General features: G+C 35.1%; 2 protein-coding genes across 2 annotated transcripts; one reads left to right on the forward strand and one right to left on the reverse strand.

The window, feature by feature from the left end:
• Positions 1–5,180: 5,180 nt before the first annotated feature.
• On the reverse strand, positions 5,181–34,927 carry LOC123534259 (2-aminoethylphosphonate--pyruvate transaminase-like). The gene is made up of 9 exons (XM_045316439.2): positions 34,858–34,927; positions 29,980–30,114; positions 28,947–29,084; positions 27,614–27,714; positions 25,960–26,200; positions 25,310–25,474; positions 18,378–18,537; positions 17,609–17,769; positions 5,181–16,971 (listed from the first exon to the last, which is right to left on the reverse strand). Exons 2-9 carry the CDS (start codon positions 30,110–30,112, stop codon positions 16,820–16,822), a joined length of 1,251 nt encoding a protein of 416 aa, XP_045172374.2. The 5' UTR covers positions 30,113–30,114; positions 34,858–34,927; the 3' UTR covers positions 5,181–16,819.
• A 5,375-nt stretch (positions 34,928–40,302) lies between these two features.
• On the forward strand, positions 40,303–59,430 carry LOC123534249 (proteasome subunit alpha type-3-like). Its single transcript, XM_053517549.1, has 7 exons — positions 40,303–40,409; positions 44,766–44,848; positions 45,701–45,824; positions 48,887–48,988; positions 55,892–55,907; positions 57,938–58,002; positions 58,843–59,430. Exons 1-7 carry the CDS (start codon positions 40,389–40,391, stop codon positions 58,897–58,899), a joined length of 468 nt encoding a protein of 155 aa, XP_053373524.1. The 5' UTR covers positions 40,303–40,388; the 3' UTR covers positions 58,900–59,430.
• The last annotated feature ends 4,924 nt before the right edge of the window (positions 59,431–64,354 follow it).

The following is a 64,354-nucleotide window of genomic DNA, read 5'->3' on the forward strand; positions in this document are numbered from 1 at the left end:
TTGGTCATCACAAGCAGATGACCGCTATTGATTTTGAGATCTATATGTCAAAGGTCAAGGTCACAGTGATCCTGATTAGTAAAATGGTTTCCGGATGATAACTCAAGAACGCTTGGGCCTAGGATCATGAAAGTTGATAGGAGGTTGGTCATCACCAGCAGATGACCCCTATTGATTTTGAGATCAGTATGTCAAAGGTCAAGGTCACAGTGACCCTGAACAGTAAAACAGTTTCCGGATGATAACTCAAGAACGCTTGGGCCTAGGACCATGAATGTTAATAGGGATGTTGATCATGACCAGCAGATGACCCCTAATGATTTTGAGTTCAGTATGTCAAAGTTCAAGGTCACAGTGACCAGGAACAGTAAAATGGTATCCAGGCAATAACTCAAAAACGCTTAGGCCTATTGTCAAGAAAATTGATAGTGAGGTTGGTCGTGAGCAGTAGATGATCCCTATTGATTTTGAGGTCATTAGGTCAAAGGTCAAGGTCACATTTGCCAGGAACAGTTAAACGGTTTCTGTTCTTCTTGTCCAAAACCACAGGGCCTAGGGCTTTGATATTTGGTATGTAGCAAAATCTAGTGGTCCTCTACTAAGATTGTTCAGATTATTTCCCTGGGGTCAAATATGGCCCCACCCCGGGGGTCACATGGTTTCTATAGACTTATATAGGAAAAATCTTGAAAAACCTCTTGTCCAAAACCACAGGTCCTAGGGCTTTAATATTTTGTATATGACATCATCTAGTGGTCCGCTACTAAGATTGTTATAAATTATTCCCCTAGGGTCAAATATGGCCCCGCCCTGGGGGTCACATGGTTTACATAGACCTATATAGGGAAAAACTATGAAAATCTTCTTGTCCAAACCACAAAGGCTAGGGCTTTGATATTTGTAATGTAGCGTCATCTAGTGGTTCTCTACCAAGTTTGTTCAAATATCCCACTAGGGTCAAATATGGCCCCACCCCGGCAGTGACATGGTTCATATAGACTTATATAGGGAAAAACTTAGAATCTTCATGTCTATAACCTACATCATTCAAATTTGGACCACATGTATTGTTTTAAGTGGCAAGATGAACCTTGACATGAGTTGACCTTGATCTTGACCTAGTGACCTATTTTTACATTTCTGTAGCTACAGCCTTCAAATTTGGACCACATGCATAGTTTGTGTACCGAAACAAACTTTGACCTTGTTATTGACCTAGTGACCTACTTTCACTTTTCTGAAGCTACAGGCTTCAAATTTGGACTGCATGCATATTTTTGTGTTCTGAATTGAATTTTGACATTGATTTTTACCTAGTGTCTACTTTAACATTTTTCAAGCTACAGCCTCCAAATTTGAAGCACATGCATAGTTCTGTCTACCGAAATGAACTTTGACCTTGAAATTGATCTAGTGACCTTCTTTCACATTTCTCAAGCCACAGCTTCCAAATTTGGACTACATGCACAGTGTTTTGTACCGAAATGAAATTAAACCTTGATTTTGATCTTCAGCTAGTCTTGAAATTTGGAATATTAAAATGTGGCTCAGTGGTTGGTGCAAATATCACTCTAAGATCTCTTGTTAGGTTAATAGGTTAAAGGTCAAGGTCAGATTGGACCAGAACAGTAGAATTTTTGTTTACCGTGAGCTTATAATTTCTGTTCCTTGTGCATTTACTGAATGCATCAAGGGGGGCATTTCGTGTTCGACGAGCTCTTATTTTATTAGATTTGAAGAGAACGGCATCGCTAGTTAAGGAGATGTTCTTTAAAGAAAATGCTGACTACGGTAATGCAACGATCATACACGCTTCTAAAGGTGAGCTTAAGGTACTGGACCCGTAATGACAATCGGCAATTTCCGTTTGTTTACGTAATCTACTATCCATTTACGATTTCGGCATTTTACGTTTTTTTACGAAAAAATCTGTTCAGGCCGAAGAATGACGAAGTCAAATACGGAGGACACGTAATCGCTCGGAAATTGCTGATCGTCATTACGGGTCTGCTACCTTAAATCAGAACGAAAAGCGCATGTGTAACCTTACTGCTTGGTTTAAAAGGAAGGATTTTTTCAGGTGTTTCATGTATATCACGGTGTATGACCTTGACCTTGCATTGCACATCTGATTATGTTTAGTATGTGGACCAGTTTAGGCACAAAATATTCAAAGAGACAAAAATATATGGGGAAGAAACTGAGCTAAAGCTTTTCATGGGAACAGACGTGTTATTCTGTTATTATTAGCTTTATGCTTAAATGGTGGCTTTGAACTTAAACAAATACCGCTATAATTTGTCGAAAAATTCAGACAGGTGAGCCAACAGTTTCAGACGGTGTTCTAAAGTTTTCCTTTCCACTACCATGACAACCAGAATTCAGCATGTGTGACCTAGACTCTGAAAGAACAAGGCAGTCTGAAAGACAGCTATATCCCCCGCCGCTGTTATGGATAGTGAAAGGGTTGATAGTATTAGGCGGAAGCACTGACGTTATTAAGTATATTTTATAGTTCATGTATGACGACCAATGAATTTGAAAATCCTTAAAGGGGTCTAGGAAACACAGAGCGGACACACAATGGAAGGCTCAAACCTTTGACCTTGAGTTGTGACCTTGACCTTGAGCAACATGGCAGGCAGACCCATGAGTTCTGCACATCGTCTTGATGAGGTGATCATTTGACCCAAGTTTCATGAAAATCCTTCAAGGGGTTTAAGGCGGACACAAAATGGAAGGCTCTAACCTTTGACATTGAGTTGTGACCTTGACCTTGAGCCGACATGGCTGACTCCTAAGTTCTGCACATCGTCTTGATGCGGTGATCATTTGACTCAAGTATCATGAAAATCCTTCAAGGGGTTTAGGAGATACAGAGCGGACACGAAATGGAAGGCTCAAACCCTTGACATTGAGTTGTGACCTTGACCTCAAGCCAACATGGCAGACCCATGAGTTCTGCACATCATCTTGATGAGGTGATAATCTGACCAAAGTTTCATGATTATACTTCAAGGGGTTTAGGAGATACAGAGCGGACATGAAATGGAAGGCTCAAACCTTTGACCTTGAGTTGTGACCTTGATCTTGAACCGACATGGCTGACTTATGGGTTCTGCACATCGTCTTGATGAGGTGATCATTTGACCGAAGTTTCATGAGAATCCTTCAAGGGGTTTAAGGCGGCCACAAAATGGAAGGCTCAAACCTTTGACCTTAAGTTGTGACCTTGACCTTGAGCCGACATGGCTGACTCATAAGTTCACCACATTGTCTTGATGAGGTGATAATTTGACTCAAGTATCATGAAAATTCTTCAAGGGGCTTAGGAGATACAGAGCGGACACGAAATGGAAGGCTCAAACCCTTGACCTTGAGTTGTGACCTTGACCTTCAGTCAACACGGCTGACACGCAAGTTCTGCAAATCGTCTTGATGAGGTGATCATTTGACTCAAGTATCATGAAAATCCTTCAAGGGGTTTAGGAAACACAGAGCGGACACGGAATGGAAGGCTCAAACCCTTGACCTTGAGCCGACATGGTTGACTCGTAAGTTCTACACATCGTCTTGATGGGTGGCGGGGGATTATTAAGAAAGTGAAACACGTCCCTATGAAGTTTGATTGAAAATGCCTTAGTGGTTTGTGGGGATGGTCTTAAAATTAAGACCACAGACATCCAAAGATCATAAAGGCTCACGATTAGCACGTCAAGACCGCACAATAATGCTTATTTGACCTTTGATATCACTATATGACCTTCACCTTAACATAAGGTTGCACTTTAGAAAATTACGTTACAGAGTGAAAATGATCTCAATGTATGACCTGGACCAAAGAGCTATAAATATAAATGTATTTTATACTTCTTTGCCTTGACCTGAAATGGCCGGAGCTGCGTTACATCATGATCTCTTGATGTTTACGTAAGTGCAAAGTTATTTAAAGATGTATTTATTTATGCGTAAAAAGATATGGAACAATTTTGGAATGACATAGTAGAAGCAGACGCAATGTAAGAGTTTGTGCAGGAAGAGCAATGACATATGCAATGCTCATACTCCTGTTACACAATGCCATTAAATGAACTTCATGTTCCCAAAGGACCTGGCCCCGTGTTCACAAAACATTTTCAGTCTCAGATGAGTTTGATAATGAAACTTTAGTTTGTCCTTTATATCTAAACAGCATGTTTAAAACTAAATTTTAAGTTAGTAACTATTTTCAAGTAGCTATTCAGTATTGATGGTCAGATTCAGTTGGAATTTAACCTTGAAGTTTTATTAAAATTGATATTAAAATTTCAAACTCAGCTGAAACCGAAAAATGTTCTGTGAACACGGGACCAGAAGCCCGCCCGCTTAGCTCAATATGAGAGCGCAGATCTACGGATCGTGGAGTTGTGAGTTTGATCCCCGGGTGAGGCGTATGTTCTCTGTGACGATTTGATAAAAGGCACTGTCTGAAATCATTCGTCTTCCACCTCTGAATCATATGGAGAAGTTGGCAGTTACTTGCGGAGAACAGGTTTGCGGTGGTACAGAATCCAGGAACACTGGTTAGGTTAACTGCACGCCGTTTCAAAACTGAAATGCTGTTGGAAAACGGCGTTAAACACAAAACAAACAAAAAACCAAAGGACCGGAAATAACAAGAGCTGTCCGTAAGACAGCCAATGCTCGACTATTCGAATTGTTGTCCCAGAAGCAGGAATATGAAATGATAAAATATCTATAGAGTTTCAATACAGTATGGAGATAGTAACTTGCATGTAAAACTTTAACAAGGATGTTCTAAGTCCAAAAGGGGGCAACATTTGGCCAAAATGCATGTCAGAGTTATGAGACTTGATGCTATCACTTAGATTTATAACCTCAAAGACAAATCTGAAGTTTCAATTCAATATCTGCATTAGTTTTGGAGATAGTAACTTGCATGTAAAACTTTAACCAGGATTTTCTAAGTCCAAAAGGGGGCATAATTTTGCCAAAATACATGTCAGAGTAATGGGACCTGGCCTAGTAAGGTTGGTAATTGACCTAGATAAAGAAAAAGTAAGTTTCAAAGCTATATGCCTTTAAATGATAACCATAATGTACTTGCATGCAAAACATTAACCAAAGTGTGATGCCGACGCCGACGCCAGGGCGAGTAGAATAAAAACAAAAGAATCTGATAATGTATATATTTATATTTATTTTCATACTTTTTTAATCCATTTCATTTGATTCCATGTAATCATGTTACTTCGTCTCCTGCTATTCTAACATAAAACAAGGTTCACAAACAACAATGAAGGGAATTATTTAATAATATGTTCAAATTTAAACAAGTAAAAATCTAGATATCGATACAACTAGACAAATAAGATACATGTATCATCACATTATACATGTACTTATATCGTAACAATGGTGGTACGCACATCGGGCATTAATCACAAATGTAGTTGTAAAATGAAAATTTAAAGTCACCTTTTTCTACCGTACTTACTCTTACTAAAACAAGAGCTGTTGGAGGACAGCAACGCTCGACTATTCAACAGCCTTGTCGATTGAATGAATACGAATGTCGAAAAAGGGACATAATTTAGTAAAAAAGCAAAATAGGGTTATGGAACCCGCATAGTGCTTATCAGCTTATGACAGTGGACAAGTGTGTAAAGTTTCAATCCATTCCCATTAGTGGGTACTAAGATACCAGCTTACATAATAAGAATTTAACCAAAAACTCCAAAAAGGGGCATAATTTTGTAAAATGCGAAGTTGAGTTATTGACCCTTTGCACTGCATGTCATATCATGACAGTGAACAAGTGTGTGCAATTTCAATCCTTTCCTATTAGTGGATACTGAGATACCAGCTTACATACAAAAACTTAACCAAAAATTTCTATGTTGAAAAAGGGGCATAATTTTGAAAAAAAGCAAAATAAAGTTATTGGACCTGCTTTGTGCATGTCAGATCATGACAGTGAACAAGTGTGTGAAGGTTCAATCCATTCCAATTAGTGAGTACTGAGATACCAACTTACATACAAAACCTTAACCAAAAAATTCTAAGTCGAAAAAGGGGCATAATTTTGTAAAAAAGCAAAATAGAGTTACGGAACCTGTGCAATGTAAGTCAGTTTATCACAGTAAATAAGTGTGTGAAGTTTCAATCCATTCCCACAAGTGGTTGCTGAGATACCAGCTTACATACAAAACCTTAACCAACAAGAGCTGTCCGTAAGACAGCCAAGCTCGACTATTCGAAATATTGTCCCAGAAGCAGGAAAATATTACCCAAAAAGGTTAAATATTAAAAGAGTTTAAAGTTCAAAAGGGGGCATAATTTGACCAAAATGCATATCAGTTATGGGACTTGCTGCTATCAACTAGTTTTATTACCCCGAAGGCACATGTGAAGTTTTAATTCAATATCTGCATTAGTTTTGGAGATAGAAACTCGCATGTAAAACTTTAACCAGAATTTTCAAAGTCCAAAAGGGGGCATAATTTGCCCAAAATACATGCCAGAGTTATGGGACTTGACCCAGTGAGGTTGGTAATTGATCTAGAAAAAGAAAAAAAAAGTTTCAAATCTATATGCCTTTTAGTAATTGCTATATGTACTTGCACGCAAAACTTTAACCAGAATTTTCTAAGTCCAAAAAGGGGAATAATTTGCTCAAAATACATGTAAGAGTTATGGGACTTGATCCAGTGAGGTTAGTAATTGATCTAGAAAAAGAAAAAAATAAGTTTCAAATCTATATGCCTTTTAGTAATAGCTGTATGTACTTGCACGCAAAACTTTAACCAGAATTTGCAAAGTCCAAAAGGGGGCAAAATTTGGCCAAAATGAAGGTCAGAGTTATGGGACTTGCTGGTATCAACTAGTTTTATAACCACAAAGACACATGTGAAGTTTCAAATTAATATCTGCATTAGTTTTGGAGATAGTAACTTGCATGTAAAACTTTAATCAGAATTTTCTAAGTCTAAAAGGGGGCATAATTTTCCCAAAATACATGTCAGAGTTATGGGACTTGACCCAGTGAGGTTGGTAATTGATCTAGAAAAAGAAAAAATAAGTTTAAAATCTATATGCCTTTTAGAAATAGCTGTATGTACTTGCACGCAAAACTTTAACCAGAATTTTCTAAGTCCAAAAGGGGGCATAATTTGGCCAAAATGAAGGTCAGAGTTATGAGACTTGCTGCTATCAACTAGTTTTATAACCCCGAAGACACATGTGAAGTTTCAAATCAATATCTGCATTAGTTTTGGAGATAGTAACTTGCATGTAAAACTTTAACCAAAATTTTCTAAGTCCAAAAGGGGGCATAATTTGCTCAAAATACATGTCAGAGTTCTGGGACTTGACCCAGAGAGGTTGGTAATTGACCTAGAAAAAGATCAAATAAGTTTCAAAGCTATATGCCTTTAATTGATGGCTGTATGTACTTGCATGCAAAAACTTAACCAAGGTGTGACGCCGACGCCAGGGTGAGTAGAATAGCTAGACTATTCTTTGAATAGTCGAGCTAAAAATTTCTAAGTCAAAAAAGGGGCATAATTTTGTAAAAAAGCAAAACAGAGTTATGGAACCTGTGCAATGTAGGTCAGTTTATCACAGTGAATAAGTGTGTGAAGTTTCAATCCATTCCCACAAGTGGTTGCTGAGATACCAGCTTACATACAAAAACTTAACCAAATCGGGACGCGGACACCAATGCGGACGCCAACGCATGGGTGAGTCCAATAGCTCTACTATTCTATGAATAGTCGAGCTAAAAAAAGGAAGTGGCTAAAAAATATTTTGCCCAGACTTATACTTTGCTTGACCAATATCAGAACAATAGTAAGAACTGGACAGTGACAGGCTATAAATTTTACATTGCAGAACAGAGCATGCTTTAAATGAAATCCCTTATAAATTTTCACATGAGAAACATCTGTGAAATTTTATAGAAGAGATTTATCTATATATTTTTCTGCATGCTGTATATAGCTAAGATGACGAGAAACTGCATTTTCAAGTTACATTATACATCATTATTAATAAAGTTTTGTTCTGTTCTATGGTATGTTTATTATGCAGCTAGACATATACTCACCCTATGACTTTGATTCAGTCAAAGGCAAGATGAATTTGTGTTCTAATCGGGAAAGAATCAAATTCATGAAGGACTGTCAGAAAAATACAAGCCAAAGTAACATTTCAAGCACTTGCATATTTACAATAAAACACATAATGCATGGGACATTACAACTTAATGCATGGGGCATTACAATTCATCATAAAATTTCTTTTAAAAATATTATTTATAATTACTGGCTTTCTTATATATGATTATAAATTATGGATTACATTTATATCAAATTCGATTTAAAAAGTGGATGTGGAGACATTACATCAAGATTGGTGTGTGTGTGTTCGGGTTTAACGTCTTTTTCAACAATTTTTCAGTCATATAAACGACGGTGTCTACTTGTAGCAGTGAGCACAATGCCCAACTTTATAGTGCTGCCTCACTGGAATATCATGCCGTAGACACGTGGCATGATACCCCACCCAGTCACATTATACTGACACCGGGCTGACCAGTCCTAGCACTATCCCCTTAATGCTGAGCGCCAAGCGAGGAAGCTGCTAGTACCATTTTTTACGTCTTTGGTATGACACGGCCGGGGATCAAACCCACGACCTCCCGCACTCGAAGCGGACGCTCTACCATTAGGCTACCGAGGCGGTGTTGACATCAAGATTGGTGTGGAAGCTAGAAAATAATGGAAGAATACAGTAGTTTTCAAATGAACAAGGAATATAGCAAATTTTACAAAACAAAAAAAATATGAATGTTCAATAATGATTTATTTATAAATATAATTTAATCAGTCTAGTTGACATAATAATACATGTAAAAGGCAGCTTTAAAATACAGGTATGTTCTTGTGTCTAAACAACATGATTAAACTCGTCTAATCCAAACTTATTTTATATCAGAGCAGATAGATTCAACTGTACTGATAATTCTATAATTGCAATGAGAAACAATAACTATGTCTCAAACGGTTGTGTCGTAAGGCAGGAATCTTAGCTCCGCCTCTTGCAGTGCATTATTCTAATGTGAGTTATGTATGTTACTGTTATGAATCAGAGTGCTTTTAGATGCTTGACACTACCCACGTTTTATTAACCATTGATATACTGGAGAATTGTCTGTGCCGTGGAGGGCTATTTGTCTGAAAATCAAAGGAGGATATTTTTGAAAGATCTAAATGAAGATGATGGGAAGAAGGATGAAGAAGAAAAGAAGGAATAAGATCAATGATGAATGGATGCAGGAGACAACAAGACCTCCTGAACATCAAGTGGAAAGTTCCATAGAGGTTATGGATACAGCAGATCTGGCTTTGGAAGCTGTATGTAAGGAAGTTGAGGTAAAGGTATTGACTGAAAATATTGAATTGTTGCTGCAAGATAAAGACATGGAAAAAGTAGAAGAAGTTACAACAGAATTGGTTATGGCAAGAACTGGTGGTGACTGAGGGGGTGATCACGGAAGAAGCTGTGGTTAGACCTGAAAGTGCTCCTACGGACAAATTACCGGTAATTCCACATTCTTATGCACATGCCACCACATTGTTCACTTAGCATGTCAAAGGTTCGATTCTCACCTCCACTTGGATAGAACTGAAAATGTTATACTGGGGTACATACAACGTATGACTTACGAGGGAAATGACAGGGAAAAGAGAAAATTGCAAAGAATTGGTAGCACAAGTGGCAGTGACAAAGAAATCAAGTAAGACGAGAAAGGAGTACAAATGGAAACACAATCATTCAATAAGTGCTTTGAAATGTTTCGCTCAGTTGTAGTATACGAAGTTGTCTGTTGAGAAAGCAAATTGCACATATCATTGAGCATGGGTTCATGACATTTAAGATATGAAAACAGATAAAAATGAGCCATACCATGAGAAAACCAACATAATGAGTTTGCGACCAGCATGGATTCAGACCAGCCTGCGCATCTGCACAGTCTGGTCAGGATCCATGCTGTTCGCTGTTAGGCTTTGAAAGTGAACAGCATGGATCCTGACCAGACTGCGCGGATGCACAGGCTGGTCTGGATCCATGCTGGTCGCAAATGCACTATGTTGGTTTTCTCATGGTGGAGCTCAAATATCATCAAACATTATGAACAAATTAACCATTAATGACAAGGAAAATAAGCTCATACATTTTCATATCTAGCCACAACAAATAGAATAACTGGTATACTGATATAATAAAGATAAAAGCATCACAGTTTCAAAAGATTTTTTGGCAAACTTATCAAAAGTTCTGTCAAGATGGAATGGATGTTATAACGATTTAATGCTGAAACTGGAATGCAGCAAAAATGATATAAACATTACCAATTATGAGACTAATAAAACCTTTAAAATCCTTTGGAAGTATAGAACACAGTCAAAATAATGAGACTCTTGTTTGACAGTCAGCAACATTTGTACTAAAAACCTTATGAAAACAGATCACCAAAAAAGAACAATTAAAGACATAAAACATCCATTTAAAACACTGTGAAACTAGAGCTATCACTGAAGGCGATATAATAATATAATACCCCCTGACACTGCTTTGACAGGGAAAGTAAAATGCTGTGACCTCTAAGTGTGAAACTGACCTCTGACTTTGTGCTCTGAGTCCTGTGGGCTGAATGATAACAACTAATGCCAGTTTTATTAAAATCTAAGCAGTTTTAAAGATAAGGAGAAAATACCAGGAAAATCTATCTGATTTTTGACCTACAAATGTGATCTTGACCTTGTACTATATGACATGTCTTGTGCTCTCTGAAAGTGATCTTGATGAGATAGATATCTGACACTAGTTTTCTGAAAATCTTCAATGCGATTTAGAAGATATGACATGCCCATCAGGCTAAGTAATTTGACATTTGTCCTCAAAGAACAAACTTGACCTTTGACCTAATGACGTGGGTGGTGCACAGTGCAAGTCATCATGATGAAGTAAATATTTGATGCTAATTTTATGAAAATCTTCACTGACATGCGTGAAGTAGGCTATTTGATCTTTGACTTTGGTTTCACCATGACCATGGACTTAACAGACTGCATTGTGCACTTTAAATATCATCCTGATGAGGTTACCATTTGGTATTGGATTAATGAATTTAGAAGATATGGTAGGGATGCAAAGTTCAGCACCGATACAAAGGACCATTGGACAGACATGCATGACTCCAATACAGTTCCCAATGTATTCATATACATTGTACCGTGGGGTATAAGCAAAATGTCAAAAATTCCCTAAAACATCATACGATCAAAATGATGAAAACCCTTTGAAAAAACATGAGATCATGACTACCAAAATCCACTGAGAGAAAATTGCAAATGAAAGCAAAGGAACACACTTAAATAACACTGAGATTACAGCACTGAAAACCCTTTTTGAAAAACACAATGAAATCAATATGACGAGGATTTCACAAAGAACATTAATTCTGAAATACTTTAAAAGGCAACCTGAAATTAGTTTTTCTAGATATTCATTCCACAGCCCTATCATGTCAGATTTCTTCGTCCATTTATACAAAAATACTATGAAAAAAGAACTATTGTCCTTTACTTTATGTACAAAGCATTAGTTGTGTAAAGCCCTATATTTTATGTGTATAGCCCTAGCAATTGTGTATAGAACACTACAGCTTATGTATAAAGCCTTGTAGTTTATGTGCAGAACCCTATGTAATATGTATAGAAGCCTATAGTTTATGTATTGATCCCTACAGTATGTATAAAGCCCTATACTTTATGTGCAGTACTCTGTACAGTTTATGTATTGAACCCTACAGTATGCAACAACAGATCTAGTAAAGTTTAACTTGTTCTGTAATGTTCTCAAAACAAGAGTAAAATTTTCATGGTCAAGGTCATTTTGGTGCGTAATACCACAGACCATTAAAATATTAGACATGATATTATCTTCAATTAAACCCCTGGTTGTTATTAATACTACCTACAATGTAGATAATATCACAAAAACATATTCACACACACATACCATATTACAGATTGTCTTTGCAGCTGAAGACGAGTTTCTGCAATTTTGGTAAATTATAACTTATAGGTAAGTGCATGGTTAATCAAATAATAATTGTAACAATTCTAGAATACAGAGTTAAAATACAATCATAGTCATCATTTATATTTTGTTTAAAACACATGAACAACTTAATTTAAAACTCATCTGTACCAGCCTCAATTTTTATTTAAAATTACTAACATGATTTCAAAGGAAAAATCTATTAATGTATCACAATTTTTATTTCACAAATAATGAGTCGCTATGTTTTATTTCACGAATAATGTGTTACTATGTCTTATTTCCTGAAAGATATATTAACGCGGATCTTGTCTGTAATATTTTTTGTTGGGTTCACCCTCAAAACCGAAACAATTATATGTCATAATAATTATGGTGATTCTCCAGCTTTTGATGGTGGATGAAGATCACAGGTGTCCCTTATGGCATTATTTCATCAAAATCAGAGGTACTGGAACAGAACCTTCCTCAAGTCAAGCTGGCTCTTTCATTGAAATAGTTTATTTCTATACAATAACTTAAAATGTAAAAAATGCTCATATCTTGTCTAAATGTATAAACTTACTGTGTTTATACAGCTTAGTCTACATTCACAATTAAATATCATGCATAACTTACAGTCATTTGTTCAAAAAACTTCCAGCTCCATTTACTAACAAATGTAAATATTTTCTAAAATCAAGAAATCCAATGGCCATCTATCACTTAAATATTTCACCTGTAGGTATTTACTTCAAATGCAGATAATCCTCATCAAATGTATCTAACTTCACAAAATATGCAACTTACCGTTATATCTAGACATTGTTCATATTTTCAAATATGAGTTTTGGGTCTATTATACCTTAAGTATTTACATCTGGATTTTAACTGATATTATTTATAAATGCTAATAGTATATATATCGCTAAAGTTATATTATAAAAAGAAAGCTTATCAATGCAATCATCTTCAAACAACAATAAAACAGAATGTGGAGCATATTACAGTGTCTAGCACTTCAGACATATATAAAATTTACAAGATATATGGACTGGCTTATATCTGTGATTGCTTTATTTTTTCATAAATATACTGGATATATATAATCCAGATTGAGTTAATTTTCCCATTACAAACAATTAAAGATGTTTATCTTTCTATTACAAGCAATTAAAGAACACAAACAATAAAGAAAAATGTAATTCCTGTTACTAACAATTAAAGAAATGTATTTTCCCCATAAACAATTAAAGTGAGTGTATTTTATCCATTCCAAAAAATGAAAGAAATGTATCTTCTACTACAAGCAATTAAAGAAATGTATTTTCCCCATAACAAACAGTTAAAGAAATGTATTTTTACATAACAAACAATTAATTTAAAGTAAGTGTATTTTCCCATAACAAACAATTAAAGTAAATGTTTTCCCATTAAAAACAATTAAAGAAATGTATTTTCCTATAACAAACAATTAAAGTAAATGTTTTCCCATTAAAAACAATTAAAGAAATGTATTTTCCCAAAACAAACAATTAAAGGAAGCGTATTTTTCCCTCTTGTGTACAGCCATTCGAGGTAAGACCTTTTCATTTCAAATATTTCTATACATCATGTTTCTAAAATGTCATCACTTGTAGCCCATAATTATCATTATCAAATACACTAGAACCTATTACTAAATTATTTCTTACTTTATATAAACGACTGGAAACAGAATGATTAATTACATTTATTTGTACCAATAAAAGTCTCTAGATAGCTAAAATTCAGACATCTGAAGAAATGAAAAAAATATTAACTTTTAAAATCTAGAACAGATAATTTTTGCTAGAGTCTTTATTTTTACTACAATGTGACAGCCAAAATTTAAAACAGTCGTGCATAGTAACAAGCAAAAAGTCCTGTGTCATGAATTTTACAGCTTAAATAAAATTGTTCACTGTTATATTTACTCACCTATAAGACAATGTTTTTTCCTTAAAAATCAGATCTAATGTGTTGCCCCGTCTAATGAGTGAGTCAATGTCACTGACCTATAATATTTATCAAAGAGTCTGCAAAAAAACTGCCAATTTTGAAAGAATAAAAGGAAACCATTTGACAGAAGGATCATCTTATAGTGGCTAAATTTGGTATACAAGTGTTTGTGTAAAATGCAAACATCATTAAAAATATCCAGCTAACAGGAGCGGTAAAAGGGGGTTATTACAACAGTAGCTTTATCTATCTATGTATTTACAGCAGGTAAAATTTACCAGGAATGTACAAGATCCAAATACATCCCAGATTAGGATAGTCATTTTGACCCTGTTATTATATACCTCAACTCATTGTTGTTCTTTCTACAAAATTTAAATTAGCTAAATACAAAAGCTGGCCATAACCTGCTATGAAACAAGACTTTTTGCCTGGTCATGAAAATTAATGAAAGCAGTCTAGACACAGGCAAAATACAGAGTCTGACTTCCACCTGGAGCAATTTTGCTTTTTGTCCGTTCATATTTACAGGCGTAATACAAGCCATAGCTTTTACAGAAATTTACAGGTATATATAATAAAGAGCAGGTGAATACATTTGCATTATATCACAGTTTACATAAACGCAACTTAATTATATAACAATAAAACAATAATATAATTAATAATACTTGTATAGTCTTTTATATCTTAACATGCAAGGAAAAATACTGAATATAAACCTATAAATGGGTAAATCACCCATGACAGATATACTGGGTGATTGCTGTGAAAACTGTATAACACACCAGCACAGCTGTCTGTCAGATAGTCCCACTAACCATAAACCTAGTTATAATCATGTACTGTTAAAGATCGAAACAATTAACCAGCCATTATTTTCAATAAAAATAAGATCTAAGTATATTTGTAATAAATTATTAACCATTAGCCTGCTAAATGTCTAAAATGGAATGGTCCATCATTTAATTTGGGCAATTCCATTTATTACTGGAATGGGTGTTGATGGTAAAATTTACTGACTGAATAGCGAACAGTGCAGACCAAGACTGGTCTGTGACGGTCACAAAGGTAGAATCACTTGCTGCCAGCAGGCTAAAGGTTAAAAACATGTTAGAAAACAAAGTTTTACATAACTTATGCATCCTTCAACCTGGTCGTTATTTTACAATACCATCATGTGAAATCGCAAAAATAAGAATAAACAAGAGCTGTCTCCATAGGATGACATATGCCCCCGATGGCACTTTGAATGAGTAGTTATGGCCGATGTTAGAGTTTAGGACCTTTGACCTACGGAGCTGGGTCTTGCGCGCGACACGTCGTCTTACTGTGCCACACATTCATGCGTAGTTATTTTAAAATCCATGCATGAATGACAAAGATATGGACCGGACATGCCCATCAATGCACTATCATGAAAAATGACCTTTAGCGTCTAAGTGTGACCTTGACCTTTGAGCTACGGACCTGGGTCTTGCGCGCGACACGTCGTCTTACTGTGGTACACATTCATGCCAAGTTATTGGAAAATCCATCCATGGTTGACAAAGATATGGACCGGACACGCCCATCAATGCACTATCCTTTAATGTCTAAGTGTGACCTTGACCTTTGAGCTACGGACCTGGGTCTTGCGCGCGACACGTCGTCTTACTGTGGTACACATTCATGCCAAGTTATTTGAAAATCCATCCATCGATGACAAAGATATGGACCGGACACGCCCATCAATGCACTATCCTTTAATGTCTAAGTGTGACCTTGACCTTTGAGGTACGGACCTGGGTCTTGGGCGCGACACGTCGTCTTACTGTGGTACACATTCATGCCAAGTTATTTGAAAATCCATCCATCGATGACAAAGATATGGACCGGACACGAAAATTGCGGACAGACTGACAGACTGACAGACCGACAGACGGTTCAAAAACTATATGCCTCCCTTCGGGGGCATAAAAATGTTAAATGAAAAATCTGACCACTTAAATCTCAATGGATAATTATATGTGCCGCGCCATGAGAAAACCAACATAGTGCGTTTGTGACCAGCATGGATCCAGACCAGCCTACACATCCGTGCAGTCTGGTCAGGATCCATGCTGTTCGCTAACAGTTTTTCTAATTGCAATAGAAAGTGAACAGTGTGGATCCAGACCAGATTGCGCAGATGCATGTTGGTCGCAAACGCACTATGTTGGTTTCTCATGGTGTGGCTCATATTACTTAGCAATCATGCAACAGGAATTCTTACAGCAACTTTTGGATAATAATGATTCAGTCATAAACAGTATTTTTTAAACACTTCGTCTTCTTGTTGATATGAATGTAAGTATTTGAATCAATCTTAATTTAATAATTTTCACATACATATTTTCAGATTATTCTGTATAATTTCATTAAAAAAAAACTGTCACCATTTTTTATGAAATATGGACTGTTTTGAGAGACAAATGCACAATTACACTAACAACACAGTTATAAAAAAAACCCCATAACAATCAATATCACTGGTGTAATTACATCAAAAAATGAGATCAAACTATGTCAAAATAAAAATAGACTGTTTAGCTTTTTTGATTAGAACAGTTATCTAAAGCTTATGCTACAACCTTACATCTTTAGAAATACACAGCAATATAAAATCTAGCTAAGCTGCTAAAGTTGTCACTTCAAATATTCCTTTAAAGTCTCATTACTGACTTTAACCATTTCGCATTTTCCCCATTCCTTAGCCTTTGATAGGCAGGGCCATATTCATTTCATTGCAGACCTCCCGAATACACTTCAACAAATGTCTCATATCATCAGGAAACAGGTATCCTATACTTCCTATCCTGAAACAATCAGCATTGAGCACCTTACCTGGGTATATCACCTGATCTGAAATATACAAACACATAGATATCATTTAAGTTTTACTAGCTTATCTCTAAACAGGCTACGATTTGAAGTTCTAGTCGCACTGTCAGGTATAAAGGGATTGGTATTACAACATTTTCTCACCTGAAGGACTGCAGTTTTCCCCCATTTTGGGGATATTAGGTTTTACCTAAGGCTTCAAGTAAGTTTCCACTATGCTTTACTATGTACTGGCCAGTTTAACATGGGACAAGCCAGTAAACGACTGGCTCAGTATCAAGCTTTAAGTTTTACCGGCGCTATTCACTACACTTTTTATACTACAATCCTGTACATTTTTACTAGGGATAACTATGTACGTTCTCATTTGTTCAAATGCTGAGAATTTTACAGAAATTACTAAGGCCATAAAACATTTAACGGGTGCTTTGGGACCAGTCAAAACTACCATCCCTCGGTATCAGGGATGACATTTAGAACTGTTACCCTCTGCCTATTGACCTCTAGCAACATCTAATAAAAGTAGTCACAAATACCTAAAGGAAACAGTATTGACTCTTCCCAAAACTCCTATGGAATAACTTTATACAACTCCTAAGGTAAGAATTCTGGGCATTAGTACATTTACTATCTAGCTTATTAATAAGTATTTATTTACCTCTTTCATTCAGTTTCATGTAGAAATCATTAAAGTTGAAGTTTTTATCTTCCGGAAAGCGGTATGATGTTATGATATATCCTTGATGATAAGGATTCAGAAACTCCCTGAAGCCCATCTCCTTCATACCTGCTTTCAGAATAGAACAGTTTTCTTTATATCTGCAAAAGAAACAAGGATTGTATACTTATACTACCGTCCATATAAAAGTGAAGTATCATAAAATAAGCCCAAACTTAAGGTAGTTGTGCACATTTGAGACAAATTTTGTTCTACAAAAACTGGATTTTTTTTGTTTTTGTTGGATTTAACGTTGCACCAACACTATTAAAGGTCATATGGCGACTTTCTACCTTTGACGGTGGAGGAAGACCCCCAAGTGCCCCTCTGTGCATTATTTCATCATGGGAGGGCACCTGGGTAGAACCATGACCTTCTGTAAGCCAGCTGTATGGCTTTATCACATAAGAATTCAATGCTTCTAGTGAAGCGCAAATCCATATCGGTGAGAGTCAAGTGATTTGAAGTCAGCGGCCTTAACCTCTCGGCCATTGAGGCCCCTTCTTTTAGTGTTTGTACACACATTCATACTGTGCTTAGCTATATATATCTTAGCTATGTACTACTTTAAACCTATCATACAGTAAAGTTTATAAACACAAACATATTAGTTTTATGTTGACAAAGAAACTACGAAATAATTGTTCATATTTTTTTTTAATAAGCAGTTTGGTCTAATATATCTTTAAGTAGCTTAAAATAGTCTTACCTAGCTGACCGGCCTTCAACTCCTCCTTCAGTTTCAAACTCACGGATTGCCTGGGAAAATGCCAGCATTGTATGAGTGGGTGGGGTAAACCGGAATTGATTCGTCTTTTCTAAATTGTCATACTGGTCATATAAATCTAGGCTTATACTTCTAGAATTACCTGTAACAGTAATAAAAACTTCATCATATATTGTACTAATTGTAAAACAACTATTTGTTAGGGGTAATGAATTATTTTCAACTTAAAGTATATTAACCTTCAGCCTACTGACGTCAAGTGATTCTGCCTTTGCGACCAGTGCAGACTAAGATCAGCCTGCATATTTGTGCAGGCTGATAGTGGTCTGCACTATTCGCTATTTAGTCAGTCAATTTTCAATGAACACCCCTTCGAATAATAAATGGTACTGCCCGAATTGAATGACAGACCAGTCCATTTTAGAAATATAGTAGGTTAAAGGTTAAAAGTTTTAACTTATTCTGTTTATTGCTGTTGTAGAAACTGTCACTTATCAACTTATGCTTGATGACTGTTCCCTACACATAAGTTTTCCAAGTACTCATACCTATGAATGGGACTGTCCAGACTGAAATCAAAATCTGCTCTCACCAGGATTTGAACCCATAACCTGCTGGCAAGGAGTGATAGCGTCTATCCCTACACTACTGCACCACTTTCAAGATGGCTTTTAAAAATTTAATATCTCTTTAAATTGGTCAGCAACCATAAACAAGCCTCAAGTAATCATTTACACACTTCATTACCACTGTTGTTTTACATTGCAGATCAATGCTTTCATTGCAATACATTATAATGTCTTTTGTTAATTCTTTCATTGCAATACATTTAATGTCTCTCGTTATCAATTATTTTACTGAATTACAGTTAATAAACAGTAAAACTTTTAATCAATCAAAAATAATATTCTTAATTCAGTAATGTGGACTCGAAAATTATACTTTTGTAGAGGTATGTTCAATACTGTATGTTTATATAAACAAATTACAGTTTACCTCTACTACTGTGAAATTATTAATATTCTTGGGGGACTAAATTTTGTGGATTTCATGGTTGAGTCAATCCACGAAAATTTATCCCAACGAACAAGTAAAATTCCCATTCATTTTATGTTCAAAAGTTGAAATCCATGAATTTATATCCCGATGAAATTGCCGTTTCGACCAAAACCACGAAATTTCATGCCCATGAAATTAAATGATTTCACAGTATGCAAACTTTTAATAATATTGGATCACATTCAAGTAGATTTTGACACTTCAGAAATAGCACAAGGTTGTAACTTAACTTATTCATTTAGTTTAATGTTAACTGACATTTAACTATTCATGATGGTTCAGTAGTTTACGTGAATAACAATTTCTTTTCACATTCTTTTTTTTTGGAAGGTTTAGAATCTCACTATCATAAATTAGGTAATATAATGCCTTTCCCAGCTTTCAGGTTTGCTGACGCAAGGTTTCAATATATATATTTACAGTTCTTTTTTGTCCATTTCATAACAAAATAAATATATCAAATAAATGAGTGTTTTTTCTGGGGTGGTAATACTGTTAACATTTAGAGAAGTAACATCAACAGCGGATCTGTCTCGGTGGTCAATATTATCTTTAAGCTGACAATATTTCATACTGTCACACTCAAAGCCATTTATTACATGTTTATAAATTAAAATGTCCTACAGCAAACACTTGTACAAGGAATATTTAATCTTTAGGAAACTTTGGTTTATATTCTGGGTCTCAAAATGTGTGAGAACATAATCTGGCTGATAGATTAATTTTCAGTTATTCTAAACTCCAAGTAGATTTTTGTACAAAGATCAGAGACAAAAAAGCTTAATAGCTGGACACTAAATCATTTTTAAACTAAAAACCTTAAGTTGTTTATATACCTTTATGATCTTTTGGCATATGCAATAAATGCAACAAGAGAACAGTCTCCTAAATCCAGCATCTGATTGGTTGTTTCTTAGCACATTTTTGAAACCGACCAATGGCAAAGCAGCATTGTGAGACTGGTCATCAACTCACAATTTATAACCTTCAAACCAAATCACTCAAGCCAAGTTTATTGATTCTAAGAAGATTAATACTATTCTATAAAGTATCAAACGACGCTCTTTTCAAAGAATATATCCTGTCATACTTATCTAGCTAAGTGCACATCACAGATAAAGGGTCTTTTTCTACAGCATTGCCTAAGTGCTTATAGGACTGCCAAAACTGAGGTCAGCTGGTAATTTTTCCAGCTTTTGATAAGAGGCGGAAGATCCCAGGTACCCACTGGAGAACATTTCAGGCATAAATGGCACCTGGATAGAACCACTGACCTTCCATAAGCCAGTTAGATGACTTCCTCAAATAGAATTCTAATATCCAAACAAGGTTTCGAACCCACATCAGTGAGGGGCAAGAGATTCGAAGTCAGCAACCTTTTTTTTTATAATTTATTTCCATTTCCACATCCAAAGTATCATACATTCATCACAAACATTGATTTTATGTGCCAAAAAAGATATTTACATAGAATATCAAGCGTAGCTGAAGAAATAATTCTACCTACATAAACAAGATTTTTTTGAAAGTGTACACGTCTATTCAAACAAGAGCACCGCCTTGCGGGTGCTGACGCTCATCTGATTTTTTTTGTGTAATAGAAATATTGTCCTACCCATGATTTTCTAAGTCTAAAAAGGGCCATCATTCTTGCAAAAAGCAGAATAGAGTTATGTTTCTTGATGTACAGTGTCCACTTATGATGGTGAAAAACTGTTGCAAGTTTTAAAGCAATAGCTTTGATAGTATATGAGAAAAGTTGACTTAAACATAATACTCAACCAAGAAAATGATTTTCTAAGTCCAAAAGGGGCAATAATTATTGCAAAAAGCAGGATGGAGTTATGTTGCTTGCTGTACAGAGTCAGCTTATGATGGTGAACAAGTGTTGCAAGTTTCAAAGCAATAGCTTAGATAGTTTAAGAGAAAAAGTTGACCTAAACATAAAACTTAACCAAGAAATCTGATATTTTCTAAGTCCAAAAGGGGCCATTAATCTTGCAAAAAGCAGGATGGAGTTATGTTTCTTGCTGTACAGGATCAACTTATGATGGTGAACAAGTGTTGCAAGTTTCAAAGCAATAGCTTTGATAGTTTTGGATAAAAGCTGACCTAAACATAAAACTTAACCAAGAAAACTGATTTTCTAAGTCCAAAAGGGGCAATAAATCTTGCAAAAAGCAAGATGGAGTTATGTTTCTTGATGTACAGGGTCTGCTTATGATGGTGAACAAGTATTCCAAGTTTCAAAGCAATAGCTTTGATAGTTTAGGAGAAAAGTTGACCTAAACATAAAACTTAACCAAGAAATCTGATATTTTCTAAGTACAAAAGGGGCCATAAATCTTGCAAAATGCAAGATGGAGTTATGTTTCTTGCTATACAGGGTCAGCTTATGATGGTGAACAAGTATTCCAAGTTTCAAAGCAATAGCTTTGATAGTTTAGGAGAAAAGCTGACCTAAACATAAAACTTAACCAGGCAACGCCGACGCCGACAACCGCTCAAGTGATGACAATAACTCATCATTTTTTTTCAAAAAATCAGATGAGCTAAAAAGAAATAAATTTACCTACATAAACAGTGTATAAATGTACATGTCTAAGCAAATAAACATTGTTCATTATTATCAAGTAGTATCATCTTGTATTCATATGGAAACCATTCTAAAAAGATAGACTAATAATATATTAACAGTGAAAAGACCGTACACATGATCAGATAGTTTTTCAAATGCTGTTTGAGTAACTTATCAGTAAATAAACTTAACTTGCAATGTCTGAGTCTACATTAATATTGTTAATAGTTGTATTATAATTTGTTATCCTTGCTCGAAAGAAAAAGAAACGAGTATGAAAATAACAAGGACAAATTGACGAGTAGGTTCCAGAAATCCAATTACACACAATAAATTAGCGGCTTAATAAGCATACATAGTTACCTCGCTTGGCTTAACTGCAAGGTTTTTTATCACTAACATGATATTGATCTAGGGGAGAAAAACTCTAACAGATACTTTTCGGTGGAGATTGCAGAGTTGCATATCTTCTCTAAAATAACTTATTCAACAAGTTATATGTGAAAAAAAGGAGAAAAAATGTAGTTTAAAAAGTACAAGGTCAGAATGGAAAAGAGTCAGTAAAAATATCCATTAATGAAAAGCTGATGTTTCATAGATAGCATGTAATTCAGACCTAAGTTAATTTTTTATTCAGAAATAAAAACAGAACAAAGAAAAAAAAAAGACAACAGGCGCAGTCACTATGAAGCCCCAGACCCACGTGTTACACTTCACCATCTACAAATAGAGTCCTAAAACTTTTCCATTTTCTATCAAAGCTATTCATGTTTTGGGTTTTTTTAGCAACATACTTCTCAGTTTTCAAATGTATTCTTAAACTATTAATAAACATTTGTAAGGTAGGAACCGCCTCCTTAAATTTACTTTGATAAATAGTGTATTTTCCAAGCAGCATTAATAATATTAATAGAGTAGCTGCACTGAAATTTGAATTACCTAATAAAATATCTGATATTGACCAGTCAATATCTGCATCAGGACATTTTCTTTTTATCCATCTTTTGACTTCTTCCCAAAATGTTAGTGAAATTTGACAGTCTACAAATAGATGCTCTATAGTTTCTGAGTCATTGTGACATAGAGTACAGAGATTATCATTTCTTTTCCTCATTTTTTCTAATAAATAGTTTGTGCCAATAATTCTGTGATTTATTTTGGACTGAAACCACTGAAGTTTTGGGTCCTTTGTTATTGCAAATGGAGATTTATATATAAACTTCCAATTGAAATCAGCATTTAAATTTAATTTGTCTCTCCATTTTCTACTTGAATCTGGTAACTTATGAAAGTTTAACAAAAAGTCATAAATACACCTACAACCTTTTTTTGCACTCTGAATGATTTTTATTGGTAATGGTTGCAGAGGATTTTGCTCTCTGACGGCATAATGAGGAAATCTTAATTTATCTAAAAATTCCCTAATAGATTCAACTATACTTTGGTACTGAAGAAAATTAGTTTGAATATTATATAAATTTATAAAACTGTTAAATGATAACAGACTTCCATTTCTATCCAGGAAGTCATCTAGAGAATCTCGAAAAATAGTAACTTGCTCCTCCTATTTTAAACATACTATTATGCCAAACTGGTAAAACACAGAAATCTTTCCATGATTTTGGATATTGCATGCTGAGTTTTATATATCCCTGAAAAACGTCTTTCCAGAAAGCATTTTTCACATTATGTAGTTTGTTTTTTAAGAAGTCAGCACCAAAACTGTGAAATGTATTAAGAAATGGATATATCTGTGAGATAAAGTTGAAGTATTTAGTATTATAGGTCAGGTACCTTCTAAGCCATGTAATTTAAGAGATGTCATAAAGGTTTCTAAGTTCACCACTCTAATGCCACCATAATCATAAGTCTGCGTTATGACAGTTCTCTTTATCTTATCAGGTCCAGAATTCAACAAAAACTTATAAAATAGGTTTTGTATTGATTTAGTTATCTCTATGTTTGGGTTTGGTAAACTTAATATTAGGTGATTCAATTTTGACATAGCTAACGTCTTAATAACTATATTCTTGCCTATTGGTGTGATCATTCTTTTAGACCATTGTGTTAATGAGTTTTTAATTTCCTCTATTTTTGAATAGTAACTTGCAATAACAATATTATTCAAATTTAGTGTAAATGTTACACCCAGTAATTTAAATTGTTCTTGTTCCCAATGTAGACCCAAATCAGTACATAACCTTAAATGACTATTTTTCCTTGCTCCTATCCAAACAGCTTTTGTTTTTTCCACATTAATACATAATCCAGAAATTTTGGCATAGTAGTTTAATGTTAGCATTGTGTTTCTGAGAGATACTTCACTTCCATCTAATAGTACAGTTGTGTCATCCGCATATTGTGACAGTAGAAATTCAGAATTATTAAGATTAATACCATTTATTCTTAGGTTTTGTTTTAGCATAACTGAAAGGACTTCAGCACAGAGTATAAAAATATAAGGGGACAGCGAGTCCCCCTGACGATATCCACGGTGAATATGGAACCAATCTGAAAGATGACCGTTTATAATAACACAGGATTGAATATCATTGTAGAAAAGCTTAATCCACTTGATGAAATTTTCACCAAAATTAAATAATTTTAGAGTTTTATACATGTATGACCATGACAGAGAGTCAAAAGCGGTAGCAAAATCCAGTAGTAAAAGCATGCCAGGTATATTATTTTTTTCTGTAAAGTACATTATGTCATAGATTAGCCTTATGTTGTCTCCTATATACCTGCCCGGTAAAAAGCCTGTCTGGTCTTCACTAATCAATTTATGTAACACTAGTTTTAAACGTTGGGCAATACTTGCGGATGCAATTTTATACGATACATTTAATAGTGATATTGGACGCCAATTTTTTATATATTGTTTATCTTTATTTCCTTTTGGAATACAGGTGATGACCCCTTGTTTTAAAGTGACTGATAGTTCACCTGTACCAAAAGCATGGTTAACTGACCTAACAAGAAAATGACCAATATCTATGCAGAAAAACTTAAAGAATTCTGTTGTAAAACCACTGCTACCAGGTGATGAGTTATTGGACATTTTTTTAAGACTTGCCAACATCTCACCATAACTCAAATGCCCTTGTCATGAATTTTTTTCTTCTTCATTAAGTTTAGGTATGCCTTCAACATTTAGAATATTCTCTAATGCTATATTTTCTGTCTGTTTATAAGAATATAACTTTTTATAATGGTTTTCTACAGCAACCTTAACCACTCTGCCAGGGAGGCCAAAATGGTTGAAAAAAATACAAACCTTTACAAGTACGTAGTTTACTAAGTCTGGCTATGGCATAGGAAAATCCAGGAACTCCCTCAAGGCATTTGTTTACAGAACTGACTAGATAATCTACTTTAGCACTCTGTAGATCTAGAGGTATAGCACCAAAACTACTCATTGCATCCACAAAGAAATCACTTTCTGAAAAAAAAAGACAAGAAATGATTAAATGACATCTGGCACCTCTATTCCTTTTGAGTATTTTTGTGCTAAAAATATTTTTTTAAAAACTTAACAGTTACTTTTTCTGTGAAGAACTACTAACAATCTGTTCCGTGTGTTGTTTTTTTTCTGGACCAAAAATTGAAGCGAATAATGAACTTAAATAAACCCTATATAAATTCTAAGTAAATATAGGTATCATTTTTTAATAGAAGGATAACAGCCCAACAGACAGGACATATTTTATTTCCATATTCAATTCAAAGTTTGTACTCTGAACAATGTCTGGATGCAGTTTTCATGCAGACATCACTCAAACAGCTATCCAACTATTTCCATTTAAATATAATCATGAAATTGCAGTTATTCTACAAAAACTTGAACAGTGTTTTTAGAACATGTTAAAAACAAACTTTGTCCCAGTTATGCATTTTATTATGAAAACAAACTACCACATGATTTACCTGGAAGATATTGTTTAACTATCTTTCCAACATCTTCTACAGGATTTATCACCCCTGAACTGGTTTCACAATGCACCATGGCAACCAGTGTGTAAGAGTTGTCTCCCTGTACAATACTCTCCACTTTATTAATGTCAACATAGTCATTCTCTGGAAAACTGACAACATCTACATCCACACCCATAACTTCACATACTTTACCCAGGCGCTTCCCATATGCTCCATTTTCAAAAACTAGCACCTGAATAAAAGGAATGCTGTTTGTAAAACACATTACAGTTACACAAGTTATAGGGAAATCCTTGGGAACAACAGAATGTGTATATTATATCCAGAGTTTGTTATAAACTAGGGCTTTTTTTTCACTATCAAACAAAGGCTGATACTCGGCTACTTCACAGTTATAAAACAGCTACTTCATAATTCAACAAGAGCACCACCTTGCTCATCTGACTTTTTTGTATAATAGAAACAATTTCCTACCCATGATTTTCTAAGTCCAAAAATGGCCATAATTCTTGCAAAAAGCAGGATGGAGTTATGTTTCTTGCTGTCCAGGGTCAGCTATTGATGGTGAACAAGTGTTGCAAGTTTTAAAGCAGTAGCTTTGATAGTTTATGAGAAAAGCTGACCTAAACATAAAACTTAACCAAGAAATCTGATTTTCTAAGTCCAAAAGGGGCCATAATTCTTGAAAAAAGCAGGATGGAGTTATGTTTCTTGATGTACAGAGTTGGCTTATGATGGTGGACAAGTGTTGCAAGTTTCAAAGCAATAGCTTTGATAATTTAGGAGAAAAGTTGACCTAAACATAAAACTTAACCAAGAAATCTGGTATTTTTGTAAGTCCAAAAGGGGCCATAATTCTTGCAAAAAGCAGGATGGAGTTATGTTTCTTGCTGTACTGGGTCAGCTATTGATGGTGAACAAGTGTTGCAAGTTTCAAAGCAATACCTTTGATAGTTTAGGAGAAAAGCTGACCTAAACATAAAACTTAACCAGGCAATGCTGACGCCAACACCGATCAAGTGAAGACAATAACTCATCATTTTTTTCCCAAAAAATCAGATGAGCTAAAAATGGCCTTTCCACAGTCGCAACAACAACACAAATCCACTATTTTTGGTGTATTTCGTTCCAGATTTTTTAAACCGGGTTTTATCCTTTCTAGCAATTTTGATATGGATTAAGTTTATATGTACCATACTACAATAATGCCTGACCAGCATGGGCAAAACAGTACTTTATAGCCTCTCTTTCAATGCGGGACAGGGGCATAAAACATGCTAGCATTTACAATAGAAATATAAAGGCTCTGTACAAAAGGATTGAAAAACCTGATGTCGAGTTAGTTAACAGAATTTGATCAACACACATTCAAGTTGATATTCTCCTGAACTGTTTAGTTTATGTTGTAGGAGAAAGCCTCTTAGCACCTAATGGGCACTACTTCAATCAGAGGATAAAACAAAACATCTTTCACAATTGAGCTGAATTACTCACATGGTGAAATTAGACTCTATTAGCACAAAAACTAACAGCAATATAGAGACAGTGATTAAACACTTGGCTTCCAAGGACTGCAAGTCAAGAATCTGCAGTCTCTATTTCTTGTCCTAGCTCAAGTTAAAGATATATCAACTGTTGTGATTACCTTTGCACCTGATTTTGGTGTGGCAGTTTGGAAGACAGATTCTATAGCAAATGTTCCACTTCCTTGCATTGGTACTGCAGTAAAAGTGGAGGTAGACACACCTTCAACAATAAAATATCAGAACCTATTAGTCTTAGTAAAATAATGTCTATTCCTCTAAAAACTTTCTATCAGCAGGAAAGAAACACTGGCATGTAATGGGGAGTGGTGATCTAGTGGTTAAGGTGTCTGCCGCTCAACCCAACGTGCCCAAGGGTCATGGGTTCGAGACCCACTGGGATCATGACCATGCATTCTCCAGTACTGGTTATTCAAGACAGCAGACTTGAGAGTGGTTCAAATAAGCTTGAAGTTTTCATCACAATCTGAACCCTGATATATGCCTGAAATTTGAAAAATATCCATCCGGGTCCAACTTGTCATATGGAGGGCAAATCAGTACATACCGGTACTATTTTGAACTACTTTTCAACTGCTTGAATGGTCATTAGTATACCTCGATATTTATTGTGTGGCTGCCATATTTTTTGTTACATTAAAAAAATACATATCATCCTTGTTAAATAATTTTTTTGATGACTGTTTTCTCATTCATTTTCCATGGACTAAAATTTGACGTTTACATTCCATGTAGGAAATATGACTGAATCCACTGTTTTTGATTACCTCCCTTTAATGCTCTGACATTAAAAATTCATGTGCGATACAGAAGTAGTGCTTTTCTAACCATGTCATCTTGCACATTCTCTATTTGGACAGCTGCTTTATCTGTTTTTGACATAAATTAAGCTTAATGAAACTTTAAATGTGTGAAAGATTTGAGTAGTAACTTTGATGTTAAAGGCATCATTGCCTTAAATCATCAAATTAAATGTAACATTTAGGAGAGTAATTCTTGAATTCTCAGGATAAACTGACTGAAAACCTACATAACTGATAGTGTGAAATCATAAATTTTGTGGATTTCATTCTTGTATCAGACTATCAGTCCACTAAATTACTGTAAAATCACATATTTTCTCTGGGTCAAAATTTCGCAAATTTGAAATTTTGAGTATGTCTGCGAGGTTTAATATTTGCGAATTTGTTTAAATGGTATCCTACTTTAATTTGAATTATACTAATGGTAAATATTAACATGAGGATTAATTTCTGCGAGTTGTAGGCGAAAATTAAACCCTCGCGAAAATTTTTCTTTTACAGTAAACACCAATGAACAAGTGAATTTCTGCTCAAAATGTGAAACCCTCAAAGTCATATCCCCAGAAAACAGCCATTCTGGCCAAAAACCACAAAATTAAGTGATTTCACAGTAGACTGATTGCTATATTACCTGCAATTTGTACCAGTTTACTTCTTATTGTCTTAATCAGCTGAATAAATTCCACATCTCTAGAGCCAAGGTCTCTCAGCATGGCAGATTTCACAGTTGACGAAGTTCCTAGTGGGCCTGGTGTAAATAGCTTCTTGTCTGCAAAAACAATATATAAATTACCAGTTCTAAGATATAATTTAAAATCGTTTAAGAACATTTTATGACTAAAACAGACAACTCTTGCAAATATACTGATTGTAAATTCTGTGATATGAGTACATGGAATATCCCAGGAAACTGAATTATTAGCAAGAGACCCTAAAAGTAATATAAAACCCAACAAATACATACTGTAATATCATAAATTTTGGTGGGGGACTACTTTTCATTGATTTAGTGGCTGAGTCAATCCACAAAATTTTATCCCTACAAAAAAAGCAAAATTCCCAATCCTTTAATGTTCAAAAGTGAAAATCCATGGATTTACATCCCCATAAAATAGCCATCTTAGCCCAAACCATGATTTAAAGGATTTCACAGTAGTTCACTAAATAACAAGTGCCATTTTGTAATGGAACTAACTACTTAATTCAGCATAAATTAATGGACAATCCTACCAGTATTTCATAATTCAGTATTTTCATTGCCAATTCCTTATGCCTAGTTATAATATCTGCAAAACTCTTTTGGTTGAGATTTTTATCGCTTTACATTGACCACTACCCTTGTTGGTGTTCTGAGTCTGACATATCAAATTCTTCTGAAAAACTAGTTGTATGGATTCTACATCAGTGTAATTATTTCGTTTTGTTTCACATAAAATAATAACAATTAACATTTAAATATAACATATAGGGTACCAACAGCATATTCTAAGAGGTCTCCACATACAAAACATCACAATGTTTGGACTTGGAGATGGAAGGTGTCAAGTCACTGTGTCAACCAACATAAAGGTAACACAGGACTCGAGTAACACAGCTCAAAACAGCTTCAAAGTTCAGTCATTATTACTACTAAATGCAAAGTATCCTAAGAATATTATATATACCTGACATTTTTATTGATGATTTTGACATCAGTCTGGAAGGGCAAAAATGTGTGGCACTGACTGGGCACAACAGATGTATCTCTCTTAATCCATATGAATGTACCAGTCTGCAAACTGATCTCTGCAGAGCCATTACTGAAATACGAGAAAATCGTACAAAAATATGTACAGAAGTAGCTACTGAGGCCAGCCAACTTAAGCTCTGCTCCTTTTTCTACATCTTACTCTACAAAATCATCAAAGATTATATTATGGAGGTGCAAGTCATGTGAGAAAGATCTCACGATGGGCAAGGTTTGAGGTTAAAGCTCAAAAATCACATTTACGCAACATTATAAGAACTTTTCAGTTTTTCTTCAATGTGTTAAGAAATTTGTAAGGAATAAGAAGACCCATTACATAGGGTAAGACCTATTTTAGAAAAGCATGTTTCCTTACTTTTTTTATGAAATTTTTTAATTTTACCTGCCCATTCCTCCCATCCCCTCACACGACAGTATTTAATAAGAGCTGTCACTAATGGTGACAAATGCCCCCGCAACGCCTTGACCTTTGACCTGGGGACCCCAAAGTCAAAAGGGGTCGTGTACTCAATAAGTACTATTAGCATGTGAAGTTTGAAGGTCCTGGGTGCAGTGGTTCGCGGGTAAAGTGCCTTCATCATGGTTCATACACATTCTTTCAGACAAAATTCCCTGACATTTCCCTGACTTTTCCCTGACATGAAAGCATTTTTGGTTCGGTACGATACAAACCAAGTCACCTAGTATGACTTTTGTTATTTTAAAATGTGCACATTTAGTGGTTCAATTTTAAATGAAAAATAGAATGTTGGCCTCCACCACCCCTACAGCCAACCCTTACGTCCTTTTTTGACAAACATTTACATTGTTTAATATTTTGTTTGTTTATTCCAAATCAACTGGATATGGAGCTGGTGATTATACAAAACACATTGGCAAGCAAAATGACATGAATTATCATGCATTAAAAAGTAATCAAATACACTGTTTCAAACAAACAAATGTTTATGTTATGACCAATAGACAATAAAGCAATTACTTTTGGAAACCTGAACATATTAGCCAAATAGAACTGTTTTTTCTGAACATAGCTTTACTAAATTACATTAAAATGGAATTGTCATTCTGATTACCAATTAAAAAGAGTAACATCTATAGGATATATACCATGCAAAACACCTTGGTAGCAAAAGCATGTCTTTAAGGTATTGTCTACAAGGTACCAGTATCACAAAAACATCCTTCTTCAAATACTGAAACTGTGTAAAATAAAGACCATATGTTTGTGTTATTGGAGCCTTGTATGTATATATAGTAATGGCTATGTGTAATGGACACTATACAGGAGAGAAGGGGATCGAATCATTAGATATAGCCATCACCAGATTTGCTCAGGAGGTAAGGGGTGCAAATCCCTTTCAGTTTCTTCTATATGGAATTTGAAAAATATGTAGAATATAGATATATGCATATAATTTAAAATTATGCTTTAATTGTTGTAAGTGTGATAGCTTTCATGAAAAAGGAAATATTTGAAGAAACTGCCTTAACCTTTACAAATTGTTGCCTAACCAGATCAGAAAATTCCCTGACATTTTCCAAATTTCAAAATTTCCCTGACATTTTGTAAAACTCCCTGACAATTCCCTGACCTTGAAAAAAAAAATTTTCCCTGACTTTTCCCTGACGCGTATGAACCCTGTAATCATGCAAAAAGTTAACACTAGCCCCTGTGACCTTGACCTTTGATGTGGTGACCCCAAAGTCAGTAGGGTTTGTGTACTCAATAAGCACTATCAGCACGTGAAGTTTGAAGGTCCTGGGTGCAGTGGTTCGCGAGTAAAGTGCCTTCATGCAAAAAGTTAACATTGCCCTTGTGACCTTGACCTTTGACCCCAAAGTCAGTAGGGGTCGTGTACTCAGTAAGTACTATCAGCATGTGAAGTTTGAAGGTCCTTGGTGCAGTGGTTCGCGAGTAAAGTGCCTCCATGCAAAAAGTTAACGTTGTGACGAACGAACTAACGAACAGAAGTGCCTTCATGCAAAAAGTTGACATTGGCCCTTGTGGCCTTGACCTTTGACCTGGTGACCCCAAAGTCAGTAGGGGTCGTGAACTCAATAAGTACTATCAGCATGTGAAGTTTGAAGGACCTGGGTGCAGTGGTTCGCGAGTAAAGTGCCTTCGTGGAAAAAGTTAACATTGTGACGAACGAACGGACAGTTGAAAACTAATATGCCTCCCTTCGGGGGCATAAAAAGTAAAATGTTGATTTCATTATAATGTCTAGTTTTACATTTGTATTTAACAGACAGGGATATACTTCATCAATCTACAGGTCAGACAGCTGGCCTGTTTGCGCCAGGCTGGTTCGTTTGAACCAGGCTGGTACAACTGACCCATAACAAGATGTGTACACATAGGCCTAATGAACCGTACTTGTCATAAATATCAAATTTTGTTTAAAGACTTGTAAAAATATGCGATGAGAAACACATTCGCAATCTTGTTTTGTCATGTACACTAAAGTCTTACTTCTAAATTTCTAAAATGGATTGGTCCATAATTCAATTTGGGCAGTAACCACTTCTTATTCAAAGGGGTATTCACTGAAAATTTATTGATTGAATAGCCACAGTGCAGACCTTGATCAGCAGGCTTTTCCGGTAGGAAGTGTCTAGCCGTCCGGCCACCGGACGGCTAGCAAATCCTCAGGGGATTTTCTAGCAATCCGGTATCTGATTTCTTAATGAATAAGTAGTGATTTTAAATAGTTTTTAACTGTTATCTTAAGATATCTGTACTTATCTGTCAACAAAATATTTTGTGAATACATACCAAAGTATATTGATCATCATCTCAGATTACCGATTTTTCAGCTGATAAAACAAAATTAATGAGATCCCTGTTTGTATACAAATCCATTGATATTATTCTATTTTTAGAAATGATAAAACATAGATTGCCAAACATCCTTGTTATTTTGTAAAAAGTAATGTTTTTCTAACAGCCTAAACTTTAATTCTTAAAACACAAGTTTATAAGTAATTGTTTGAATGAATGGAAAGCTAGAAAACAAGCAATTCATTAATTAATTTTGACTATTATTTCGAAATAAAATGGATTAATTATGAAGTTCAATAGTTCAAAAGTACTGTTTTTCTGAAAGTTTTGAATGTGGAGATTGCTGTTGATCTTGGCAAATTTTCTTGTGATCGGCTGAATAGTGCAGTGATTTATTCGAGATGACTAAAAGTAAATCACACAAAATTTTGTTAGCAAATAAGTGTCCATATCTTTAGTAAATAACAGTCCTGAATCATTTAGTACTTATTCTTGAGGAAGTCTATTACAAGATGGCTAAAACGCAGGTTAGGCATCCAGTTACTGGACGGTTAGACACTTCCTTTCCGGTATAAAGTATGAAGGATAAATTCCTAAATATAAGTTGTCAGAAAATTGCATCTCTCTTTTTGATAAATATATAGATAACTGTTAATTTTCCTTAAAACCCCTAGCGGAACGTTATAATACTCGCCTCTTGAGCAGGTCCCAGAAAAGTCACAAATTAGCTATATAGCTAAATCAAGAATTAGCTATAAAACCAATAACAATTAATTATGCAAAATATGTCAAAATCAAATGCAAAATGGTCATAATCGCATCTCAATGGTTTATAAGATGAAAGACAATAACAGAAAACCGAGATTTTCAATAATGCAACAATATTTTGCAAAAAATCCTTGAAGAGGGTGTCACTTGTGAGAATCATAATTGCATAAGACAAATGTTGTAATGATTTATCGCAGAAATTCTCAACATGTGTTGAAACTGAAACTGCATAGATCTGCGTTCTGTGTGATTGTCTTTTGCCTCATAAACCATTTGGATAAGATAAGATAACATTTATTTTGAGTTGGTAAGAGAGCAACATATAATCAGTCAGGGATGTAACTGTTTTAAGTTATGTAACCTATTTCAGTTACTTTTTCAAGCATTTTATAACCTGTATTAGTTATAAAATATAGTTAACTCGGGTAAGTTATTCAAAAAAGGTCTTTTTTGCAGTTCTCACAAAGTGACCTTTAAAGTGCAATTAGTAGCAAACTGTGGTTAATCAAATTCCTTTTTAGTCTGATCACGACTTGATAAGCATAATGGGATGTTAAGAGTTTTATAGCTTTAAATCTTCTGCTTAAAACTTTATCAGCTTTACGTAAATTTTTTTACTGCATAGCTTGAAAGATAAAGGTTCAAGGATTCAGGAATTAATTGCATTGCATTAGTCTCATTCAAAATGAAGAATTGGCACAGGAGGGCTTTGTTATGTTTCCTGACAACTTAAACAAGTTATGACTGATTGATAATGGGTGGGATAATAACTGTTTTATATTTGATATTAACATAAATCTAGACCCGGAGTCTAGAGGTCCTGTTACCATACCTCCAGACAACCCCTACAGGGCTGGCTAGAGGTCCGATAATATGAATCAATATGAGGTACGGATCCGTACCTCACTCTAAACAAGCCTGTTAGGGGTTTTCTAGCTACTTCCATCATTTTGGTCCTTTAAAGTTTTGAGGTTTAGATTGCCCCATAACAAATATAAAACAATCTTAACGTCGAATTATTCTGATTATAGCTATTTTGTGACTTTTTTCTTCTCTTTCTATCCGAATCTTCGAAACAGCCGAAAATTTTTTATCAGGTCTTAACCAGTAACAATCTATCACATCTGTAATGTTTACTACAATACTGCAATTAAAATGTTTGTAAAGCATGTTCGTAAATAAAATATATGTCCATAAAACTGAAAAATGACATCATTACAGTTGCTTCTATTCAATCTATCTTACCGAGAAAACTAATATGATGTGTTGGCGACCTATTTTAGAGTTTTCTCCCTTTCCGCATAAATCCTTAACAGCGAAATGAAAATTAAATACGAAAAGGATTAAGGTTTAACGCAAAGAGGACGACGAAAGAAAATGTGAAATAATGGGCTGCTGAGATCGTGTTTACATACAAATCCGTTGTACTTTCTATTTTTAGAACTGATAAGACAAATGATATGTTAACTTATAATTATCAGTATGTATTTAAATTACCACAGCACAGAAAAGCATTTCTTTGTTTGCCTATAAAGATAGCTTTGTGCATATGTCTGCTTTATGTGTGTTTTTTTTTTTTTTTGGATTTAACGTCGCACCGACACATTTTAGGTCATATGGCGACTTTCCAGCTTTAATGGTGGAGGAAGACCCCAGGGGTGCCCATCCGTGCATTATTTCAGCACGAGCGGGCACCTGGGTAGAACCACCGACCTTCCGTAAGCCAGCTGGATGGCTTCCTCACATGAAGAATTCAACGCCTCGAGTGAGGCTCGAACCCACATCGATGAGGGGCAAGTGATTTGAAGTCAGCGACCTTAACCACTCGGCCACGGAGGCCCCGCTTTATGTGTTTGCTGTTTCTGTTACACATATGTAAAACTAAAATCAGTATGTACCACCTTTTTGTGAATGAACCCCAGTGGTAGTCAGTGCCTTGCAGATGAGGATTGCCTCGCCTTCTTGGCATGGCTGCACTCTGGGTGCTTTTTCCTTGCCACTTTACAATATTTGTTTCATTTATTTACATTGTATTCTATTCAATGTTATAACATTATTTCATCTTAAGGTGTACAAGTTTATTGTTTGTCATAATCATTGTAGTCAAGTTCATATTAGTTTCAGTATGTTAGTCTATTGTATTGTCGTCTTGTAAAATGTGTTTTTATGAAAAAATAAACATTTGATTGAAACCTGTAACTTCATATGTGCTAACTCGCAGATTTTGCTTAACTCTATATGTGCTTGCTTGCGATTTTGCATATTATTACTATTTATTACTGCTGCTTCATGTTTGATTGCTTTGTTTATGTGTGCTTTGTGTGGCATGAACATTTACCTGTCTTAACTTGCTTTTTACATAATCTTAAAGTTGCAACATTCTAGTTACTGAAAATTTATTCTTTTAGAATTCTTATAAATCTTTCAATAATAAAAAAGAAATGTCTTACGCCCAGCGGCTATTCTTAAGCTCGCTTAGTATGTATTATATTTTATTTTATAAAAACTAAGTCCTAAGTATCTTATTCCTATATATTGATATATGTATTTGTACTGTCTGCAATAGAAATGATCGATGTATTTTGCAAACTGTTTTTACTTAAATTCATGTATTTATCATCTCTTACAGCTCTTTCTACTTTTTATGTTGATTATATTTACCTTTGTTATTCATAGTCGGTTGTAAAAGCTCATAAGAGCTTATGTTTGAACTGGACTGAACTGTTTTGATATTTGTCTTCTGGCCTGTTTCGTCGGGCCCTTAAGGGTGTTTCTCTTGTTGCTCTGTCTTCTGAAAAGGCATTGAATACATACGTTTTTGGTTCTTAAGGTTTGCTTTTTATATATTTATACACGAGCATTTTTGTGTTTTACATGCCATGCCTTTTTGTTTCCATTACGTGTGTTACAGATTCACCTGGAGGGGATTACTTTTATTTACACTGTCCCATGTCTTTGGAACATGGTGGGGGTAAGAGTGAGGTTGGGTGCGCACCATAAACCGGTTTAAGCTCCCCAGTGGTGTTTTTGCCACTGACCGTTCCAAGGCGGTGCCCCACTGTGTTCCTTTGTTTGTTCGTTTTGTCCTCGTGTGTTGACTTTGTGTGCGCGCGTGTGTGTATGCTTATTGTTCATCTTGTCCTTATGTGTTGGCTTTGAGTGTGTGTGTGTGTGTGTGTGTGTTGTTCGTTTTGTCCTGATGTGTAAGCTTTGAGTGTGTGTGTGTGTGTGGTGCACGTGTTTGCGTGCTGGGGGGTTCGTTTTGAGGAGGCTGCGCTTTTGGTGCGTGGCACTCCCTGTTTGGTATTTTTCTTTGTTTTTATATTATTGCTGTCTTGCCGACTCAAAATAAATCTTATCTTATCTTATCTTAAAGTGGGCAGACGCCGAGCGTCCATGTTTTTTTTTGTAAACAGTGATGTTTTTCTAACGGCTTAAACTTTCTTAAAACACAAATCAATATTTATTGATCAATGGAAAGGATATAAAATAGAAAAAGTGGAAACTCCACAGGTCGCTCAACACAACAAAAACGAAAATGTTGCAGGCTCGGTTTGATTGAGCCTGTTCATGGACGGCAGTGGAAATGCATGCTACCGTCCACGCCCTCTAGCCCCGGGTTGGCAGAACTCAACATTTACACATGCTAAAAGTACAAAAAAACAAGCAATTTATTGATTACTTTTAATTATTATTTCGAAATAGAATGGATTAATTACAAAGGCTAAACTTACAGTGCTTTTTCTAAAAGTTTGGAGCATCGCTACGCCGCCATCAAAATCATATATCATTTAAAATGGTTATTCAAAAGATATTTAAATGAGAAAATATGAAAATCGTAAGCATTTCAAAACTTTTTGAATTTTTAAAATCCATAAATAAAAGAAAATGTTATTAAAAATTAAAAATTCTGATCCCTTACACAATCGATTTAAAAACATTTGTTTTGCCCACCACCAGATGAACAGGTGTTAATATGTGACGTCACGGCGATCTCTCCTATACGATGGGAAAGAAAAAATAACAAAAACGATGTTACATGTTTAACAAAATATATGTATTTGACAATCATTCAATCATTCAAAGTAGCACTTCAGTGGATTCCATCCCATTGTGGACTTGCAGGCAATGAAGAGGCAGACAAACTGGCTAAGCTAGGAGCTCAGTCAGAACAACCAACAGAACCTGTGAGTTACATGGAGAAAGTCACCATCATCAAGGCACTAACGAGACCAAGGATGGAGGAAGATGCTTTTCATCTCCTTGATCGGTCTGAACAAGTGATGATGGTCAGGCTCCGCTCAGGGCACAACAAGCTCATTGCTCATATGTACAAGAAATACAGACTGACATCATCGCCAACTTGTCCATGTGGTGAAGAAGATCAGACTGCGGAGCATATACTTCAGAGATATAAAAGGCGTGACCAAGAGCGAGCTGCGACTTGGACGATAGATACCTCAATCCACCAGAAACTGTATGGAGGCATTGAGGATCTGCGGCAAACCACAAGTTTCATCGAGGCTACTGGTCTGACAGTGTAGTCGCGAACGACAAGAAGAAGAAGACAATCATTGATTGATAATCATACCTTCATCAACTTAGCAGTTGTGAAAGTTGTCCTTTCTTTTCAATAAGTGTACAGCAATATCCAGCATCAGCGACCGCGGCATCGTCCTAGTTGATGCAAACACCATACCATCAAGAAGAAAACCGGTACCCAGACTCATCTACCTATGGAATAGGGCAGACGTGGATAGTATGAGATTGCACCTGACCGAATTCGTCTCCCAGTACACAGCCACATACAGTACTGCCACTCCAATAAACCGCCTCTGGTCAACCTTCAAAGATGAATACCTAACCACTCTTAACTCTTTTGTACCATCGAAAATGACTTCGTCAAGGCACAGCCAACCTTGGTGCAACAGAACCATCTGCAGACTATCACGTAGAAAAAAAGAAAGCATAAGAAAGCTCGTAGAACCAACAAGACAGGAGATTGGAACAGGTACAAGTCCTTGCAGACCACTGTAAAGAAGGAGTGTAAGACGGCATACACTAAGTATGTCACAGATCTTGTCACTGAGGACAAGTCAAAGAAGTTGTACTCTTTTGTCAAGAGCCAGAAAAGTGACAACACAGGGGTGGCACCGTTGAAGAAGAATAGCGTCAACCACGTCGATGCAATAACCAAGGCGGAACTATTGAATGACCAGTTCTCCTCCGTATTCACTTTGGAAGACAACTCCACTCTTCCAGACCTTGGAGAGTCGCCCTACCCAGATGCCCTTCCCATACAGGTGAACACAAACGGAGTGCTGAAGTTGTTGCCGGGTCTGAAACGTCATAAGGCAACTGGTCCGGACAGATATGCAAAGTACATAATGTTAGAGGTACTGGATGCACCATTTTACTGAAACTGAACTAAATCATTTAAACACTGATCCATGAAACGTTTCACCAAACGATTCAAACACTGGTGCATAAACACGCTATAGTTTTTTAAGTGTTTTGATGTCGGCAGTGAGTCTACTTCATTCATTCTTCATTTATTTTATCAGCTAAGATGTAGAATGGCGGTGGTCCATTGGTAATGTAGTTCAAGTCCTAAAAAACATAGGTACACTTTGACATTCACAAATGAGCACATTCTGACATTCACAAATGAGTACATTTTGGATACGTTTTGGTTTAGGTATGTTTTTGACTTGCACTCGGACGGATGGATATACCAAAGAGCTAAAAGAATATTTCATACTGCTTTGGATATATGAAATATCTTCAAAAATCCTTTATATGGGCGAGGCCTATTTTCTCATAATAATGTTTGACGACTAGTATGAAATACTTAGTAAGCCATCCTCCGCAACCTGATTCATTTAGGGAAGTTGGCATTTAATATCGAAAAACAGGTTAGTACTGGTACAAAATCCAAGAACACTGATTAGATTAACTGCCCACTGTTACATAACGAAAATACTGTTGAAAAAACAGCGCTAAGCCCAAACAAACAATCTAACACATCCGATGCCGTATAACTATTACAGCCTTTCCTTTTAGAGATGCTGACTGTCCATGAAATATCTAATGATATATAATACCAACATCTGAGTAACTATTGCTGATTCTAAATCCCTCAAGTGTCTTGTTTGGAATGTTTAATAAATGAGTAAAGTTTCTTAGAATTTGGTATACTTGGAAGGTTGGCATCAGTACTATGTAGATTTAGGATGTTTTCAAGATATTTGTGATAAGCCTCTTTGACCCTTTTCCGCACTAAGTGTTTTAGGTCTAGTAACTTTTTCCGATTAGAAGATTTGTTTCATATCCTAACACTTAAATGACCGTACTACGTCTTCTCATTCTCTTAAAACTCTGATTGAGCCAGGGAAGATGATCCATTACTGATGACTGTTTGGATGGAATTGGCCAACGGCACCCTTTCCTTTAATACCTATGACTGTGTGATAATTTTTAAACTGAGAAACCCTTTCCCAACATTCCGTGAAAGCAATCTTGATTAAGTTTACCACTATCACCTCACTCTCGAGCAGGAATCAAAACAACATATTCTACATTCATAAATTATATTTCTTAGACATTTTCCATGGTACTCCCTGATTGGGAATCATTCAAATTATAATCTCTTTTCGGATAAAATATTCTTTTCGATTTTTATTTTTACACCGGCGTTTATATCCGGTTTAAGGCGCATGCGTGAAAATTTGTTTAGTTGCATGACTTGTGCAAAAATAGTTTAAAAAAGAAGCAAAATGAGTTCTATCGGAACAGGAGTAAGTTTTCAGTTATTTTTCAATTAAGTAAAAATGAGAGATTAAATACTGCCCTTCTCTGAGTTAAGAATCCTTTCTATCAATGCTAAAGTTAAGCGGTAATTTGTTTGTTTACATACCCCACCCACTTGATATTCGCAGCAAATATGTTAGCGTAGTAAAATTTTACACTGCGAATATGTTGCGGTCAATAAATATGTTTTTTTACAAATTCAGCATATTTTTAAATAGTACCATTTGCGATCAATGCAATAGAAGGAAGGCTAGTGCACCATTACCTGGTTTGCTGCACGGAAGTGGCTGATTCGTACGCTCCCGTACGAATAACTGGCTCTCTCATATGAGTAGTGAAATAGACAGAAGGTTGCTATAAGTTTGGCAGTTTTCTATTACATTATACTGATGTCATTCAACCAATTTCTCTGCGTTTCAATTGTAGAAGTCAGGGGTTTTTTTTACAACTGGGGGAAGGGGCCCCAGCCTGTCATTGGGGGGAGAAAATAGCGTGCGACGAGCAATTTTGGGGGAGTTTTTCCACGGGGTGGGGGGGATGGGGAGGGGGGAAATTTACAGTTATGCATAATAAACACTTTAAACTATGTTTTTATTACATATTCCTGCAACTTTTAGCAACTATACACACTATCACTTAGCAAATAAGCACATAGATGAAGACCAGTCCATATATATGAGACATATACTTACGTCTTTTGCCGATGAAAAAAGAAGTTTTTTTTAACAATCCCCATTTACCTTCGAAAATGACTCTGATATTTTAGTTTTTTTACGCTTGGTATCGAAACCGATGATGTTGTAAAACATTATCGTAAAGCTTCAATATGAACTAACGGAGTAATCTCCCTTGCTTTGTTTACGATTTCGGAGGGGGGGAATTTCGGACGTGGGGGAATTTCGGACTGCGGTAGGGGAAATCCTTGGCTGTGGGGGAAATCCTCGGCTGGGGGACGAGGCCGATATTCGGCTGCTGCTATAGAATAAAAAAAAAAACCTGGAAGTATTTATAACTCATTGATCCTGGAATTAAAATATTAAAATTCATTTAAATAGCCCTCTACTCAAGTAGTAAAATAAATTCAACAATTTATTAGCACAATCATGTTAAAATAAAATCTACAGTTTTGAGAAATACAGAAACAGAGCTCCAGGTAAACTAAGGTTTTAGGTTAAAGGGTATTTTCCCGGATTCAGACCCAATTCCCCGGACATATGGAAAACTTAAATATCCATGTAAATATCTCCTGGAAAATAATTTTTCCATAAAAGCATAATACCTTAGTGTAATTTTGGAAAGATGCCCGCCTTAGCCAGACAGTTTTACATTCCAGTAGCGTAAGTTTAAATCCAAAACTAATTACACACTGCAGCTGACATAATTTATCACTCTATCGATAAAAGTTTAACAAGGTCATGCTGTGATGACATTCTGCAGGCAGGTGTTAGATTGTGTTAATTGGCGAGTTTACATTGATATGATAGACAGAAGGTTTAAGTGGGAAAAGATATTTAGAAATACGTTTGGAATAGATAAATAGGAAGTGTCAACAACTTGAAATAGGTTCTAACATTGTAACAGGTATGATTTTGTAATTTATTTTTATTGAGTAAAAGGCACTTTTTAATACTATATGAATTTAAAATGGTGAAATAGATTTTTTTCTAATTTATCTTAGCTACTGCTCATGGGCTAAAATTCTAGGAATAGGAATGTCAAAAAGACCTGCAGATTATTCACTGGATACTATACTACAGGAAATAAAGTAAATTTCATCAATTCCTCTGCTTATTAAAAGATAATAATTGAATAAATTTAAATCAATACTTTAAAAAAATATGTTTTAAAATGCAACTTACAATCCCTGAAACCATTGTTCAAATCTGTTAATCAAGTCTGAAAGGAAATGGTTTAGATGTAATCTGTTTTACAGTTTAATATTTGACCTAAAATTTCCTTGAAAATGGTGGTCGATAAAACCTCCTGGATTTTCAACAGAAATCTCCTGGAAAATTGTCCAGGGAACTTGACATGTATGCTAATTTATTTTTTTCAAAGGGTATTTTACTCCTAGATATTTTTTCAAAAGGGTATTTTAGAATTTCTAAATGGTATTTCAGTCTCGAAATCATTTAAAGGGTAATAATAATAACTGTTTGTTTGTATAATTTTCCGGAATTCATGTGCTCTGCTGACGTGCCTTTGTCGACCAATGCTGTTTTCCTGAATATTTGTTTAGCCTTTATTCAGATAGTTTTAACATTTTGTTTACTGCATACACTACATCTTACACTACATCATAATTTCATTTATTGACCGCTGCAATCCACCAACAGCCAGTGATATTTTGACTGCAAGTGATACTTTGACTGTCAGTGTTTTTTTTTCTTTTCTGAAACACCCACATGGTGCTTCCGCATTTTCTCAGCTGTTTCAACAGTTACCGATAATATGTCATAAATCACGGACTTAGCGATCCGACAGGCTTTGTCCGAGTCATCTCTTGTCACACACTTTAATATACTTGAAGAAGAAAATTGCATTTCTTTACAATATCATCAGCGTTTGCTTTATGAGACACCATTTTTAGCTCAACTTTACGAAGTACTGTAGGCGTACATTTATTAGCGCGGCAAAAATGTAGCGCAAACACAATTTTTGGTGAAATATCTAATTAATGCATGGACTTGAATTAGCGCTCTCGCGAGACCGCTAATTTCTAATTTTAGCACTGTCCGAGGTGAGGCTCTCGGAGATTCACGAAGATTTTCGGAAATAAACTTAACCGTCGGCAATTTTTATGTAATGTGTTTCTGCAGTAATTATACGGGTAAAAAAGCGTAAATTCGAGAGTACCTGAATATTACCACCGAAGAAACGGCCTGTGATTAGATTTGTGAAACTTGAAGTCTGAAAAATAAAGTGCTGTAGTCTAGTCTATTACAGTAAAAATTAAATTTGAGTTGAAAATATTTATTACTGTTCAAATTTATACACTAAACACCATCTTTCCATGAATAGCTTTTCTTCTCAAAATGGACAGTTATCACGCATAAATTTCCCAATTTGAAAGGCCAGGGCCTCTTCCCAATTTCCTGATGAAAAGCCGTGGTACGTGTAGGTTTAATTTTAAATGCGTTTTTCGTAAATTTCAAAACATATTTACGCAAATATGCATCTTATCTGGAGCTCTGCAGAAAACTGATAAAATATTTCTGATTACAGTGTGCAAAGTGCAAATTTTTAAGACTATATTACTATCAATAATTTATCAAATTTGTGATTGTGTCAGGAATGAATAATTCTGTTTTCTGTTATTTATAATGTATCTAAAACAACGAAAAACACTGTTAAAATTTCATATTCAACAAACCTCCAACCCGAGTGAGAGCTATAAATTTATAAATAATATATTTACAAAGAAAAGGGCAACTTTTTTCATGAGTTCAATCCATGTTGAAATACTAAAGAAAACAGTAAGTTTATTATTTCAATTCATCGGTCACAGGAAAAGCAAGAATTTGATAAAAGCTTGCAATATCCACATACAAATTGCAATTATTATTTTTTGAATTTGTGATCGTATTTTTTACAGGATTAAAGAGTTTTAAATACTTTTGAAATACTTGCAATTGAAACGTAAAGAAATCGGTTGAAAAATATATTGGCTGAATGAATTCAGTACAATGTAATACAAAAGTGCCGTACGAATAACCACCTGTGGGTTATTTCACTGTTCGTATCATATGAGAGAGCCGTACAAGTAGCCTCAGATTATTATCACAAATTCTGTCCGTATTTTATATATGACTGAAATATTGTTGAAAAGGATGATAAACCCAAACACACAGGCAGAGCTAAAGTAAGATTAAGAAATATCTTAAAAATATTATTTTATGAAATGCTTGATTGGTCTTCATCAAACTTGGTCTGTTATATAATTTTAAGGTCCTCACATACTCATTTTCTTTTCAAATTGGGGCACTTGTCCCATTTTTGGGGTCACTAGACATGCTAGAAGTGGAGCTTTAAACAGAAAAAGAAACCTTTGAATGATATTTTCTGTGAATCTTTATGAAAGTTTGTCCATACACATGGCACAATTATAAATTGTAAGATCCTCACCCAAATCTGTTCAAATGGTGGCACTTGATGCCTTTTAGGTGCCACTAGTAGTTTATACTCAAAACACATGAAACAGTTGTTACCATTCATGTTTCAGTGTGTCATACATACAGTCAAGTTCAATCAGTCAAGTTCAAGTAAGCGATCTATTCTATTGCCACTATGAACCTCTTGCTTATGTTGGTAACAGTTAATGTTTATTTTGTATTTCTTTGTAGTATGACCTGTCAGCATCTCAGTTTTCTCCTGATGGCAGAGTGTTCCAAGTAGAGTATGCACTAAAAGCTGTAGAAAATAGTGGGTAGGTATATTGTTTGAAATTTTTTAATATATAGATTAACAAAGACTATAAGCTTTACACTAAGTTTACCCAATGAGAAGCTTGGATGCATAAAAAAAGTTATAATTAATTTAAAAAAAAGCCTCATACCATGAAAAAGAAGAAATTAAAATGCTTTTATTAGGAAAAAGGGAAAAAAAGACAATGTTTTACTGGACTGCCACTCAGCATAGCATATTAACTAATACTAACTTGATTCGTGAACATTTAAAGTCTTGATGAATTAGGGCTTTTCATCCTCAGGTATTTGGCCACTTCCTATTTGAAAACAAGGTTAATATTTTTTCTCCAGTTCTGGCAGAAAAACTTCAAAAAAGTAAAAGAAAAAATATCTACAAAAAGGAAGTAAAGTTCATATTTAGGATTAGGAAACTACCAATTGTAGTTTTAATAAAATTGTCTTTTCCCCCTAAAAATGAGCAGTTACTGCATATGAAATTTTCCAATTTTAAAGGCTAGGGCTTCTTCCCAATATAATGATGAAAAACCAGCTGTGTTGCTAGTTAAGGTTTTGCTTGGATGATTGATCATTAAACTTATTTTCAATAAATATACAAGCAGGTTGAGGTAGTTGTTAATATCATAGACATAAATCTTTCCTTCAAGTCTTAAGTAAAGGGTCAAGTGCCGATGTGGACTTTGAAGGAGTATCCTTTGCCTTTGTCATATAAATTGTTCATCTAAACATACTGCATAAACAGTTTTGTCAGGGCAAGTTGAGCTCACCATCATCCCTTAAGTGTAAATTTTATATATAGCAAAAGCTTCAAGAATTTTCACTGTATCTATGGTGCTTATTCTTTTTTTTTTCAGAACTGCTATTGGAATAAGAGGAAAGGATGGAATTGTGTTCGGAGTTGAAAAACTTGTCACATCAAAACTTTATGAAACAGGGGCCAACAAAAGAATTTTCAATATTGATAGACATATAGGAATGGTTAGTATTTTATCTAAATCAATGAATATACATGATTTCTAGTACTGTTCACAAGTGCCAGTAGCCTTAAAGTAAGCAGCCATTTGACTTTTGGGTGTTGAAATGAATATCTTCTTGGAAGGCTCAGGCATTTTTCTGAGGTACCCTTGCTTTATAAATTCATGAAGTGTATAAAATAGATATGGCTTGTATCATTTTTGTCAAACCCGCTTGAGCTTGGCTTAGTCACCACTTTTGGCGGGTCGATGTATGTGCGTCCATCCCTGCGTGCGTCCGTTCGATTTTGTCTAGACCATAACTTTGACATGCATGGGTCAATCTTGTTTATATATGGCATCAATGTTTACCTCAGTGAGAAGGAGTGTCATGGGCAAACCCCATGTTCCTATCTCAAAGGTCAAGGTCACAGTTGGAGGTCAAAGATCAAATTGAAGATTGTCCGGACCATAACTTTGACATGCATGGACCAAATTGGTTTATATTTGGCATGAATGTTTTCCTCAATGAGAAGGTGTGTTGTGCGCAAACCTCATGTTCTTACCTCAAAGGTCAAGGTCACAGGTGGAGGTCAAAGTTCAAATTAAACTTTGTTTAGAGCATTTCTTCTTCATGCATGGTGGGATTTTGATGTAAGTTGGCATGACTGTTCACCATGAGTGTCATACGCAAGAACCAGGTCCCTGGGTCTAAGGTCAAGGTCACACTTATAGGTCAAAGGTCAGATACAAGAATGACATTGTGAAGATGGAGCATGTCTTCTTCAGGCATAAGGGGATTTTGATGTAACTTGGCACATACGTTCAACACCATGGGGAAACCTTCTTTTTAGAATCACTTCCCTTTGGTATTACTATAACTAGCTTATATTGTAATTTTTTAGCTCATCTGATTTTTTTGGGGAAAAAAGATTAGTTATTGTCATCACTTGATCGGCATTGGCGTTGCCTGGTTAAGTTTTATGTTTATGTCTGTTTTTGTCCTAAACTATCAAAGGAATTGCTTTGAAACTTGCAACACTTGTTCCACATCAGTAGCTGACCCTGTACAGCAAGAAACATAACTCCGTCTTGCTTTTTGCAAGAATTATGGCCATTTTTGGACTTAAAAAATATCTGATTTATTGGTTAAATTTTATGTTTAAGTAAACTATTGCTTTGAAACTTACACCAGTTGTTCACCATCATAAGCTGACTCTGTACAGCAAGAAACATTATCCATCCTCTTTTTGCAAGAATTATGGCCCTTTTTGGACATAGAAAATCATGTGTAGGACAATATTTCTATTACCGGTATATAGAGACAAAAAAAATCAGATGAGCCTCTGCACCCGCAAGGCGGTGCTCTTGTTTATTACTGACTGTGGGGAAAAATTGTGACCACTTTTCTGTGGTACATGTACTACAGCATGCATGTTACATCCAATTTTTAGCTCGACTTTTCGAAGAAAAAGTAGAGCTTAGTTGCACTCGCCCCAGCGTCGGCGTTTGTTAAAGTTTTTGATAAAGTCAAATATCTGTTACTATCAAAGCTATTGACTTGAAACTTAAAATACTTATTTACCATCAAAGTCTACACCAGGAGAAACAATCCACATAACTCTGATTGAATTTTGACAGAATTATGCCCTAATTTAACTTAGATTTTTTTTTTTAATTGATAAAAGTCAAATATCTCTGTTACTATTAAAGTTTTTTATTTGAAACTCAAAATAGTTGTTTACAATCACAGTCTTCACAAGGAGACACAATTCCCATAACTCTGATTATAATTTTGACAGAATTATGCCCCTTTTTAACTTAGCATTTTTGGTTAATGATTTCGATAAAGTCAGATATCTCTGATACTATCAAAACTTTTGACTTGAAAGTTAAAATACTTATTTACAATCACAGTCTACACCAGGAGACACAATCCCCATAACTCTGATTTGAATTTTGACAGAGTTATGCCCCTTTTTAACTTAGAATTTTTTGTTAAAAGTCAAATATTTCTGTTACTATTAAAGCTTTTGACTTGAAACTCTAAAAAGCTATTTACTATCAAAGTCTACACTAGGAGACACAATTCCCATAACTCTGATTATAATTTTGACAGAGTTATGTCCCTTTTTAACTTGGAATTTTTTTACTGGCAAAGCTCTAATTCGGAGTCAAGCACTGAGAAAAGTCGAGCGTGCTGTCTTACGGACAGCTCTTGTTAGGTGTATTTTGACCTATCTTTACCGGGTAAGGAGTTTTGTGTGGACTTACATTATATATAGTTTTTTTTTTATAATTGGTAAAAAAAAAATCCATAATTATGCAAATACAGGTGCTAGTGTAAATCAGTTTTGACATCACCAGATAGTGTAATAAAATTTAATGTTACTTTTTTTAGACAGCTGGCGGGCTCGACATTCTGCCTGTGGGCATGCAGAATGTATTTCTAGTTTATAGACTATGTGATGACCAAACAACTCAATATGGCTTGATTTAGCTCAGGTAGCCATTCAAGTCATTTTAACATAAATCTTTGCTACCTGGAAAACCAGTCATTGTTGTGGAAAGCAATGTATTCTCACAGAACTTTATAATAGGATACAGTGCATTCCCCACTGGCAAGACATAAAAGTATTTGAGCCACGCCATGAGAAAACTAACATAAATCGTTTGCAACCAGCATCCGCGCAGTCTGGTCAGAATCCATGCTGTTCGCTGTGAAAGCCTTTTGCAATTAGAGCAACCGTTAGCAAACAGCACAGATCCTGACCAGACTGCGCGGATGTGCAGGTCTGGATCCTTGCTGGTCGCAAAGCCACTATGTTGGTTTTCTCATGGTGCAGCTCAAATGTATTGCTCTAAAGGGATTAATTAACTATGAATTTTATTTAATGGGAAAGAATATGTCTGCCTTTGTGATCTGTGTTTTCTCTTCAGTGTTGTCATTTGCCAAGGTTATGCTAGACATATATGCAAAAGGCTTTAATATGTTTTTTTTTTGCAAAATTTACTGATGTATTGCTTTCTGTGAAATGTCTTTAACTGGTTGTTTTAATCAGTAACTCAATGTTTTCTTTCATATAGGCTGTTGCAGGATTGTTAGCTGATGCAAGACAGATTGTTGAAACATCAAGGGAAGAGGCAGCTAGTTACAGATCAAATTATGGCTCTCCTATCCCACTTAAAGTAAGTGTTGTTTAAAGATATTATGATCATCCATTAATGCTAACTCAGTTACCAGGTGTGGTAAAAGTATCACAAAGATTGTTTTTGAAATTTGTTTTGTATATTAAGTTAAAGAATGTGTAATTTTGATATATTCAAAGGCCTTAAATCTCTTATTAATACATGATATATTTTTATTATTTACTGATAAATTAATGATAATCTGTTGATGCTAATTCAGTAACCAAGTTTGGTAATTGTTTCACAAAGATTGCTTTGAAACATGGCTTTGTATAAATTAAAAAAATGTGCAGTTTAGATATATTCAAAGGCCTTAACTCTGTTACTTACGGTATACATGTAATATTTTTATTATTTTCTGCATGTCAGAACTGAGAATCACAGCTTTGATCCACATTCCAGACTCTGTAGTGAGTTAATACTGTGAATAATTGAGTTATAAGTGTTCCTTGTTCAGGAAAACTATATTTGTTCTGTACATGCGATTAGCCTAAAAATAATTTATATGCTGCAACTTGTTGTACAAGGAGACTATTTTAGAATATTTCAGAAATGTTAGAAAAACAACTGCAACCGGTGTCTAAAAGTTTGTCAGCATCGATAAATTATACTTACATTTAAATTGTAAAGCATAGTCTTAAAAGTTCCATAAGGCTTTTAAAATTAATTTTATATGGAAACAGATAGAGCAGCAGTCTAAATAGAGAATATGCATATTTATACGGTTTTCAATATTGCAAATGGATTTATTCTGTCAGAGCAATAAAGGGAGGTAAATTCAGGTAATCAAAGATAGAGGACTCAAATGTGATTTTTACTGTAAATCAGATTTACAGATATTCGAACCTGTGACAAATCTGTGAGAAGACAATAATTTAAAATTGGTTTTAGCAAGAAATTAAAATGTTATTTTCATATTAAAGACACTAGTCTCCAGATCGTTAGAAAAAAAAATTATTTTAGATATTTGGAAATTAATGCTGTATTTCTTAAGAATACCTTGAAACCTATTACTGACAGACTACTGGGTATATGTTACGGAAACACTTTAGTATTCGTCATTTTTAGCTCACCTGTCACAAAGTGACAAGGTGAGCTTTTGTGATCGCGCGGTGTCCGTCGTCCGTCCGTGTGTCCGTAAACTTTTGCTTGTGACCACTCTAGAGGTCACATTTTTCATGGGATCTTTATGAAAGTTGGTCAGAATGTTCATCTTGATGATATCTAGGTCAAGTTCGAAACTGGGTCACGTGCCATCAAAAACTAGGTCAGTAGGTCTAAAAATAGAAAAAACCTTGTGACCTCTCTAGAGGCCATATATTTCACAAGATCTTCATGAAAATTGGTCAGAATGTTCACCTTGATGATATCTAGGTCAAGTTCGAAACTGGGTCACGTGGGATCAAAAACTAGGTCAGTAAGTCTAAAAATAGAAAAACCTGTGACCTCCTAGAGGCCATATTTTCATGAGATCTTCATAAAATTTTGGGTCAGAATGTTTATCTGATGATACAGGAAAATTTCGAAAACGGGTCACTTTAGGGTCAAAACTGGTATTGGGTTCTAAAAATAGAAAAACCTTGTGACCTCTCTAGAGGCCATATTTTTAAATGCTCTTCATAAAAATTTGGGGTCAAAATTTTTCATCTTGATGATAAGGTCAAATTCGAAACTGGTCATGGGGGGGTTAAAAACTGGGTCTAGATCTAAAAATAGAAAACCTTGGACCCTCTATGGGCCCTATTTTTCATAGATCTTAAAGAATATTGGTCAGAATGTTCCCCTTGATGATATCTAGTCAAGTTCGAAACGGGTCGGGGGATCAAAAACTAGGTCATAATCTAAAAAAGGGAAAACCTTGTGCCCCCTTTTGGGGCCATATTTCCAAGGGATCTTAGAAGATTGGTCAGAATTTCACCTTGATGTTTTTAGGTCAAGTTCGAAACGGGGTCAGTCCCGTCAAAAAAAGGTCATTGTCAAAATTGGGAAAAACCCGTACCTCTCTGGGGCATTTTTTCAATGGATCTTCATAAAAATTGGTCAAATGTTTCCTTTGAAGAATCTAGGTAAAGTTCGAAACTGGGTCAGGGGGGTTTAAAAACTAGGTCAGTAATCTAAAAAAAAAAAAAACCTTGTGACCTCTCTAGAGGCCATATTTTTAGAGATCTTCATGATTATTGGTCAAATGTTCATTTTGTGAACTAATCAATTCGAACGGGGTCCGGGGGGTAAAAACTAGGTCAGTAGGTCTAAAAATAGAAAAAACCTTGTGACCTCTCTGGGGCCATATTTCTCAATGGATTTCTGAAGATTGGTCAGAATTTTCACTTGATGAACTAATCAGGTTCGTAACGGGGTCATGTGAGTCAAAAACTAGGTATAGGGAAAATAGAAAAACCTTTGACCTCTTGGGGCCTTTTTTTTCACGAGATTTTCATAAAAATTGGTGAGAAGTTCCTTGATGTATCTAGGTCAAGTTTAAAAGTGGTCCTGTTTTCAAAAACGGGCCCATTAGGTCAAATAAGAAAAACCTTGTGACCTCTCTAGGGGCCATTTTTTTTTCAAGGGATTTTTCATAAAAATTTGTAGAATTTTTTTCTTGATGATACTAGGTCACATGTGCTAAAAAAACAGGTCCTGTGTCAAATAATAAAATAACGATTCAACTCGTTGAAAACGGGGTATGTGGAATGGTGAGCGTTTCAGGACCATAGGGTCCTCTTTTATACTTTTTACGATAAAAATCAAAAAACTTTTTGAAAGCTTTACGCAAGGTCAGTTCCCTTGATTATAAATTCTATATTGAAGGTGCATTAAACCTTAATCCTCTATAGGCTATTGGAAAAACAACAACAGAAAACTTTTTTATTACCAGGCACCCGGGTCGTTTCCCATGCAATCACCCTTTTTTTTTAGCTAGACTATTTGAAAATAAGTAGAGCTACCACTCACCACGGCGTGGGGGTCACCCCTTTTTAAGTTTTCTACCTTCCACTTTTGAGATAAAGCTTCAAAACTTTCAACACTTTTTACCATTACCATGGCCATTGTGGGAAAAGAGAAAACAAAACTCTATCAAAGTTTTTGGGGCGGGAATTATGGCCCCTTTGATTTAGAAACATGGTTAATTTTTTTCGTACCAGTTCATATTTGGCAAAGTTTTTTGAGATAAAGCTTAAAATTTTTAAACATTTGTTTAGCATCACCGTGTTATTATAGGGCAAGAGTTTTTAAAACTCCATCGAGGATTTTGGCTGAATTATGGCCCCTTTTGACTTTAAAATCTGGTTAAATTTTTTTCTACCATTCTTTTTTGAAAAATTTTTTTGAGATAAATTTTAAAATTTAAAACCATTGTTTACCTCACCAGACCATTTATAGGCAAAGGTAATAACTCCTAAAGGTTTTTTGGCTAAATTTTGGGCCCCCTTTTTCTACTTAGAAATTTTGGGTTTAAATTTTTTCGTACCATTCAATTTTTTTGTAAAGTTTTTGACATAGGGTTTAAAAATTTTTTATATTATTCAGTAAAATAGCTATATCTGTAGGAAAGGTAGAAACTTATCATCTTTTTTGGCTGAATGAGGGCCCTTTTTGGACTTGAAAATCTGCCTGTTTCATACAACCATTTTTTGCAAAACTATTTGACTTATTTTAAACTTTGAACACTTGTTTATCATTATGATTTCCATCTGTGGGAAAGGGAACATAACTCTGACAACTATTTTGGCTGATTATGGCCCTTTTTTGCATTTGAATTGGTTCACACATTGCATTTAGTGCAAGACTTTCAAAACCCAACAAATACTGGCTTTGTTTGTCTAATCTATTTTTTCTTTTGTCTGAATTCTATGTTAATTTTTTTGCCCACATTTTTTCAATCAATTCTTAAAATAGTCCACCCCGCACTGTCATCAGACAGCTCTTTTTTTGCTATTTTTGGCTTTTTAAAGAATGGTTTAAAAAGAAAAACTTATTTCGGATGTTCATAATTGAAAAAATTTTTAATTTGGAAAAAAGATCATTTTTAGCAAAACGGAGGCAGCCTTTTAAATAACAACAAAAAAACAACAAAGGATGTGGAAATTTATAAAAAAGTCTTTTGTTAGTTAAATATATTCTTTTTTTCAGAGGCTTTTGATAATAAGAGTTTCGTTTTGAAAATGACATAAGGCAGTTTGAATAACTTTTTTCTTGACGAAAATTTTTATTTGAAAGTAAGTTGAAAATTTTTTTTTAATGCATCATGGGAAATATGTTTGATACTTGGATTAAAAACATGAAAATATCCCAAATTTTTAGAAGGAACAGTTAGTTCTGTTTTTTTTCAGTGAGAAATTTTGAATTTTTTTGTTTATTTTCAGCTTTAACTGACAGAGTAATGTTTTACATGCCATACATTAAATTCATACGACCATTTTGGGTCACTGTTTACTTGGTTCATCGATCCTACTGATGGTCCCAGATGTATGTTAAAGCCCAAACTGGGGTTTCTTTGAAGCTTTACTTATTTTTTTCACAATATATCCTTTTCAGTCATTCTTGTTTCACTAGCGGAAAAAATATCCCAATTTTTTTTATTTGTAAAAAAAGAACTGTTTTTTTAAATTCACCACATTTTTACTGTAAACAAATTTCTAAATCTGAAACACTTGTGGCCTGGAATCAAACAAATAAAAGGGTAACTAAAAGTTTAACACTTTATTTTTCTGTGTCTTTTTGATAAAAGCAGGTATTTAAAATTATGATTCAGTGTTTTATATTTCCTACTTTTGTTTCAATTAAAGGAATTAAAACCAAAATTCAATTATGTTTGGTGCCACAGAATAGGAGTTTTGCTGCAGCGATAACCTAGATCATATTAATGCAGTTCTTTCATGCCCCGGACAGAATTTTCAGGTGTTTTTTCCCATATGGAGAAAATTCGTTACACCCTGAGGTGTAAGAAAAACTGTGTGTTTTTTAGAATGGGTGATAAATCATTGCTGCATTATTTTAAAACTTCTATAAAAAAATTTTAATCTAATGTGTTTTATCTTTTTTTAAAAGGGTTACTTGGTGTGCAAAAGGGAAAGCAAAACAACAGCAAAAACGAAATGAGAAAAAAAGGGTTTGTGTTTTCCTTTTTTTAAACTTAATTTTTTGATTTTAGAAACCCCAAAATGTTGCTTGATTAAGACCCAAGCTCGCAGTAAATTATGGTGAAAATGATTATTTTAAAGAAAGAAAATTTTTTATTTTAGCGAATGCATTTGGTTTAACTGGGGTGTCGTGTTTTTTTAAAGCATTTTTGCGATGTCCAAAAAATTTTGGCTTTTCCGAACAGCAAGTTTTCACTTGCCCAAAAAGGGATTTTTTTAACTATTTTTAAAGGATATTTGGTCATACATGTAGTCTTTTTGCCCAAAACTGAGACAAAAAGTTCCAATTGTACTCATACAGTTTCATATTATTTCCCCCCCACGTATGACACTGTTTTAAAACATTAAAAAAAAAATTTGCAGTAATTGGTAAGCAAATTCTGTATTTAAAGGTTTTTTTACTGTAATTTTTTCAAAGTATCCCCCTTTAGGGGCCATGGAGCAAAATTAAAACAAAACCCATCTAAAGTTTTTTCCTTGAAAACCACTTTAAAGGATCTTCACAGACTTGGCTTAAACATCATTTTAGCCCCGCCCTGAGAAAACCAACATAGTGGCTTTGGGACCAGCATGGGTCCAACCCCCTGCGCATTGCGCAGCTGGTCAGGGGTCCATGCGTTTGCTAACGGGTTTTTGTAATTGCTTAAAACGCTTTGAAACGAAAAAGCAGGTCCTGACCAACGCGCGGTGCGCAGGCGGTCTGGTCCATGCTGGTCGCAAAGCCACTATGTTGGTTTCCCAGTGGGCTCATTTTGTAATGGTTTTAGGGGATACCGGGGTTTAAAAAAGAATTATTTTAAACAAATTCTTTTATTATTTTTTACCAGATTTACTTGAACAACTTCTTATCTAATTTGTTTTTTAATATTTGCTTTTTAGTGGCTACACAAATATACTTAAGGGGGGATCGCTTATAAACAAGGGGAGTAAAAAAGCATTTAAAGATTTTAATGTACTATTTCAAAGGGTGTCCACCAAAATTGGGAGAAGTAAGGTCAGACCTCTTCAGTTGACAAACTATTCGTTTTTTAACAACCATTTTGTAATTTTTAGTGAAGACATGCGTGTGAGCCTTTTGAAAGAAGTACAAAAAAATGTATTTTCTTTTATAAATTTTACATAATGCTTCAGTGCTTTCCCACACGATCACAGCTGTTTACTTTATTAATATTGTTTAAAAAAAAATACAATAACAACATGATACTGGAAAGGGAAGAAAAGGGAAAGAGCAAAATACTTTAGTTACAAGGGGTTTTAAAATCCAAACTAAGGAATACAAGGAAAAAAACTGGAGATACTTAAATTTTTGGGTGATCTCTGATTCTTGAGTCATCAATGCTCACTGATCAGTGTTTCACTGTATTTGTATAATTATACTAGCATGATTGAGCCAGGTGCTTGAGCCATTGATCAGTATTGAGTGAATGTCTTTCTCTCAAAAACATTAAGTTTATTGCAGCCCAGTACCTAATGAGAAATATGTTTATGTTGAACTTCATAGATTATTTTATTATAATAAAACATTTAAAGTTTCTTTTGAAACTGACTGGAATTTCATTTACACAGAGTTTCGGGTTTTAATTTGTAATTTTTTTTGTACAAAATATGGTTTTAGGAAAAAAATTTTCACCGTTACGAAATAAAGGGAAAATGTTCCCTTTTTGGAATTAAAACATAGGCTAAAAATTTGTTAAGTAAAAATGCAATATTTTATTTTACAAATTTATATGTTTCAATGAAGTAAAAAACAAAAAATTTTTAGCTTGAAAATGAGTTGGGTTGGGTAGTAAATTTCACTTTACAGCTTTTTTTACCTCTTGTCCAAACTTCTCATTAACTTAATTTTTGTGTAGAATATATTTACTAAAGTTCTTGAGAAATGATTAGTTTGGGCCAGAAGGGAAATGTTTAATACTGAAAATACAAAAAAAAAACACGGTATAATATATAATGGTTATATTGTTTTGGTCTCAAACCTAAAATCTTGTTTTTAGCTCACCTGTCACAAGGTGAGCTTTTGTGATCGCGCGGTGTCCGTCGTGCGTACGTGCGTCTGTAAACTTTTGCTTGTGACCACTCTAGAGGTCACATTTTTCATGGGATCTTTATGAAAGTTGGTCAGAATGTTCATCTTGATGATATCTAGGTCAAGTTTGAAACTGGGTCACGTGCCATCAAAAACTAGGTCAGTAGGTCTAAAAATAGAAAAACCTTGTGACCTCTCTAGAGGCCATATATTTCATAAGAGCTTCATGAAAATTGGTCAGAATGTTTACCTTGATGATATCTAGGTCAAGTTCGAAACTGGGTCACGTAGGGTCAAAAACTAGGTCATTAGGTCTAAAAATAGAAAAACCTTGTGACCTCTCTAGAGGCCATATTTCTCAATGGATCTTCATGAAAATTGGTCAGAATGTTCACCTTGATGATGTCTAGGTCAGGTTCGAAACTGGGTCACGTGGGGTTAAAAACTAGTTCAGTAGATCTAAAAATAGAAAAACCTTGTGACCTCTCTAGAGGCCATATTTTTCATGAGATCTTCATGAATATTGGTCAGAATGTTCACCTTGATGATATCTAGGTCAAGTTCGAAACTGGGTCATGTGGGGTCAAAAACTAGGTCAGTAGGTCTAAAAATAGAAAAACCTTGTGACCTCTCTAGAGGCCATATTTCTCAATGGATCTTCATGAAAATTGGTCAGAATGTTCACCTTGATGATATCTAGGTCAAGTTCGAAACTGGGTCACGTGGGGTTAAAAACTAGGTCAGTAGGTCTAAAAATAGGAAAACCTTGTGACCTCTCTAGAGGCGATATTTTTCAATGGATCTTCATGAAAATTGGTCAGAGTGTTTACCTTGAAGATATCTAGGTCAAGTTTGAAACTGGGTCACGTGGGGTTAAAAACTAGGTCAGTAGATCTAAAAATAGAAAAACCTTGTGACCTCTCTAGAGGCCATATTTTTCATGAGATCTTCATGATTATTGGTCAGAATGTTCACCTTGATGATATCTAAGTCAAGTTCAAAACTGGGTCACGTGGGGTTAAAGACTAGGTCAGTAGGTCTAAAAATAGAAAAAACCTTGTGACCTCTCTAGAGGCCATATTTCTCAACGGATCTTCATGAAAATTGGTGAGAATGTTCAGCTTGATGATATCTAGGTCAGGTTTGTAACTGGGTCATGTGCGGTCAAAAACTAGGTCAGTAGGTCGAAAAATAGAAAAACCTTGTGACCTCTCTTGAGGCCATATTTTTCACGAGATCTTCATGAAAATTGGTGAGAATGTTCACCTTGATGATATCTAGGTCAAGTTTAAAAGTGGGTCACGTGCCTTCAAAAACTAGGTCAGTAGGTCGAAATATAGAAAAAACCTTGTGACCTCTCTAGAGGCCATATTTTTCAATGGATCTTCATGAAAATTGGTCAGAATTTTTTATCTTGATGATATCTAGGTCACATGTGCTCAAAAACTAGGTCACTATGTCAAATAATAGAAATAATGACGTCATACTCAGTTCAACACTGGGTCATGTGGGGATAGGTGAGCGATTCAGGACCATCATGGTCCTCTTGTTTTGGTTACCTATGCAGAAAAGGTCGTTCCAGAGTTTAAAACTGAATTTTACTGGCCACATAATATGATGAAATGTACAGATTTTCAGGACAATTTAATTTTGAGTAAATTTTTAGTCAGAGGTTCCTGAAAAAGTTTAAAGCTGTTTTCTATTAGGTTTCAGTTCAACAAGTGAGTAAGTTTTACCGCTTGACTTCAGTATTTCATTGCCTTCATTAAATTTTTGTTTCAGTGACAGGTGGTAGACATGAGCTTGTTCCTAAGAACGTGTTTACAGATGCTGAAAAATATGCAAAGGTAAGGAAGCGCAGAATATTCTGTTGTTTACCTCCGTGGGCAAGTGGTGTTGCTGACTTCTAATCACTTGCCTCTCACTGAATTAGGTTTAAAACTTCACTTTGGATTTAGAATTCTTCATGTGAAGAAGCCATCCAGCTGGCTTACGTTAGGTCATAGGTTCTACAAAGGTGTCCAACCATGCCTAAAACTATTCTCAGAGGGTCAGCTGGGAACTTCCTCCACCATCAAAAGCTGGAAAAGTCGACATGTAGCCAAAAGTGTGTTGCAGTGATTCTAAACAAAACAAAAGTAAACGAAAAACACATATATAGCAGTTTTTAAGTAACCAAGAGCAAGCATTGCCAAGCAATCAAATGTTGCAGGGTTTTTCTAATGCATCCCTAGTCTTCAAATTGAAGTGTATTGATTAAAAGGGTGAAAGGTCATGGTCATAATGACTGACATTGCCAACCTTTTACACAAAACCAATAAATTACAGTTTATATGCATCATACTTCAGTGCATGTTGGAGAATGGTTAGCAGTTGACCCTTATAGACTTCTAGGTCAAAGTTCAAGGACTGCCTTACAGTTAGTTTGAATAACCCAGAAGTCAGAAGGTCAAGGCTAATTTTAAAATTGTTTCTACCGAACTACTGTTGTGTGACATAATTCTGTTGAATACCCTTAATATAAATTTTTGGGCTAGCATGTGTGCTTAGATGTCCTTTTTATAACCAGCTACCATTGGGCATACACAAACAGCTCTTACCAGAAAACTAGTTCCGCTTTTACAACTACTGTGTATGTCTAATTCAATACAGTAAAAATTCTTACTGCAACACTTTATATGTTTCAGGAATCTCTTGAGGAATCAGATGATAGTGATGATGAGGACTTGTATTGGATACTGTGATTATCATTAACATTTGGAACATTTTTAGTACCATCATTGTCATCATCTATAGGGATGCAGAACAGTGCTATATAATATACTTTATAATTGTTTGTTTATGAACAGTCTGTCTCTGAATACACACAATTTCAATATGAAATTTGGAAAATAGTTTAAATTTTCATGGAATTTAAGAAAGTAATTAAGAAGTGTTTGTGTTCAGTTGCATAGTGATATATCAAGGCAGTGGCCCAGTACCACAGAATTGAATATTGAAAATGATAATTTTTTACTACTTCAGTATCCCCTTTTGTCTGAATACACACAATTTCAATACAATGTTTGGAAAATATTTTAAATTTTATGGAATTTAAGAAATTAATAAATTAACGTGTTCAGTTGCATGACATGTTGTCAAGTGATATATCAGGGGACAGTGACATAATCCTACATGTCTGGCATAGAGACATGTTAACATTTTGATAGTTTGTTCACAAATTATTTTCATGATAATTCATTAATGATTATGAATAAAAGTGCTAAATAATGTCACTGTGTTATTGAGTTGGTTGGTTGCCTTAAAAGGATGTAGTATGAATAAATGATTTCCTTGGAGAAGGCCAAAGTTTTTGCACGGTCCGTCTTTCTGTCCATACATTAATCAGAAGTCATATGTAAAAAACGGTAGAAATTTTAACTGTTATAGGGAAACGCCAACCTGCAAATTTCAGTCAGATTTCCCGAGTTGCATTAGTAAGACGAGATCTATGACCCTTTGTATATAGTTTGTAAAGAATTGTTTTGGGTTTAACGCCGTTTTTCAACAGTATTTCAATCATATAACGGCGGGCAGTTAACCTACCAAGTGCTCCTGGATTCTGTACCAGTATAAACCTGTTTTCCACAAGTAACTGCCAACTTTCCCACATGAATCATAGGTGGAGGACGAATGATGTCAGAACATGCCCCTGGATCGAACTCTCGGCCCCGCGATCCGTAGATCTGCGCTCTCCCTATTGAGCTAAGCGGGCGGGCGAACTAATCGAAACAAGATACTAAACCAATTACAGCAAAGTGCCTAGCAGTATAAACGATCATGCACATTCCACAAAAGACCACTAACCCAATAACATTTGTTTCGATACTGCTTTATATACAAACACGAATTGTACTACACATTCGCACTGGTTCAACATTTGCATATACCGTTACACTCAAATCTCTGTTATCATGTCTCACAAATCAGCAGTAAATTTTAGTCTTTTTAACTGATTTGGATCAGAGAAGCTATATTTTCTCCCTGAAAGTTAATTGTATCCAGAGGATACAATGAATTTTATAGATGTGCATTAAGGGATATAATTTAAATTCAGAACGGCTTACGTTCCCATACGTTAAGTTACAAGTACGCATTATAAATTATTATAAATAGAGAGAATTTATACCAGCTAATCACAATCACAATATATCAAACCAATTACGGCAGAGCACCTAGCAGTACAAACGACCGTGCACATCCACAAGTACATGTAATATTTAACTATATATGATTAGGCCCAGAAAACACCGTTTTGGAATACACTATTTCTATTTTTAGTTGCGGGTTTATTTTGACAATCATGTAGCATCTTTATTTGAAGCCAAATCACATCCAAAGGAATTTGTTCATGTGCTACACAAAGTAGTCCCATTCATGAACAATGCGGATGAATTATCAATGATCAAGCAGTTCTTATTCACCCTCTATCCATTCACACTGGCCATTTAGATTATATAAGATCTGTCAATGGTTAGATATTCCAGCCCATGGTTACATCACTGACTTCCAGCTGTTCATGTAAGGTCAGGCAGAGTTTATCTTAGATCGAGGCATATTAGTATTTGTTTCTTATACATGTATATTTATAGATTGGCATTTAATATGAAAATAACTCTAGCAAAACCCGCAACTACCAGACATCTCAAGGCTTTGATTTACAATATGTTAACATTGTGACGTCATGGATTTTGTCTATGGCATTGCTCAATGCCCGTGACGTTGCAAGGGTAAACTCTTACACTGAAACAAACCAATATTAACCATTTCTAGTTTATGATTGAACAATTTTCATCTTGGTAAAACAACAAAACAATTCAATGAGCTTATAAACTGACCATAATCGGTCTAATTAAACGCAATTGTTTTGTTCAATAATGTACTAAAATATAATGTAATATTTTAAAATATCCTTGTTTAACAGGGCCAATAATTATTAATTATTTCTTTACATCAGAACATTAAATACGATCGTATAAGTCTTGGTCTCGATTCGCTATAGGTAAGGGTAGATTTCTCGGAAGCAAAAAGCACCACAAACACAACCTCAGAGCCACGTATTTGCAAAGAAGGCCCACAACAAAAAGAAGCTGAAACGGAAAAATATTATAGACGGGTTGCTTAAAAAATACAATAAGTACATTTTAATTTTATGCAAAATATAGAAAGAGTTGGGATGAAGGGGTAACGGGTAGAAAGGTGTGTGGGATGGGGGTTAAAGGGGAAAGTGGAACAAGGATGAATATTCAAAAGGGAATGCTACGTTCCTTAATCACAGTTACCCTACAACGTAAACCACAGCAGCGCAGACACTCGTGTACAAAATACAAACACACATAACTAACTTACATAGATAAACAGACAAGTAAGATATAACAACACTGTAGGGCACCGTCCAAGACACACAGACGCACAAGCACACAAACGCACACATATAAACAGGAAAAAACAATCGGGCACCGCCTTAGGATTTCGGCAGCCGAAATTAAGGTGGGCACGATAAATTTACTCATAGTAAAAGGGGAGAGGATGCCAAAGCAAGGGAAAACTTCTCATACTTTTTCCCCACTAGGACTTAAGAAAGGACGTTTTATAAGCTAGCGAGCCATTATAGCTGACTAATGATAAGATGGTCACGTGACATTGTCTTGAGCAGGCAGTTTCTAGTAAACATGGAGAACAAGTTAGCTGCTTGCGTTTTAACATCTTGTAGTTCACAGATAATGTGATTTTGATTCGGTTTAGGCTTTTGACTAGTCACCTTAAACTATAACATTGTGTTGATTCTTCCATCCAAAAGCAGAATATAACACATCTTTAAGCTGCTGTAATTAATTGTATTTTAATAGGGAAAAATGTAGACTTCAGCTAGATATCGACATTGTACCATGAATTAAATATCTATATATTAAACAACACAAAATGGATGCTGCTTTTTAACATCTTGTAGTTCATAGGTAATAAGATTTTGATTCACTTTTGGCTTATCCGGCGCACAAACACAGCTTACATGAAGACTATTACATTGTGTTGATTCTTCTTTAAAACAAGATGACCGTTGGAAAGGTTCATAGCTGTGGCCATCCAATATTTGCATGATGAAATGGCATTTGGAGACTGACTTTCAAAAGTATATCCTACTAGGTGACCTGAAACTGAGACAGATTGATGGCAAAAATCGTCACAAAAGCGTGATACAAAACTGATATTGGCGTCATCGTTAGTCAATTTTTCTAACGTCCTAATTTAAAAGAAATAAAAGTGCCAGGGCTCTAGAAGCCGCGGTACCAGGAGCTTCATGAAACGACCGAGCCATCAGTGGTTACGTTGTACCGTCATGAAACAACCGATCCATCAGTGGTTATGTTGTACCGGCCCTGTGCGTAAAGGATGGCGAAAATTATAGGAATTAATATAAATTGCCTCGGCCCTAAATATCCTCGACATTAGCCTTTTAACTCGCTCTTCAATTTAAGCATATTTATAGTCACCACCGATAACCCATTCTGCAAACTTTAGGAGAGACTCTATATGCAGATGTTTCACTGACATGTGTAAAACACCCATCCAAACGTTAGTAAAATTAGCTGGAGGAGGGCTTGAACTCGCGATCCCTGTTCCCCTAGTCAGGCAAACTTGAAAGATATATAAACATAATGTACATTAATCACATTATTTAATGTTATTGACTGGTATTAAAAGAATTTTAAGTATGAAATTAAGTGTTGTAGATGGTCCATTTCCTATATTATCATAATATTTATTTTGTGTAATTATTCTTATTTGCGAGTGCATCAGAAACTCTTACACCAACAATTGTCATAATAAACAAACATACAAAAAAAAAATCGAATGAAAACAAAAGAATGGCAGACTGCACACATTGCAGTGCCGTATGGGAGCGTCATAAATCACTGAGTTACCCCAAACTTCCCAATTTAGAACCTAAGTTACTAGAGAAGCAAGGCAGAAACAACGTAAACCCTACGGCACACACAGTTACCCAATGAGAGCGACTGAGGGCCAATTTTGATGGTGCTCGATCGTGCGGCGAGGCAGCGAGAGCTCCGATATCAGAAACGTGTAGAGGGACAGCTACTCTGGACAGATCAGCCGAGAGCCAGCGATCAATGTTCAGATGTGTCAACCGAGACACACGCTCCGAGAATGTTAGTACAACGGGCCATTTATATACTGTCACGAAAATCAAAACACATTCGCGCAGTGTTATTAAAATAATAATATGGTTAAAAACGTTTAACGTGTTTATTAAATAATCTAGTAATTACGCATAATATTTATTCACATTACCATGTCACTATCTATTTAAGAATTAATTGATTAAAAATGTATTCCTTCCTTAAAAAATATGACGGTAATTATTACTTTTGCATTTTCTTCAGGCAGTATTCATTAAGTCAAGGGAGATAAAACATTAAGTATCTCGGTTTTGCGCGCGCGTTTTAAATGTATTGTGTTATCGGTTAATTCAATTCAATTCAGCACTTGTGTAGCCACACTGCACAAAATTTCCATGTAAAACGTATCAAAAGGTATCACTGGAGTTTAATCTTCAACAAACACACTTGCTTTGTTTTCTCTTATTCCAATAGTTATGATGTAAGCAACTTTAGTTTTAAAAATGGGATCTTTAATAGAATCTTGTACGAAAGCCAAGGAGGGACTTCTTACCTCAATACTTCTAACTTCGTTACCTCTGACTTCTAACTTATTAACTACTTTAACAAGAAACGACCAATTAAGCTGCATGTTCAAGAACAAAACTTGAGAATAATGTAGTTGGTACAATTGAGTCCTAAAAAAAAATCTTTGTTTCCGGTAACATGCTCAAAAAAATTAGGGTATGTAGGTCGGAAATTTTTTTTTTTGGATTTTTTTTTATTAAGTGGGACTTTTCGGAAATTATTTTTGTGTCAAAAATGAATACAAATAAGGGGGTTATACCTTTAGAGCATCAGTAAGTTGATTTCTAACATCACTGACCATGTTTAAAGCAGAAAAAGTGCAGTTTTGCAACTTTTTGTCAAAAAGTTGAAAAAAAAATTTCTCCAAGGCAATAAAAACATTTAGGGTCGGGCCAAAAATTTAGGGTAGGTCGGGATATTTTTTACGCCTTAAACATAAAGTTTATACAAATGA

Source organism: Mercenaria mercenaria, chromosome 1, assembly GCF_021730395.1.
Source record: "Mercenaria mercenaria strain notata chromosome 1, MADL_Memer_1, whole genome shotgun sequence".
Taxonomy (NCBI): Eukaryota; Metazoa; Mollusca; class Bivalvia; order Venerida; family Veneridae; genus Mercenaria; species Mercenaria mercenaria.

Excerpts from the sequence above, each read along its gene's own strand:
- LOC123534259 (XM_045316439.2), bottom strand. The coding sequence starts at position 30,112 with ATGGCTCTGCAGAGATCAGTTTGCAGACTGGTACATTCATATGGATTA. Across the intron at positions 29,085-29,979 it reads ATCATCAATAAAAATGTCAG|ACAAGAAGCTATTTACACCA; the intron begins GTATATATAATA and ends TTGTTTTTGCAG. Across the intron at positions 17,770-18,377 it reads GTTGAAGGCCGGTCAGCTAG|ATATAAAGAAAACTGTTCTA; the intron begins GTAAGACTATTT and ends TTTCTTTTGCAG.
- LOC123534249 (XM_053517549.1), top strand. The coding sequence starts at position 40,389 with ATGAGTTCTATCGGAACAGGA. Across the intron at positions 40,410-44,765 it reads TGAGTTCTATCGGAACAGGA|TATGACCTGTCAGCATCTCA; the intron begins GTAAGTTTTCAG and ends ATTTCTTTGTAG. Across the intron at positions 45,825-48,886 it reads TTGATAGACATATAGGAATG|GCTGTTGCAGGATTGTTAGC; the intron begins GTTAGTATTTTA and ends TCTTTCATATAG.